The sequence below is a fragment of the Corvus hawaiiensis genome, chromosome 31, assembly GCF_020740725.1.
Source record: "Corvus hawaiiensis isolate bCorHaw1 chromosome 31, bCorHaw1.pri.cur, whole genome shotgun sequence".
NCBI classification, from domain to species: domain Eukaryota; kingdom Metazoa; phylum Chordata; class Aves; order Passeriformes; family Corvidae; genus Corvus; species Corvus hawaiiensis.
The window spans coordinates 911114-970627 of NC_063243.1; the positions used below are offsets into that span (position 1 = coordinate 911114).

General features: G+C 56.1%; 1 protein-coding gene and 1 long non-coding RNA gene across 2 annotated transcripts; one reads left to right on the forward strand and one right to left on the reverse strand.

Moving 5' to 3' along the window:
• Window positions 1-8882: 8882 nt before the first annotated feature.
• On the forward strand, window positions 8883-51866 carry LOC125318709 (zinc finger protein 883-like). Its single transcript, XM_048289649.1, is given in 6 exon segments — window positions 8883-8934; window positions 9263-9438; window positions 15080-15178; window positions 17588-18144; window positions 51072-51634; window positions 51637-51866. Coding segments are annotated over 6 exon segments (1521 nt in total). The 3' UTR covers window positions 51711-51866.
• Window positions 31323-46521, reverse strand: LOC125318841. The gene is made up of 3 exons (XR_007200511.1): window positions 46383-46521; window positions 38599-38603; window positions 31323-31335 (listed from the first exon to the last, which is right to left on the reverse strand). It is a non-coding gene; the product is annotated as an uncharacterized LOC125318841 (long non-coding RNA).
• Window positions 51867-59514: the final 7648 nt, after the last annotated feature.

Sequence of the window (59514 nt, forward strand, 5' to 3'; positions counted from 1 at the left end):
ATTAAAAGATGCCTCCTTCTCCTTCTCCTCCTCCCCCACCCCTTCTCTTGCTCCCCCCGGGCCCAGCGCCCACCCTTGGCCCCCCGTTTTCCCAGCGCGGTCGCATCCCGCGGGAGGAGCCGGGATGGAGCCGGGGCAGGTCGGGCTGGGGCAGGGCTGGGCTGTGGGCCCGGCCTGGGAGCCCCCCACGCGCCCCCTCCCCAAATTCCCCTGGCGGGGGGCGCTGGGGGCGAGGGGGGGGCGCAGGTGGGGTCCGGGTGGGGAGCGCTGGGCGCTGCGGGTCTGCCTGGCAACTGGTGAGTCACCAGCGCCGCGCGCTCTGATTGGCTGAAGGTTGTTCAGCGCCTTCTCTGATTATCTGATACTCGCGGGCAATTTTGGTTGGTCCGTGGGGGCTGTGGGGCGGCTTGGGGGGGGGTCTCTGCGCCTTTGGGGTTCGCTGGGTGCCGATTTGGGGTTGAGGTGCCTCCCAAGGACCCCCCGGGGGGGGCGACACAGGGGTGACACACGGGGGTCCCCATTCCCGATCCATCCTGGGGCCGGTTCTGCCCCCTCCACTCTCGGTCCCCCCGCGGGATCCCCCATAGTCCCTTCCCACTGTTCCCCAATAAACGGGATCGGGGCGAACTGGGAAGCCTTCCTGGGAACACTGGGAGCAGCCGGGTGGGGGCAGAGTGACAGCGGGGCTGGGGGGGACACACGACCCCCCAAAATCAGCGCGGGGACGGAGCGGGGGGTCCCGGCCGGGCCCGAGGCCACGGGGAGGGGCTGCGGCCGCCGGCGGCTCAGGAGCTCTGTGGGCAGAGCAAAGGGGGTGACACCGGGCTGGGGGGCCCCGGGGGAGCACAGAGCACCGGGGGAGGGGGGACACGACCCCCGGCCCCTCCCGTCACCTGCTTGCGCAGGTAGAAGCCGAGCCCCAGCGCCAGGAAGACGAAGCCCAACATGAAGCCCTCGATCCCCGTCAGCATCTTGGGGGGCGGGGGGGGCAGCTTTGGGGTGGGGGGGGCGAGGAATACAGATCCAAGAAACCGCGGTGGCTGCCGGGAAGGGACCGGAATGGACTGGGACGGAATGGGATGAACTGGGACAGAATAGGACACCAGGATACACTGGGACCAGTACCAGGACTGGGCAGGGCCAGATTTGGAGCACCAGGAATTATACTGGGATATATTGGGCCCATACTGAGGGCTACTGGGAACATGTTGAGGGCCAATGGGTGCTGCTGGGTTATACTGGGAGTGATTTGCATCATACTGGGAATGACTGAGATTGTTCTGGGAGTGACTGGAACCACAGTGGTGGTGAAAGGGCGCAACTGGAAAGATGCAGGGAGCAACTGGGATCATCCTGGGAGCAGCTGGCCCATGCTGGGGCCATACTGGGAGTGACAGGGTCATGTTGGAGTGACTGGCATAGTTCTGGGAGTATCTGGGAGTGACTGGGATCATACTGGGACTGACAGGGATCAAACCAGACTCATACTGGGAAGTTACCTGGAATCATACTGAGGGTGTTTGAACTCATACTGGGATCATGCTTAGAGCAACTGGGACCATGATGGGACAAAAGGCATCATAGAGGGACTGACTGGGAGTGGCTGGGTTCATACTGGAAGTGATGGGGGCCCTACCTTACTCTACTGGGAGGGACTGAGAGTGAAAGGAACCATACAGGGCATGACTGGGAACAACTGGGACCATGTTGGGGGCAACTGGGATCTTATTGGGAGTGACTGGGAACATAAAAGCTTGAGTGGAGTTTTTATCCCGTGGCATTCCCGGGGAGCAGCGGCAGCTCCGCGCCCCCAGCCCGGGGGGTGGGAGCAGGGGAACCGCTGGCAGCACCTTCGGGGCACAGCCGAGGGCTGGGGGGCTCCTCCCCCACTTCATTTTCTCTGCCCAGTTCAAATCATCCTCTCCCATTCAAATCCCCTCCGTTCACATTTTCTCCCCACCATTAAAGTTTCCTTGCCCCAATTCAACTTTTCTCCCCAGTTAAGCCCTGAGGCCCCTCCCCGCCCCCGGCTCCTCCCGGCAGGACCCGGCCGGGACCTTCTGGAAACAGCAGCGGAAAGAGTTCAAAAATTCCTCATTACTTCCATCGATTTCCTTGGTTCCCAGGGCATTTTCCTGCGGCTGCTCCGGGCCATGGCTGAGGGGTCCCCTCGGGGTCCAGCCCCTTTCCAGCCCCTTTTTCCAGCCCCTTTTTCCAGCTCTTTTCCTCAGCTGACCCAAAGCTGCGGATTTTGGGTGGCGGGAAGAGTCGCTCTGCTCGGGGGTCCCCGCGGTGCCCCAGGGAGGCCCCGAGGCCGCAGCGCGGTTCCCTCGGGCCCCTTGGAGCGTTTGGAATCTCCAACTCTCAGCAATCGCTGTCCGTGGCATTCAATCCCCCCTGCAGGGTTTTCCCCCAGACCGGCTTTCTTTCCAGAGGGTTTTGTGGTTTCGCTTCGAGCCGGGGCCTGAGGGCACCGGAGCGGCCGCGGGTGCCGGGGCAGGAAGGGCTGAGGGACAGCAGCGCCCCACAAACCTCCGGGAGGGGGACAAGGGCTGGAGGGGGCAAAGAGAGAATAAACACGAGATTTTAGAAAAAGATAAAACCCCAGTAAAATATAGATTATATCTAAAATATAATAAAAGAGAACTCTGAAAAAAGAAAGTAACAGCAGAGCTTCTTCTCCTGGGACTTTGGGTTTCTTGTCCAAGCTCCGAGCTGGGTGTGAGCCAGAAACCAGTGGCTGGGAGAGACATTGCTGCTGAAGGGCTTCCTATGGCCAGAACTAAAGTGTCGAGTATCAAGGAAGAGCTTGAGGTTACAGAAGCGCCAGCGCTCCCGTTGGATTCCCTCGTTGGAAGCTGAAAGCGGAGCTCCGTCTGGGACTCTGCTTTGTAAGGATTGAATGTAAAACTCCAGCGCAATCCCCGTTTCCCTCCCTCCTGTGGCCAGCGGCGCACGGAGAAGGGATGGGAGTTTCGGTGAGTTCGTGCTTCCCCCTGAGGGACAGGAATCCTTGCCGTGTCCAGCGGGGGTCCCTCCCCAGCCGTGCGGTCACTCCCCGGCCCGGCCCTGAGGCGCGGGGCAGTCGCGAGGCAGCCGCGCTCCGGCCCCGTCAGCGGCACCGCCGCTTCGTGCCGGGCAGGAGCGGCAGAAGGAGCCGGGCGGCGGCGGAGGCTGAATCCCGGCAGGAGGAGGAGGAGGAAGAAGAAGAGGAGGAAGGGGACGGGTCGGCCTGCGGTGTCCGATGGCCGGGGAGCAGCGGGGAGGCCTCGGGGAGCGGCAGCGGGCGGGGCTCTGCTGGAGCCGCCCCGAGGGGTTTGTGCCGCCCCGGGTCCCTGAAGGAGCCGCTCCGCGGGACGGGCGAGCTGGGAACGAAAGGAAATACAGAGAAGAGAATAAAATACAATCAAAGAGCCGCAGCGAGAGGCGTCTGCCCCGCCCGCGTCTGAAGGAGCTGCACCGAGGGAAGGGCGGAGGGTGAGTAGAATAAAATCCAGAGAATGGAGTAAAATAGAATAAAAAACTGCACGAGGATGTCCGCGGCGCCCGGTGTCACTGAAGAGCCGCACGGCGGGACGGGCGCTGTCGGGTGTGGCCAGAAGGGCAGCGCCGAGGAGGGAGAGAGGTGTGAATAGAAAAACAAAAAAATAGAGAGAATGAAATAAAATACAAGAAAAAGAGCCTCACCCGGGGATCTCCGCAGCTCCGTGTCACTGAAGAGCTGCACCGAGAGAGCGGCGAGAGGTGACGGTGGTGAAAAAGCCGCACTAGAGGGGCTTGGCATGGGAGGTGGGAATGGACTAAACACTAGAGAATAGAATAAAAAAATAACACAAACCCCGCACCGGGAGTGGCCGCTGCCCGTGACTGAAAGAGCCGCACCGAGGGACCGTCGGGGCAGCAGCGGGGGCTCTCGGCCGCCCCGCGTCACCGAAAGAGCCGCAGCCGGGGGCAGTTCTGGGGTCTTCTGGAGCCGCCCCGAGGGCTCTCGGCCGCCCCGCGTCACTGGAGGAGCCGCAGCGAGGGACGGGCGGGGCGCGGCCCGGATCGAGCCCCTCCAGCTGCGCCTCGAGCGGCGACCCCGCGGGACCGCGCCGGGGCCGGGCGGCGGCGGCAGCCGGAGCCGGGAAAGCGGCTTGGAGCGGCGGACACGAGCGGGGTGTTCCCGAGCAGCTCCGCTCAGCCCTCGGGCACCGGGGGGTTCCGGGGGTTGTTCCCGACCAGCTCCGCTCAGCCCTCGGGCACCGCGCTGGGGTCGCCGCGCACTTTTCACCCCCGGCCGCCCCCACGGGCCGGGCCCCGCGGCTCCCGCTGCCGCCGCCTCGGCCCCGCCGAGCCCAGAAACCACGAAAAATCGCTGGCATGCACTAAAAAAGCTTTTCGTGCGCAGCGATGGGTGCGGGGGGAGTCCTTATGAACTCCCCTCCCCTCAGACCCTCCCGGGCACCGCCGGGCATTAGCGCAGCTCCCGGGGCCGTGTCCCGGCCACACTTGGGCATTAAATCCGACAGATTTGAGGAGCTGGCACAGCCCTAGAAACCAGGGCTTTGCCCTCGGCAGCTTGGAGCGGCACGAGGGGGATAAAGGATCCCCTGCACTCACTTATGCCCCCAGAAGCAGCTCTGCCCCCCTAAGAACGAGGCTGTATTTGGGAGAGGGAGGATGGCTGGGATGGGATCTGGAATAAGACAGACACATGTTGGGATGAAGAGGTTTGAAGGGGTCCCGTCACTGAGCAGGTTTTGGGGCACCCTCTTGCAAGAGCTCAAGATTTTCAATCACGGCACCATCTATACGCCTTTCCCAACCCCCTTGCCATAGCAGTCTCTGTGTGGGTTTCAAAAAGATTTCTGCCAGCTTTCTACAGTCAAACGGAGTCATTAAACCACTCGTAAAGATATGGTGCAACAAAGTTTGCACGTCCGGGTTGGTTAATCCATACTGCATCCCAGCTTTTTGTCCTTCTCGGACGAACTTCCAATTGAGCCCCGCCCACTGGCGTTGGTTCGGATTACCGGGGGCAGCAATTCCCGGGAACGCTTGTGCAATAAATTCACCCTCAATCAAAGCCTCCCGTATGATTCCCTGCCACCGCCGAGCAGGATTGTCGGAAGCAGGGCGGCTTGGGGAGCCGCGGGCAGGACTTTCTTTTTTCCGCTCCGGCCTTTGAGCCGGGGGATCAGTCGTTCTTCGCATTCCCCGGCTCCGCTCCAGCTTTTGCCCCGGTTGGAATTTCCCCGCATCCCCTTCTCGCTCCCGCGGTTTTCCCCCCTTCTCTGTTCGCCAAACTGTTTCCTCGGCAGGAGTCACAGGGCGGACGGACCCCCACCGGGGCCACCCCCCCGGGGAGCCGGGCCCGCGATCCCCGCGGCCAACGCCGGCCGAAAACTCGGCACCGCGACACACATTCAGCAGCTGATTCAGGATTCTTTCTCCCCTCTGCCACCAGTGGCGGTTTCTGGTTTTCTCTTTCTTTCTCCTGCCGCTTGTGTTCTCCAAGCGGCTCAATCGCTCTGCCCTTGAACACCCGCCGTTCGCATTGGAATCCCCGCTCTGGCTAAGCCGCGGTGAGGCAGACGGCGATGGGGGTAGCGGGGGACACACACGCCCCCCCAGTGCTAAAGTTAACTCTTCGGGGGACACCACGGGACACCTCCGAGGCAGTTCTGGTGCTTGCGGAGAGGAGAGCTCATCCACTTCCATTTTCTCTGGTTCTGGCGCGGGCTGCGGAGCCTGTAACTCCGTCTCCGCGGGTGCAGAAGGCAGGGACGGTATAACTGGGTCTACTCCCCCAAAGAATTCTCGTGCTTACATCGGAAAGGCAGCAGCGGGACTGCCTGGCTCTAGATGGGCTGCTGCCCCTACCGCAGCTGTTTTTTCTGCTTCTATTGGCCTCAGCGCCATTATTATTAACTTCCATAGCGTACTAAGCCCCTTAGTCTCTTTTAATCCATCGCTTATGGTGTCCCAAAGAGTGATTCCCAGCCTTTCCCACTCAAGACTGCTGAGAACGCTCCCATGGGTGGCAAAAAATCCTCTCTCCCGACCCCATCTTAACAGTCTTTTCAAGACCTTTGGGTCATGCTTCTCTCAAAGAGAATGTGCTGGAGGACCCTGAACGTGGCCCGCTCCTCTTTCGACAGACCCTTCCCCATCCTCCAACCCCCGGCCTCTCACCTCTTCGGGTGCACCCGCTGCAGCGTACGTTTTCCGGAGTTCTTTCCCCAGGAGCTTTCTTCGGCTCCCCCAACTCCAACGGAGCCGTTCTCTGACTCTCCCCTCCACAGTCCAGCCCTGGCAGGCTCCGACCGGGGCCTCCTGCCTTTTCACTCCACAGACCCCCTTCAGAATCCAAAGGGTCCGGTCTGCTTCATTATCGCAGCGTTTATCACATCGCGAGGTCACCAGCATGTGGGAGCTCAGGACTTCTGAACAACGAACCAATATGATTCCACAGAAGACATTTTATTGTTTACATTGCACTCTACTTACGCATTTTGCAACTGCTGTGCACGCGATCACGCACTTCTTGATTGGTCCCTCGATTTTGTCCATGCGTTCTGCATGCACTTTTCAGAAAACAGGATTGGTTCTAGTCCAGTGCGGCACAGTCCTTCTTTATCTATTTCTCGCTGCCTTGGTATTCTGCTTCTCAGCTCCTTCTTTCCCAATTGAGCGCTGCTTACATTTCGGTAACCTTGATGCATTCCTGGTGGCTCTGATAAGAATCACTAAAGATGGCTTGGCTGGGGCACACTAACAGGGTTCACATACATTACAACACCCTCCAGTCCTGAGGGATGTGTTACTGGGAGGGGGGACACACCTGGCTCTTGCACTTGGAGTGCACCCCACAGGGAAGGACATGGGGAACCCATTTTAGGGTAGATCCTGCTGCTTTCCACCAATTTCAGCGGGGGGTATAAATGGCTCAGGGAGATTTCCCCGGTCATTTTAGGAGGCGGAGGTGAGGCCTTTTTTGGGAGGATCCTGATGCTTTCCACCAGTTTGGGGGTTCTAAATGGCTTGTGGTGGACACATTTTCATGGATTCTGATGCTGCCCACCCATGCTCCGCACTGGTCCGGACTGGTGCTCCCAGTGTCGCGTGGGGCAGGGCCATGGGGACCCCTCCATAGCACAGCGTGGCTGCTTTGGGGCTGGTGACACTTGCCCGGCGCTGGCCATGGGGCGTGTGCTGGCAGCTGGGGCCGTACTGGTGGTACTGGTGGTGCTGGGAGCTCATGTGTCTGGAGACCAGCAGGACTCGGGTGAATGTGGGCATCTCAGGGGTGTGGTGGGGACGATGGGAAAATATTGAGAGAGGTGGGAAAAAGGGAGGAAGAGAGCAGAAAATGGGAGCTGGAATGCCCAGACCAGGAGTCCAGCCCAGGGGTCTCCGGCCTGACTCCCCCCCAGGAAGCGGTTCCCACAACCCCTCACCCTGTCCCCAAAATCCCTTGGCATCCCACACCCATCTCTGTATTCCCCCCTCCAAAATCTCCAGGCTCCTGCGGTGAGAACAAAGGGGTCCAAGTTACCATCCAGTGTGACCACAAGCACCAAACTTTTTTCTCCACACAACAATCTTGCCTCTTTTCCCCTGCCCAGCTTCCCCGCAGCAGCTGGGAGCAGCCAAGAGCCGAGCGCTGCCCCAGCCTGACTGGCCCCAGCTCCATCCCTGCTCCTCCCATGGGATGCGATGGGTTTGGGGGGAGGGGGCCAAGGGTGGGCACTGGGCCTGGGGGGAGGACAAGCGGGGGATGGGATGAAGGAGGAGGAGGAGAAGGGATGGAAGGAGGAGAAGGAGGAAGTGCAGGAGGAGTGGGAGGAAGAGGAGGGATAGAGGAGGAGCGGGAGCAGGAACAGGAGGAGGAAGAGGAGGCAGCACGTGCGTCCAGCGCTCCCCGTATCTGCAGCCCCCTGCCCTGGGAGCATCGCCCTGCCGCATTCCGCAGGGGATCAGGGAGGGGAAGCTCACCCCAAATACCTTGTGTGGACCCTGGGAGGGTTTTTTGGGCGGTTTCCGCTGGCAGCTCACAGCAGAGCCCCAGCAGTGGGTGGGGGGATGTGGGGTCTCCCCCCATGTGTGGGTTGGTCTCCCGGGGTCAGGCTCTGGTACCACGTGGCAATCGCCCGGTGCCGATGCAGCGTGAGGGGGACACCAGTTTCGGGGATACTGGTTTTGGGGACACCGGTTTCAGGGACTGCCTGGGAGAGCCAGGTTTGGGGGAAGCCTGAGAGCCACAGAGTGGGAAGAGCGGAGAGGGGCGATCCCGGAGCTGGGGGACCTCTGGCAGCCTGAAGGGAGGGGGAAGATGGAGAGCAGGGGAACCGGGGACCCCCTGGACACCGAAGTGGGGAGCCTGGAAAGGGGGGACCCCTGGGATTCCCCGGACCCCTCGTAGCCCAGAGAAGGTGGGAACCCCGGATATGGGGGAACCTCAAAATACACAGGACCCCCAGAAACCCAGAGAGAGGGAACTCCTGAGAGGTTATTTTTGCTGAATCTTGGAGTTTTCTGTTTGAATTTGGATCTCTTGGGCTGAATCTTGATATTTTCTAAATTTTTGGGGTGGGGGCGGGAATCCTGTTGTTTCTGGGCTTTAGTGGTCTAAATGTTGGTGGTTTGGTTTTTTGAAGGGCAGAATTTTCCTATTGTGGAGGAGTTTTTCCTGTATATCAAGATTTTGGGAGTTTTGGGGCTGTGTCTCTGTGTTTAGGGCTTTTGTGGTTGGATCTTAATATTTTGAAGGGTTTTATGAACACAAATGCCTGGTGACTTCTAGAGATGGACTTGGGCTGGAGGAACCCCCAACCTAACACACTCACCCCTTGTTTTTGCCCTGAAAACAGGATTTGTCATTCCAAAGCTATGGCCAGATGGAGAAGGAGGCTGCGAGGAAGAGGACGATGCCCCGGGAGCCCCAGGCAGGTGAGGAGGAAGTCACTGTCCCTTTCCCCCTCTCTCCTGCTCCATCTCCCAGCCCAGGATCGCCCCCGGCTGAAGGACAACCCCGCTGCCAATGCCGTCCTGCCGGGGATGGACTGGGGGGATCTCCTTCCCCTTCCCTGTGGCACGGAGGCAAATCGCATCCTCTCCTTCTCCACTCTCCTTCCTCTCCTCGTTCTGTCCTTATTCCTTCCAATTTCCTTCCTCCTCTCCTTCTTCCCTGGTTTCTTCTTCTTGTTCCTTCCTCTCCTTCTACCTTTTCCTTTTCCCTTCTCCCTGTCCCTTCCTCTCCTTCTCCTTCCTGCCCCAGGCACTGAGCTGCAGATGGAGAGCAGGGGGAACAAATCCCTGTGGCAGAACCGCGTGGAAGAGGCCGCTTTCAGCAGCTCCTCGGTGCAGGAATCCAGCGGGGAGGAAAAACTGAAGAGATCCACGAGGAGTGGCTGCAAACCCAGCCCAGGGAGCTGCGAGGAGGAAAGACCCCCCGTGAGACAGAAAGGCAGCCGGAGATCCAGCCACAGCTCAGAGCTGATGGAGAAGCCTCAGGGTGGAGAGAAGCCCCACAAGGGCTTGGAATGTGGAAGAGATTTGGAAATCCACGGGGATGCAGAGATACCCCGCAGCCCCTGGAGGAGCCCCCACCGGAGCAGGGGATGCCTGAGGAGAGGCTGTGACCCCGGGCGAGACCCGTGGACAGAGGGGCCCTGCCGGAGCAGCCTGTCCTTGCAGGACTGACCCCGGGGCAGAGTGACCCCCGGGGCTGCAGCAGTGTGAGGGGACTGCTGCCCGTGGGACGGACTCAGGGTGGAGAAGTTCCTGGAGAACTGCCTGGTGGGAGGGAGCCCGGAGTGCAGCAGGGGAACGACTCCTGTCCCTGAGCAGCGGGAGAAGGCACCGGGGATGAACTGAGCACGGCCCCAATTCCCTGTGTCCTGCACTGCCGGGGTGGGAGGTGGAGCTGGAAAGAGGGAGGGGTGGGAGGAAGAAGTTAGGAAGGGTCTTCTTTTACTTCGCATTACCCTGCTCTGAGTTTTTGGGGTTTTCTGCCACAAATCTCTCCCCTCGTGCACTCAGCCAAAGGGGTTTGGGGCGGTTTTCCCTTTCTCGGGGAAATCAAAGCCATGCACTGAGGCTCCGAATTAGGGGCGGCAGTAGCGAGGCTGCAGGGCTTCCCAAGGAGCCGGAGGCACCCGACACGCAGGGCTGGGCAGGTCGGGCCGGGAGCAGCGGAGAGCTTTGTTTCTCTTCTCAGCTGAATGGCGGCTCGGGCCGGGCCCGTTCCAGGGCTGCTCCTCAGCTGCGGCTTTCCCCTCACGCAGCCCGGGGGGCGCTGGGAGCGCGGGGCGGGGCTGGGCCGTGTGCAGAGCCCGCCCCTCGCTCCGATTGGGCGGTGCTGCCGTCAGTCGTGGTTCTGGCGCGCTGATTGGTCGGAGCGGGGAGCAGCCCGGGCCCGGAGCCGCCGGCAGGGCGGCCGTGGCGCAGCAGAGGCGCCATTGGCGGAGCGTCTGTGCGGGCCCGGGAGCGGCGGCGGCGGCCGGAGCCCGGTGAGGCGGCGGCGGAGCTCGGAGGCGGCCCCAGCGCAGGTGGGAGCCGCGCTCGGTTCTGGCGGGGCTCGGGGCTGGCTGCGGGCGGAGGGGGCGGCAGGGGGCTGTGGCGGGTTCGTTGTGCCGTGTGGGCGCCGTGTTCGCCCTGGCGTGAGGGCGCTGCGGGAGCGGCTGCTCGCGGTCTCCTTCCCGCTGCTGCCTCGGCAGGAGCCGGTGCCGGAGCAGCGCTGGCTCGTCCCGGCTGCTGTGGGTAGGACAGAGGTGGCTGCCCCGTGGCCGGCAGTGTGCGGGAAAGTTCCTGTGGCCAGAGGTTTGTGTCCCCAGAGGAGCCGGAGGAGTCGTGTAAAAGTAACTTTATTCCCGGACAAAGGGAGAGGCCACGGGGCATTTCCCGTGGGGTCTGTCCAAGTGTTGGAGGACGCAGCCTCCTTTTTATGCCGATTTGCCCGGCCGCATCTCCGTGTCCCTTTCCGCAGTGGCTGAGGTCCTTGGAAGGTACAGACTTCCCGATCCGCCTGCTGCATGTGCCCCTTAATGTGCACCCCCACTTTGTATAACATCCGATATTCATGGCTCTGTGAAGTTTTATTTCCTTTGTTCTCTGTTTCACCACTTTTTCTTGGCCATCTCTTTGCCAAGAGCACTTTGAGTCATTTAATTTTCCACAACCTGCTGGTCTTTCTGCTGGAAGAGAATCTGATGCCATCCCAGGGTGAAATGTGGTGTTGCTCATGGGAGTGGATTGGTGGGTGAGAAGGTCAGGAGCTGGAGCTGTGTGCTTGGTTATGATTTGGAGGACAGCTTGTAATCTAATGATGCATTGAAATGATCAGTGGGTTCTCTGGCACCTGGTATGAATTTGTTTGGGTTCCCAGGGGCTGCTCCATGGTGTTGTAGGATTTGTTCTGGTGGCCGTTCATCTTTTCCCCATTTTTGGGCGCTCCCAGAAAGGCCAGGGAAGCATCAATTGACTTCTTTTCTGTGATTAATCATCACATCCTTGGATTCCCAAGTGATTTCGCTGACCTTGTGTCAGCAAAAGCAGCCCAGTGGTCAAACCCACCCTGTATAACACAGAGAGTGCCAGCAGATGTTGGAGTGGGGAGAGGGATGATTCCCCCCCGCTTTTGTGAGTGAAGTTCTCCCAACATTCTCCGTTTGCTGTTTTCCTTTGCAGCTTCAGGGATTTCTGTTGCAGAGTCAGAGATGCTCAGTGTGGGCTCTGCCTTTAGCGATGCAAATTCCGTCAGTGCAGGGAGGCAGAGCTTGGGGTGAGGGGCAGAGGGAATCAGCCCAATTCCTGTGGCAGGCAAGGAGAGCCTGGGACATTGTGCACACTTCCCGCAGCAGAGTTAATTTGCATTTCTAAAGCTCCTCTGCTGGCTGCCTGGAAGGAAGCTTCTCCTCCAGGGCAGCCATCAAATTATTCACAAGTGCCCCCCCGCAAAAGCGGCTTTTTTCCCCCCCTTTTTTTAAAAAGTATTTTATTAACTGTTTATGAGTTAAAGGGTCAGTTTTAAAGCTCTTCCAGTTTTGCAAAATGTAGCCTACAGGTGAACATTGACAAACTCATTCCAAAATTCTGCCTTCACTAACAGCCACACACACACGTATACAAATAAGCCCCAAAGCAATAAAGATTTTTGGTTCTTCTCCTTGGACTAAAAATTGACTCTCACACGTTTGGCCCAAACCCAGCTGGCAATATCAAAGTAGTATTATTAAGAAAAAAACATTCTAATGGTGCAATCATGTCACTGAAACTGTGGGAAGAACAAAAACTCCACAACAACCTTTTTAGTATTAGAAGATCAAGGCATTACTTTATTCTGGCCAGGATGTGCAACAGAAATCATTTCATGCACACAGAGCCCAGGTATGCAGAGAAAATCATTCCATGGCACACGAGTTTTACTCGATTTTTCCTCAACTTTATACAGTCTAAACCCATAGAAATCCATCGGTTTAATGTTCATTGGTTCCAAGTTGGGTAGTTCTTAGTATTTGGTTTCCTATTGGCCCCGGATTGCTTGGCCTCTGATGTTAATTAGGTGCACACTCCTTGATTTCCTTCTCAGCCTTTTCCAGAGCAGGGGTCTCCAGCTGTGCCGGGGGCAGTGTCTGGGGTAGCTGTTCCTTGGTGTTTGCTGATGGGCGTTGATGTTTTGTTGATGGGCGTTATCTTTTGGGTATCTTTTGGGCTGTTCCCAGTCTGTTGAGATGTTAAGCTCATCTCTGTTGAGTGGTGTAACATCCCTTAACAAACACTTTAAATTCCTTTCGCCAAGGCAGAGGCAAAGCAAGCCTGAGTAGCGAAATAAAATTTTAAAGCAATTCTGAACTTGGTATATTTTCCATCAATCGAATCCCGCCCAGCCCAGAGTGTGAGTGTAACTGAGAGCCAGAGTGGAATTCTCCCGCTGTCTCGAGCAGCAGCTGTGGCGAGTGCAGGCACAGAAAGCTCTGAAGGTCACCCGGTGCCAGCGAGGATTGGCCCTCAGTGCCTGGAGATGCCAGAGGAGGTGCCCAGTCAGACTATTTCAGCAGAGGATCTGTGGGCAGCCCCCGGGGCTTCCCCCGCTGTGGAGCCCTGGCTGCTGCTGCGGCCCCTTCTGTGCAGGGTCAGTGGCGGCCTCGCATGGTCCTCCTGCAGCCGGGGAGTGCAAATCCGCGGGGCTTCAGAGAGCTTGAGGCGAGGGTGAGGGGTCCCCCCGTGTTCAGCTGTGCTGGCGGCTGTTTCTGTGCTCGGGGACACTTGGAATGGGCCACGCCCTTGGCCACCAGTGGTGCTTCTTTGCGCTCCTCAGGCAGGACCCGATGTCCTGGTTGGATGTTGTGGGCAGCAAAGTGCCAAGGCAGGGTCTGTGCCAGCCGAGCTTCCTGTGGAAGAGATTTCACAAGAGACAGGATTGTGGCCACAGACTGCTTGAAACACACATCCCTGGTCTCCACCCCCCACTAGGTCGGGAACTCCCAGTTTGAGGAATTGAAAACCTCAATTCCAGGGGAGATAATTGAATATCTGCCCTGGGCCTGCCTCTTCTTCTTGCCAAAGCCAATGGCAGCAGCCGTACCCGTGGCATCTTGGTTTCTCTCAGCAGCTTCAGAAGGTGTTTCTTTAATTCCCCATTCATTCTTTCTACCCGACCTGAACTCTGGGGGTGCCAGGGCATTTGGAGGTGCCACTGTGTTCCTAAAGCAGCCAGAATGGCCTGAAGGATCTTTCCTGTAAAATGAGTTCCCCTGTCTGTGTCTGTTGCTTCCACAATCCATATCTTGGAATTGTTTGTTCCAAACATGCCTTAAGAACTGATGCAGGGATTGCTGAAGCAGTCGGAAATGCTTCTGCCCCGCTGTGAGCTGCCATGCTGTTAGCAGAAGATATTGAAGCCTTCCTGCTCAGGGCATTTCAGTGCCAGGCTCTTCCAAGCACCCCCAGCTCGGCCCTTTGAGCTGAGCATGCGGGCGCTGAGCTGCGCTTTGTCTCATTCCCTTTCCTTCAGAGCAGCGTGTCTTGCCACTCTTTTCCCTTCTGCTGCCCTTGCAGACCCATCCCTAAACACATTTTCTCCCTCAGGCCAGGGAATGTCTGGTAAATCTCTGCTAGCCCGGGTCTGGAGCTCTGTCACTTGGCTGCAGCCATGGGTTTCTTGCCAGCCCCGTGTCCAGGGCCGTTCAAACAGGAGGCTGGGTTCAACCCTTGCCCTGTGCTCAACTCTGAATCCTCCTGTTCCATCCAACAAGTTTCATTCTGTAAGAACCGAGCGCTGCTCATCCATTTAGAGGCTCCTTTGGTTAACAAAGCTTTACCTTGATGCCAGGCTTAAACAATCAGAGATTGTGCTGCTGTCAGTTTTCAGGCCTCAGTTCCCATTAAATCCCGGGCTGCACAATTCTGCAGACAATGAGGCCACTCTCTGGCCACTGGGTTAAACATTTGAGCCCAGGAATTCCTTTGGCATGGCCCTGATGAACATCCCCATGCAATTCAAATGGTTTTTCCCTGTCTGGGAGGGCCAGGGCAGGAGGCTCAGTTAATCTGCTTTTGAAGCCTTGAAAATTGTGCTTTCCTTCTGGTGTCCATGATGGAGTTTCTTGGCTGGCAGGAGAGGAGTGTTGTAGGGAGAGATGCCTGGCTCCAGAAGCGCTGCCTTTAGCAGGGCCTCAGTAAGAGGCTGAAACCCCTTCCTTGCCTCCCTTGGAACAGGGTATTGCTTTTAGACACCACTTGTCCTGGATGCTTCAAAGGAATTTGGAGAGGCTCCATATCTGATTTTCCCTATTTCCCTGGGGCTGCCCACACTTCTGGGTTCCCTTCAGCAGAGGCCTTGGCAGACATTTGACACCAAGGTACAGCAGCATTAGCCTCTGTATCTCCTTTGACAATATGAATTTGCATTCCCACTTGAGCCACCAAATCCTTTCCCAGTAAATTACAATCACAAATAGGAACAAACAGAAATTGATGTGTTTCAAACCCATCTCCCACATCTACTAATAGTGGTTGAATAAAACACCCCTGCTCATCTTTCCCACTTATTGCCTGAATAATCAAGGAACTTCTTGACAATTTCCCCCCTTAGGTCTCAGATTCGGAGTGGATCGAGAGGCCCCTGTGTCCATCAGGAGCGGCCTCGTCTCGATGCAGAGGCGCCCTGAATGTTCTCAAGGGCTCTGGTGCGGTGGGTCCCTGATGTGCTGGGAGCTCTGAGAGCCCTGACAATCCATGTCCATCAGGGGTGGACTTGCTGGTGCTGAGGGTGCTGCTGTCTGTGCTTGCAGTGTCCTTGTGGCCTGCAGCTGGAGCCCTGATTCCTTGGCAGGGGCTGTTTGGGTGGGCTCTGCCGTGCCGAGGAGGGCAATGCCTGTGCCAGGTGCTTGTGGCCGCCGCCGTCCCCTGGGTGCTGGGGCCCCCTTGGGCCCTGCGGTTCATCCCTGGGGGGCTGTAGAAACTCTGCCATGGCCTTTGCCTTCACCTTGGCCTTTTGCTCATCCCTTCTTGCATTCCCCTGCTGAGCCTTCCTGGCCAAGTGCTGCAGGGGCTTCTTGTGCCTCTCCTGCAGCCCCCTCAGTGCCTGTGGGTGCTCATCCTCTGACAGCTGCTGAGCTTTCTGCACAATCATTCGTTTCTCCAGTGACCCAAACAAGATCGATGAAAGAAAATCCTGATCCTTCCACATCCCGCAGCCTCCTGGGGGCCGGGGGCCAGTGCCGGCCCTGCCCGGGGGGTGTTGGGGTCAGGCAGTGCCCGGCGCTGAGCCCCGGCTGCCCCACAGCCCCGGCCTGGCCCCGCAGCTCCCCACAGGCCCCCAGCCCGTGCTGCCCTGTCCTGCTGCTCCCCACCACAGAGAAACACCCTGAAATCCTGAGCTTCTTTTTTTTCCTGTCCTGGAAAGCAGGGATACAAAGGAGGTGGAGCTGGCCCTGAGGATAAGAGGGTTTTGGCCCTTTTTGAGGATAAGATTGTGGAAGGTGCTGGGAAACATAGCAATTCTCACTATTTTTCTCTTCCTGCTCTTTTCCATCTTCCTTTTCCTTTCTTACCACATAGATTCCTCCTGCTGCTGTTTGCCTTAACCATATTCCTGCACACTCCCTTCAACCAATCCTTTCCCAGCACACCAACACCATCCATCCCCTGTTGCTGAGACCCCTTCTCGACTTCCCTTTTTACCCCTGCTGGGTGTCCGTGTCCTTAATTAGCTCTGGGAGAATGTGCAAACTGCCTCAACATTGTCCCCTTTTGTATAGGACACGATGTCCGTGGTTGTGTTCAGGCTTTGTTGTTGTTCTGGAAGTTGAGGAATTGAGCAGGAGCTTGGCTGAGCAGCAGTGTGTGTCAATCAGTGCCATTTTGTGGAGCTGATGGTTTCTGCTTGTGTCACTTGCTTGTGTCCAAGTCGGTGTGGCTGTGTCCGAGCAGATTGAGAGCATGTGTTTGTAGGGAGGCGTTGCTGTTGTTCCTTGGCTGGGGGTGCCCGGTTTTCGGGCCATCCCCCCTGGAGCAGGGTGTCCCCCCTTGGTGCAGGCGCGGCCCTCAGGCAGCGCTCAGCCAATCAGAAGGCGCGGCGCTGGTGAGTCAGCAGTTGCCAGGCAGAGCCGCAGCGCCCGGCGCTCCCCAGCTGGAGCCCCCGTGTGGCCTGGCCTTGGCGCCCCCCGAGAGGGGAATTTGGGGAGGTGGGAGGGGGGGAGCGCCAAGGCCGGGCCGGCCCGTGCTGTGCTGGCAGAAGTGGCTGCGGCGGGGGCCGAGTGCGGCCAGGAGCGGCCGAGAGCCCAGCGCTGCCGCAGCCCGAGCTGCCGCAGCTGCATCCCTGCTGGTGCTGTGGGATGCGAGAGCTCTGGGGGGCAGAGCGAGCCAGGGGTGGGTGCTGGGCCTGGGGGGAGGAGGAGAAAGGCTGGAGGAGCACGGCTGGAGAGCAGAATGGTGAAAGGATGGACGTGGGAGCAGCAGGTGGGATTCTGCAGGAGAAGGAGTAGTGTGAGGAAGAGGATTGTGAGGAAGAGTAGGGACACAGGAGGAGGAGGAGGAGGAGCAGGAAGAGGAGGCACTGCAAGGTTCCAGCACTCGCTGTATCTGCAGCCTCCCAGCCCCAGGAGTGTTACCCCCTCATCCAGCAGGTGATCAGGGAGGGGGATCCACGATTTTCCCGTGGGTGAATCTTGGTATTTCTGAGGTTTCTTGGTCTCCATGTTGGTGCTTTGGTTTTTTTGTGGGGGCTGAATGAGTTTATATTTTGGAGGGGGTTTTTTCTGAATCTTGATGTTTTGGGAGTTTTGTGTCTGTGTCTTGGTATTTGTGTGACTTTTGTGCTCAATCTTGGTGTTTTGGAGGTTTTTACGGACACAAGATGCCCCGTGATGGACTTGGGGAGGAGGAACCCCCAGCCCAAGGCGCTCACCTCTTGCTTCTCCCCCCAAACCAGGATTTGTCGTTCCCAAGGTGTGGCCGGATGGAGGAGGAGGAAAAGCCCCGGAGATGCCGCACGAGGAGGGGCTGCAAACGCAGCCCAGAGAGATCCAAGGAGGAAAGAGCCCCCCTGTGCCGGGAAGGCGGCCGGAGATCCAGGGGGAGCTCAGAGCTGGGGGAGAAGCCTCAGGGTGGGGAGAAGCCTCACAAGTGCTTGGAATGTGGGAAGGGCTTCAGCCGGAGCTCCAGCCTGAGGGAACACCAGAGGATCCACACTGGGGAGAGGCCCTATGAGTGTGGGGAATGTGGGAAGAGCTTCTGCCGGAGCTCCAGCCTTACCTGGCACCAGAGGATCCACACTGGGGACAGGCCCTATGAGTGCAGGGAGTGTGGGAAGGGCTTCACCAACAGCTCTGGTCTGATCCAGCACCAGGTGGTCCACACCAGGGAAAGGCCCTATGAGTGCTTGGATTGTTGGAAGAGCTTTGGACAGAGCTCCAGCCTAAGGGCACACCAGCGCACCCACACTGGGGAGAGGCCCTACGAGTGTTCTGAGTGTGGGAAGGGGTTTCAGAGGAGCTCCAGTCTCCTCGTACATGAGCGCATTCACACGGATGAGAGGCCCTTCCGCTGCCCCGACTGCGGGAAGGGCTTCAAACACAACTCCACCCTCATCACCCACCGGCGCATCCACACCGGGGAGAGGCCCTACGAGTGTCCTGAGTGTGGGAAGAGCTTCTCCAGGAGCTTTACCTTGACCAAACACCAACGGAGGCATCGCTAAGGGAAGCCCTGCGAGTGCCCCGAGTGCGGGAAGAGCTTCGTGCGCTGCTCCAGCTCCATCCCCCGTGGGAGGATCGGCGTTGGATGATCCCCAGTGACCCCCGTGGGGCAGAGCCCTGGTGACCCCCGTTCCGGGTGATCCCCTCTGGGTGGGGGGAAGGTGTTGGAGAGATTTCTTTGCCTTCTCCTTGTGCTGCTGGGATTTGGTTGGGAATAAATTCCCTCCCTGTGCCCAGGCTGGCTCTGTTGTGCCTGTGCCGGTGCTCGGGGCGGGATCTCTCCCGCTCCTTCTCTCAGCTCCTGGGCCTTTCCTTCTATTTCCTGTCCCTGTGCAGTAGCAGAGGGCAGGGACAGAGCGGTTTTGGTGTCTCCCGGCATCCAGGCAGGGCCAGCCCAGCCCCGGGGGTTGTGAGGGGCTTGTGGGGGGTCTCTCGTTTTTAGGACATCCCTGCTGGAGGAGGGTGTCCCTCCTTGCTGCAGCCCCAGCCCTCAGGCAGTGCTCAGCCAAGCAGAGAACACCCTCAGCTGGGGCCTCATTTTTGGGCACAGCTGAGTCCCTGGACATCTCCATCCCCATTTTGGGATGGGGCTGGGGGGACAGCGGGAAAGGGCTTCCCATGAGAGTCCCTTTGTTTCCCCATTGTTAGGGAAGATGAAGCAGGAAAGCCTTATAAATATGATTGCCTGACAAAGGATTTTGGGAATATGAAAACTATAAGCGACATTGAAATGAAAGCCACTTTTTGAGACACCAAGTCTTAGTTACTGAACAACTGGAAAACAATGGTATGGCCGACTGAAGGTAATCCCCTCTTGATTGAACAATACCCTCTGCTTGCAGGCAGGTCCAAGGGTCAGAGCAGACCCTACTAGCTCAGCAGAAGGGGTCCAAAGAGTAGTTTTTAGAAGTTAAGATGTAACACTCTATGGTAATATAAGAACTCTTATAGGCTGTATGTAAATGCTATAGGATTTGTATCTTGTATTAGATTGGTTAGTGACAATTAGAATATTCAGTACAGAAGATGATTTATTGTATTGTAACCAGGACTTCACACACTCTTACTCACACTCTCTTACTCTACTCACTTCTTCTTCTTCACTCTCATTCCTCTCGCTCTCTCTCTCTCTTTACTTACCCGCTCACTCTCTTGCTCTCTTGGGCCTGCTCAGAGCTGTCTGGCAGCTCTAAGCAGTGCCCCTGTACCCACGCCCTTTGCAATAAACCGCATGTTCCAAGATCTGACTTCAGAGATCTCTCGTCTCCGTCCGTCCCGACCGTCCGACCCACCAAAGCACCTACACCCATCATTTGATCTCTTGAGCTGTTCCCTGGGGCTCTCGGGGGGGCAGAACCTCACGGGGGCGTCCCCAAACCCCTGTCCCTCCCTGGGGGTCTCATGGGGGGTTCCTCCCCACCCAGCAGCTGGTGCTGAGGCGGCCGTGGGGCAGAGAGGGGTGGGAAAGGGGTGTCCAGGGGGGTCCCTTGAGCTCCCAACCTGCTGTGGGGTGCTGGGGGCTGCTGGAGGGGGCACCCCCTGTCCTGTCTCCCACACAGGTGTGTTCCATTCCTGGGGAAAAGCCCACTGGCACTTCCTTGATGACAACAACTGGGTGAAGTTCATAGACAGGAACATCTACAACTGGGAGCAGTTTGGGCACAGGGGATACCCCAAAATTTGGAGGTGGGATGGAGTTGTTTTGAGGTGGAATTGAGCCGTTTGCAGTGGGATGGAGTCGCTTTGAGGCGCCTTTGATCCCTCTTGGCTTTTGGGGTGCAGAGCTGTGAGGGACTGAAATGTTCCGGGTTAATGGCTCAAACCATTGGCCACCGGCAACAGCAGCGGGGCCTTTGCTGGCCGTGGGCACAGGGAGCGCCCGGGGGCACAGGGGGGAACACCCAGCCCGGAGGGGACGAGCAGGGCCTGGAGCCAGGGAAGGGCAGAGGCCGATGGGAAGCAGATCCGGCCAGGTGGGACAGGGCTTTGGAGCAGGGCAGCGCCCTCCCTTACACAGCTGGCCCAGCTCTGGGAACCCGCCCGGGGCAGGCCCGGGACATGCACACAGAGGGCTGGAGGTTTCCATCCCCTCGCATGGGCCATGCCTGGCTCAGCTGCGCTGCCGGGAGGGGCAGGGCCATGTCTTAGAAGGGGCCATAAACCATCAGAGCCCCCAGAGTGCCCCGGGATCCACAGTGTGACATCGGACACTGCAAAACTCCCCCGGGGGAGGTGCCCGGGTGTTCACCCAAACCTGAACCTGTATTAACCCACGGAACTTGGAGTTTCCGGGGCTTCCCCAGCCCCCACGGGATCCAGCCTGGGACCATCACTTACACCAAGGACAGGGACATTGGAACAACCCAAACCAAAAGTTTTGTTGCTGATCCAGGGCTGCTGACTGTGTATCCTTCTACTCTCATACTTCCTTTGCCCTTATACATTTCCTAAGTGTTACTTTTATGCTTTTAATATTACTGGAGATGGTAACCAAAAGGGCTCCAAACCCCCCCCAAACACAGTAACCAAACTGTTGTGAAATAAACCCTACAGAGATATATTTATAAACACAGATCTTTCACTGTTGTTTCACTCTAATCTGCCCCAGGGAGCCATGAACCAGACCCTGGGTTACCCTCGCCTTCAGGGGCGGGGCGGAACAGGAGCCGGACATGGGGGAAGCTTCTGGAAGCTGCTGACGGAAGCCACCCCTGGAGGCCCCCTGTTTCCAAAGCCTGGCCATGCAAACCCAGGACACTGGATCCAAACATGGATCACTCAGACGGGGGGCACCAGGGCTCTTCCTGTCGTGGTTTGACACAGCTGAGCATCAAGCACACGAAATCTGTTATTTTTCATAAAGGGAAAATAAGAAAATATTGAGGAAAACTAGAGAGCTGCGAGGCAAAACAGGTTCAAACTTAAACAGTTGCTGTACAAAGAAAAAGTTTATTACCAACAGAATTAAAAGTAAAAAGAAATAACAAGAAATTCAAGCAAACCTCCCCTCTCTTCCAGCACTTCCCTCCTTTTACCCAACTCGCACAAAGGAAGCAGAACATGGGATTTTGGTCAGTGTTGCAGTTCTTGAAAAGTCTCTTTGTTATGCTTAAGGAAAAAAGGGTTTTCTTCTGCATCACGTGGTTCCCAAAGTGCCACCAACAGCAGACCCGCCCAGAAAGAAACAACCTGCTGTGGTGTAAAACATCTCTGCCCTGAAACATCCTTCACACTGCCAGACATGGGCCATCACATGGGGTTATTAATCTTTTTAAAGATGAGTTACTCTGGCCTGAACACAAAGGCTTTCTTCACCACAAGTCTCTAAAAGCCTCTCACTGCTTCTGGCATGGGCCCTCTTCACAATTTTCACGGGCCACGCGTGAATTCTCCATCCCACCATGTACTCCAAATGGATCAAAGAGACAAACAGTTTGTGATATTACAGTTTCTTACCACGGCCTGCAGGAAGGTTTTTAAGATACGCGCGAGAATCGCGGCACCGCCCTCTTTTTTCCCGTCGCCATTTCCAGCTCCGTCCCACAGGACTCGCTTTCTCTTCTCTCTGACTCCGAAGCCGCCACGTTGAAGAGTGTTCTTGTTCGGGCTTTACGGTGGAGAAAGCCTCGCTCCCTTTGTGCTGCTGGCTGCGTGGTGTCCTCTTCAGTTCAGCGCGGAGTGTGCTGGCTGCAGACAGGAGGCTCCGCCGGCTCCCGCTGGCTCCGCCGGCTCCGCGTGGAGAGGAGAGGGACCCGCCGGTCCCAGGGAGCCGCGCCGGATGGGTTTAGCTGTGAGCAGTCCATGGCTGGCTTTAGCTGCCTGCGGCTCTGGGACAGTTCCCCCCAGCAGTGACACAGGCTCTGTGCCGCGGCGTTGGGAAAGGAGGGGGTGCAGGGGCCCTGACCCGGCGGGGCCTGGAGGCTCCAAGGCCGCCCCACCTTCGGCAGGCGAGCTGGAACGAACGGAATTCCTGCCTTTCCGTGTGGTTTAAATGTGTAAATTGTGAGAAGCATCATTAAGCTAAAACACTGTCCATCAACTCAGGGTCAACCCACCATATCACCTCTAAACCAACCCCGCTACCAAAACCAGGCTGTGCAAGCCCAGTAGAGCCCCAAAACTGGGAACCCAGGTATCCAGGAGCTCAGCTGCACCCCAAAATAGGGATGGAGATGTCCAGGGGCTCAGGTGTGCCCAAAAATGAGGCCCCAGCTGAGGGCGTTCTCTGCTTGGCTGAGCGCTGCCTGAGGGCTGGGGCTGCAGCAAGGGGGGACGCCCTCCTCCAGCAGGGATGTCCCAAAAACGGGGGACCCCCAAAAGCCCCTCACAACCCCCGGGGCTGGGCTGGCCCTGCCTGGATGCCAGGAGACACCAAAACTGCTCTGTCCCTGCCCTCTGCTACTGCACAGGGACAGTGATTTACCAAAATATGAATATCGATCTAATATCGATATCCACCTGAGACGGACAAAAACGGTCTAACAGTTTAAAGTTAGAAAGTGCATGTTTTATTTGGCACCAGGCACTGCGTGGGATGGCTCCCTGAGACACAGGCCCCAGTACAAGCAAACATGATGCCTTTTATTTCCAAGTATTATGAATATCCAAAATACAAATGTATATTCATAACATTAACACCTCCCATTCTCTGCTTCGTATGGAAATGAGCTTAAATCTCATTAAGCATGCATAGTGTGTGATCTGAATTGAGTCGGTGGTCTTGAATTGGGTCAGTGGTCCCAAAGAAAATGAAGTAACATCTTCCTCATTTTGACCTTTTTGCTTCTCTGAGTTTTAACAATTCTAATTACTTTAGTGACCTGTAAGTTTCCTCTTGCATGACTTTTTGATGCGCTCCCACAAAGGGAGGAAATTGGTAATTGTCTTTATTCTATACACCAACTTAGCAATGTTTCTGCTTCTTATTCTAAGCACAGCTAAACAAACATGCAAATGACAGATCATCAGTTATTTGGTAATCAGTTACTAACACCTAAAACTCTATTTCAATTCCAGCTCGCCTAACTATTTTCATTAACCCTCACTGGGCCCAAGCCTACAACTGAAATCCCAAGCCTATGACTAAAATCTTTGTTTCCTCTAAATCTATGTTTCAACAGGAAATGCAAGGAAAGGCCCAGGAGCTGAGAAGGACCGGGAGAGATCCCGCCCCGAGCACCGGCACGGGCACAACAGAGCCAGCCTGGGCACAGGGAGGGAATTTATTCCCAACCAAATCCCAGCAGCACAAGGAGAAGGCAAAGAAATCTCTCCAACACCTTCCCTCCACCCAGCGGGGATCACCCGGAACGGGGGTCACCAGGGCTCTGCCCAACGGGGGTCACTGGGGATCATCCAACGCCGATCCTCCCACGGGGGATGGAGCTGGAGCAGCGCACGAAGCTCTTCCCGCACTCGGGGCACTCGCAGGGCTTCCCTTAGCGGTGCCTCCGGTGGTGTTGGGTCAAGGAAGAGCTGCTGGAGAAGCTCTTCCCACACTCAGGACACTTGTAGGGCCTCTCCCCGGTGTGGATGCGCTGGTGCCTGATGAGGTGGGCGTTGCGTTTGAAGCCCTTCCCACAGTCGGGGCAGCGGAAGGGCCTCTCATCCGTGTGAATGCGCTGATGTACGAGGAGGTGGGAGCTCCTCTGAAACCTCTTCCCACACTCAGAACACTCGTAGGGCCTCTCCCCAGTGTGGGTGCGCTGGTGTACCCTCAGTTCGGAGCTCCGGCCGAAGCTCTTCCAACAATCCAAGCACTCATAGGGCCGTTCCCTGGTGTGGACCACCCGGTGCTCCATCAGGTGGGAGCTGCTGGCAAAGCCCTTCCCACATTCCCCACACTCATAGGGCCTCTCCCCAGTGTGGATCCTCTGGTGCTGGATCAGGCTGGAGCTCCGGCTGAAGCTCTTCCCACACTCCCCACATTCGTAGGGCCTCTCCCCGGTGTGGATGCGCTGATGGTTTCTCAGGCTGGAGCTCTGGCTCAAGCTCATCCCACATTCCAAGCACTTGTGATGCTTCTCCCCACCCTGAGGCTTCTCCCCCAGCTCCGAGCTCCTCCTGGATTTCCGGCCACCTTCCTTGCACAGGGGGGCTCTTTCCTCCTTGGATCTCTCTGGGCTGTGTTTGCAGCCCCTCCTCGTGCGGCATCTCCGGGGCTTTTCCTCCTCCTCCATCCGGCCACACCTTGGGAATGACAAATCCTGGTTTGGGGGGAGAAACAACGGGCGAGCGCCTTGGGCTGGGGGCTCCTCCTGCCTAGGTCCAACATCAGACATCTTGTGTCCATAAAAACCTCCAAAACACCAAGATTCAGAGCAAAATGCCCCCAGACATCAAGACACAGACCAAAAACTCCCAAAACATCAAGATTCAGATAAAGCACCCTCCAAAATATAAACTCATTCAGCCCCCACAAAAAAACCAAAGCACCAACATGGAGACCAAGAAACCTCAGAAATACCAAGATTCACCCACGGGAAAATCGTGGATCCCCCTCCCTGATCACCTGCTGGATGGGGGGGGCAACGCTCCCGGGGCTGGGGGGAGGCTGCAGATACAGCGAGTGCTGGAACCTTGCGGTGCCTCCTCTTCCTGCTCCTCCTCCTCCTCCTCCTGTGTCCCTACTCTTCCTCACACTACTCCTTCTCCTGCAGAATCCCACCTGCTGCTCCCACGTCCATCCTTTCACCATTCTGCTCTCCAGCCCTGCTCCTCCAGCCTTTCTCCTCCTCCCCCCAGGCCCAGCACCCACCCCTGGCTCGCTCTGCCCCCCAGAGCTCTCGCATCCCACAGCACCAGCAGGGATGCAGCTGCGGCAGCTCGGGCTGCGGCAGCGCTGGGCTCTCGGCCGCTCCTGCCCGCACTCGGCCCCCGCCGCAGCCACTTCTGCCAGCACAGCACGGGCCGGCCCGGCCTTGGCGCTCCCCCCCTCCCACCTCCCCAAATTCCCCTCGCGGGGGGCGCCAAGGCCGGGCCACACGGGGGCTCCAGCTGGGGAGCGCCGGGCGCTGCGGCTCTGCCTGGCAACTGCTGACTCACCAGCGCCGCGCCTTCTGATTGGCTGAGCGCTGCCTGAGGGCCGCGCCTGCACCAAGGGGGGACACCCTGCTCCAGGGGGGATGGCCCGAAAACCGGGCACCCCCAGCCAAGGAACAACAGCAATGCCTCCCTACAAACACATGCTCTCAATCTGCTCGGACACAGCCACACCGACTTGGACACAAGCAAGTGACACCACAAACCATCAGCTCCACAAAATGGTACTGACTGACACACACTGCTGCTCAGCCAAGCTCCTGCTCAATTCCTCAACTTCCAGAACAACAACAAAGCCGGAACACAACCATGGACATCGTGTCCTATACAAAAGGGGACAAGGTTGAGGCAGTTTGCACATTCTCCCAGAGGTAATTAAGGACATGGACACCCAGCAGGGGTAAAAAGGGAAGTCGAGAAGGGGTCTCAGCAACCGATGGTGTTGGTGTGCTGGGAAGGGATTGGTTGAAGGGAGTGTGCAGGAATATGGTTAAGGCAAACAGCAGCAGGAGGAATCTATGTGGTAAGAAAGGAAAAGGAAGATGGAAAAGTGGAGGAAGAGAAAAATAGTGAGAATTGCTATGTTTTCCAGAACCTTCCACAATTTTATCCTCAAAAAGGGCCAAAACCCTCTTATCCTCAGGGCCAGCTCCACCTCCTTTGTATCCCTGCTTTCCAGGACAGGAAAAAAAAGAAGCTCAGGATTTCAGGGTGTTTCTCTGTGGTGGGGAGCAGCAGGACAGGGCAGCACGGGCTGGGGGCCTGTGGGGAGCTGCGGGGCCGGGCCGGGGCTGTGGGGCAGCCGGGGCTCAGCGCCGGGCACTGCCTGACCCCAACACCCCCCGGGCAGGGCCGGCACTGGCCCCCGGCCCCCAGGAGGCTGCGGGATGTGGAAGGATCAGGATTTTCTTTCATCGATCTTGTTTGGGTCACTGGAGAAACGAATGATTGTGCAGAAAGCTCAGCAGCTGTCAGAGGATGAGCACCCACAGGCACTGAGGGGGCTGCAGGAGAGGCACAAGAAGCCCCTGCAGCACTTGGCCAGGAAGGCTCAGCAGGGGAATGCAAGAAGGGATGAGCAAAAGGCCAAGGTGAAGGCAAAGGCCATGGCAGAGTTTCTACAGCCCCCCAGGGATGAACCGCAGGGCCCAAGGGGGCCCCAGCACCCAGGGGACGGCGGCGGCCACAAGCACCTGGCACAGGCATTGCCCTCCTCGGCACGGCAGAGCCCACCCAAACAGCCCCTGCCAAGGAATCAGGGCTCCAGCTGCAGGCCACAAGGACACTGCAAGCACAGACAGCAGCACCCTCAGCACCAGCAAGTCCACCCCTGATGGACATGGATTGTCAGGGCTCTCAGAGCTCCCAGCACACCAGGGACCCACCGCACCAGAGCCCTTGAGAACATTCAGGGCGCCTCTGGATCGAGACGAGGCCGCTCCTGATGGACACAGGGGCCTCTCGATCCACTCCGAATCTGAGACCTAAGGGGGGAAATTGTCAAGAAGTTCCTTGATTATTCAGGCAATAAGTGGGAAAGATGAGCAGCGGTGTTTTATTCAACCACTATTAGTAGATGTGGGAGATGGGTTTGAAATGCATCGATTTCTGTTTGTTCCTAATTGTGATTGTAATTTACTGGGAAGGGATTTGGTGGCTGAAGTGGGAATGCAAATTCATATTGTCAAAGGAGATACAGAGTCTTCAAAAGCAGATTAACTGAGCCTCCTGCCCTGTCCCTCCCAGAAAATAGACTCAGACAGGGGAACTCATTTTACAGAAAAGATCCTTCAGGCCATTCTGGCTGCTTTAGGAACACAGTGGCACCTCCAAACGCCCCAGCACCCCCAGAGTTCAGGTCGGGTGGAAAGAATGAATGGGGAAATAAAGAAACACCTTCTGAAGCTGCTGAGAGAAACCAAGATGCCACGGGTACGGCTGCTGCCATTGGCTTTGGCACGAAGAAGAGCCAGACCCAGGGCAGATATTCAATTATCTCCCCTGGAATTGATGTTTCCAATTCCTCACCTCGGTAATTCCCGACCTAGTGGGGGGTGGAGACCAGGGATGTCTGTTTCAAGCAGTCTGTGGCCAGAATCCTGTCTCTTGTGAAATCTCTTCCACAGGAAGCTCGGCTGGCACAGACCCTGCCTTGGCACTTTGCTGCCCACAACATCCAACCAGGACATCGGGTCCTGTCTGAGGAGCGCAAAGAAGCACCACTGGTGGCCAAGGGCGTGGCCCATTCCAAGTGTCCCCGAGCACAGAAACAGCCGCCAGCACAGCTGAACACGGGGGGACCCCTCACCCTCGCCTCAAGCTCTCTGAAGCCCCGTGGATTTGCACTCCCCGGCTGCAGGAGGACCATGCGAGGCCGCCACTGACCCTGCACAGAAGGGGCCGCAGCAGCAGCCAGAGCTCCACAGCGGGGGAAGCCCCGGGGGCTGCCCACAGATCCTCTGCTGAAATAGTCTGGCTGGGCACCTCCTCTGGCATCTCCAGGCACTGGGGGCCAATCCTCGCTGGCACCGGGCGACCTTCAGAGCTTTCTGTGCCTGCACTCGCCACAGCTGCTGCTCGAGACAGCGGGAGAATTCCACTCTGGCTCTCAGTTACATTCACACTCTGGGCTGGGCGGGATTCGATTGCTGGAAAATACACCAAGTTCAGAATTGGTTTAAAATTTTATTTCGCTACTCAGGCTTGCTTTGCCTCTGCCTTGGGGAAAGGAATTTAAAGTGTTTGTTAAGGGATGTTACACCACTCAGCAGAGATGAGCTTAACATCTCAACAGACTGGGAATAGCCCAAAAGGTACCCAAAAGATAACGACCATCAACAAAGCATCAACGCCCATCAGCAAACATCAAGGAACAGCTACCCTAGACACTGCCCCCGGCACAGCTGGAGACCCCTGCTCTGGAAAAGGCTGAGAAGGAAATCAAGGAGTGTGCACCTAATTAACATCAGAGGCCAAGCAATCCGGGGCCAATAGGAAACCAAATACTAAGAACTACCCAACTTGGAACCAATGAACATTAAACCTACGGATTTCTATGGGTTTAGACTGTATAAAGTTGAGGAAAAATCTGGTACAACTCGTGTGCCATGGAATGATTTTCTCTGCACACCCGGGCTCTGTGTGCATGAAATGATTTCTGTTGCACATCCTGGCCAGAATAAAGTAATGCCTTGATCCTCTAACACTAAAAAGGTCGTTGGAGAGTTTTTGTTCTTCCCACAGTTTCAGTGACAAGATTACACCATTAGAATGGTTTTTCTTAATAATTCTACTTTGATATTGTCAGTTGGGTCTGGGCCAAAGGTGTGAGAGTCAGTTTTTAGTCCGAGGAGAAGAACCAAAAATCTTTATTGCTTTGGAGCATTTTGTGTATGTGTGTGCGTGGCTGTTAGTGATGGCAGAATTTTGGAATGGGTTTGTCAATGTTCACCTGTAGGCTACATTTTGCAAAACTGGAAGAGCTTTAAAACTGACCCTTTAACTCATAAACAGTCAAAAAATATTTAAAAAAAAAAAGGGGGTGGAAAAAGCCGCCTTTGGGGGGCCTCTTGTGAGTCACCTGATGGCTGCCCTGCAAGAGAAGCTTCCTTCCAGGCAGCCAGCAGAGGAGCTTTAGAAATGCAAATTAACTCTGCTGCGGGAAGTGTGCACAATGTCCCAGGCTCTCCTTGCCTGCCACAGGAATTGGGCTGATTCCCTCTGCCCCTCACCCCAAGCTCTGCCTCCCTGCACTGACGGAATTTGCATCGCTAAAGGCAGAGCCCACACTGAGCATCTCTGACTCTGCAACAGAAATCCCTGAAGCTGCAAAGGAAAACAGCAAACGGAGAATGTTGGGAGAACTTCACTCACAAAAGCGGGGGGGAATCATCCCTCTCCCCACTCCAACATCTGCTGGCACTCTCTGTGTTATACAGGGTGGGTTTGACCAGTGGGCTGCTTTTGCTGACACAAGTTCAGCAAAATCACTTGGGAATCCAAGGATGTGATGATTTAATCAGAGAAAAGCAGTCAACTGATGCTTCCCTGGCCTTTTTGGGAGTGCCCAAAAATGGGGAAAAGATCAATGGCCACCAGAACAAATCCTACAACACCATGGAGCAGCCCCTGGGAACCCAAACAAATTCATACCAGGTGCCAGAGAACCCACTGATCATTTCAATGCATCATTAGATTACAAGCTGTCCTCCAAATCATAACCAAGCACACAGCTCCAGCTCCTGACCTTCTCACCCACCAATCCACTCCCATGAGCAACGCCACATTTCACCCTGGGATGGCATCAGATTCTCTTCCAGCAGAAGGACCAGCAGGTTGTGGAAAATTAAATGACTCAAAATGCTCTTGGCAAAGAGATGGCCAAGGAAAAGTGGTGAAACAGAGAACAAAGGAAATAAAACTTAACAGAGCCATGAATATCGGATGTTATACCAAGTGGGGGTGCACATTAAGGGGCACATGCAGCAGGCGGATCGGGAAGTCTGTACCTTCCAAGGACCTCAGCCACTGCGGAAAGGGACACGGAGATGCGGCCGGGCAAATCGGCATAAAAAGGAGGCTGCGTCCTCCAACACTTGGACAGACCCCACGGGAAATGCCCCGTGGCCTCTCCCTTTGTCCACGAATAAAGTTACTTTTACACGACTCCTCCGGCTCCTCTGGAGACACAAACCTCTGGCCACGGGAACTTTCCCGCACACTGCCGGCCACGGAGCAGCCACCTCTGTCCTACCCACAGCAGCCGGGACGAGCCAGCGCTGCTCCGGCACCGGCTCCTGCCGAGGCAGCAGCGGGAAGGAGACCGCGGGCAGCCGCTCCCGCAGCGCCCTCACGCCAGGGCGAACACGGCGCCCACACGGCACAACGAACCCGCCACAGCCCCCTGCCGCCCCCTCCGCCCGCAGCCAGCCCCGAGCCCCGCCAGAACCGAGCGCGGCTCCCACCTGCGCTGGGGCCGCCTCCGAGCTCCGCCGCCGCCTCACCGGGCTCCGGCCGCCGCCGCCGCTCCCGGGCCCGCACAGACGCTCCGCCAATGGCGCCTCTGCTGCGCCACGGCCGCCCTGCCGGCGGCTCCGGGCCCGGGCTGCTCCCCGCTCCGACCAATCAGCGCGCCAGAACCACGACTGACGGCAGCACCGCCCAATCGGAGCGAGGGGCGGGCTCTGCACACGGCCCAGCCCCGCCCCGCGCTCCCAGCGCCCCCCGGGCTGCGTGAGGGGAAAGCCGCAGCTGAGGAGCAGCCCTGGAACGGGCCCGGCCCGAGCCGCCATTCAGCTGAGAAGAGAAACAAAGCTCTCCGCTGCTCCCGGCCCGACCTGCCCAGCCCTGCGTGTGGGCTGCCTCCGGCTCCTTGGGAAGCCCTGCAGCCTCGCTACTGCCGCCCCTAATTCGGAGCATCAGTGCATGGCTTTGATTTCCCCGAGAAAGGGAAAACCGCCCCAAACCCCTTTGGCTGAGTGCACGAGGGGAGAGATTTGTGGCAGAAAACCCCAAAAACTCAGAGCAAGGTAATGCGAAGTAAAAGAAGACCCTTCCTAATTTCTTCCTCCCACCCCTCCCTCCTTCCATCTCCACCTCCCACCCTGGCAGTGCAGGACACAGGGAATTGGGGCCATGCTCAGTTCATCCCCGGTGCCTTCTCCCGCTGCTCAGGGACAGGAGTCGTTCCCCTGGTGCACTCTGGGCTCCCTCCCACCAGGCAGTTCTCCAGGAACTTCTCCAGCCTGAGTCCGTCCCACGGGCAGCAGTCCCCTCACACTGCTGCAGCCGCGGGGGTCACTCTGCCTCGGGGTCAGTCCTGCAAGGACAGGCTGCTCCGGCAGGGCCCCTCTGTCCACGGGTCTCGCACGGGGTCACAGCCTCTCCTCAGGCATCCCCTGCTCCGGTGGGGGCTCCTCCAGGGGCTGCGGGGTATCTCTGCATCCCCGTGGATTTCCAAATCTCTTCCACATTCCAAGCCCTTGTGGGGCTTCTCTCTACCCTGAGGCTTCTCCATCAGCTCTGAGCTGTGGCTGGATCTCCGGCTGCCGTTCTGTCTCATGGAGGTCTTTCCTCCTCGCAGCTCCCTGGGCTGGGTTTGCAGCCACTCCTCCTGGATCTGAGAAATGCATGTAGAACGCATGGACAAAATCGAGGGACCAATCAAGAAGTGCGTGATCGCGTGCACAGCAGTTGCAAAATGCGTAAGTAGAGTGCAATGTAAACAATAAAATGTCTTCTGTGGAATCATATTGGTTCGTTGTTCAGAAGTCCTGAGCTCCCGCATGCTGGTGACCTCGCAACGTGATAAACGCTGCGATAATGAAGCAGACAGGACCCTTTGGATTCTGAAGGGGGTCTGTGGAGTGAAAAGGCAGGAGGCCCCGGTCGGAGCCTGCCAGGGCTGGACCGTGGAGGGGAGAGTCAGAGAACGGCTCCGTTGGAGTTGGGGGAGCCGAAGAAAGCTCCTGGGGAAAGAACTCCGGAAAACGTACGCTGCAGCGGGTGCACCCGAAGAGGTGAGAGGCCGGGGGCTGGAGGATGGGGAAGGGTCTGTCGAAAGAGGAGCGGGCCACGTTCAGGGTCCTCCAGCACATTCTCTTTGAGAGAAGCATGACCCAAAGGTCTTGAAAAGACTGTTAAGATGGGGTCGGGAGAGAGGATTTTTTGCCACCCATGGGAGAGTTCTCAGCACTCTTGAGTGGGAAAGGCTGGGAATCACTCTTTGGGACACCATAAGCGATGGATTAAAAGAGACTAAGGGGCTTAGTATGCTATGGAAGTTAATAATAATGGCGCTGAGGCCAATAGAAGCAGAAAAAACAGCTGCGGTAGGGGCAGCAGCCCATCTAGAGCCAGGCAGTCCCGCTGCTGCCTTTCCGACGTAAGCACGAGAATTCTTTGGGGGAGTAGACCCAGTTATACCGTCCCTGCCTTCTGCACCCGCGGAGACGGAGTTACAGGCTCCGCAGCCCGCGCCAGAACCAGAGAAAATGGAAGTGGATGAGCTCCCCTCTCCGCAAGCACCAGAACTGCCTCGGAGGTGTCCCGTGGTGTCCCCCGAAGAGTTAACTTTAGCACTGGGGGGGCGTGTGTGTCCCCCGCTACCCCCATCGCCGTCTGCCTCACCGCGGCTTAGCCAGAGCGGGGATTCCAATGCGAACGGCGGGTGTTCAAGGGCAGAGCGATTGAGCCGCTTGGAGAACACAAGCGGCAGGAGAAAGAAAGAGAAAACCAGAAACCGCCACTGGTGGCGGAGGGGAGAAAGAATCCTGAATCAGCTGCTGAATGTGTGTCGCGGTGCCGAGTTTTCGGCCGGCGTTGGCCACGGGGATCGCGGGCCCGGCTCCCCGGGGGGGTGGCCCCGGTGGGGGTCCGTCCGCCCTGTGACTCCTGCCGAGGAAACAGTTTGGCGAACAGAGAAGGGGGAAAACCGCGGGAGCGAGAAGGGGATGCGGGGAAATTCCAACCGGGGCAAAAGCTGGAGCGGAGCTGGGGAATGCGAAGAACGACTGATCCCCCGGCTCAAAGGCCGGAGCGGAAAAAAGAAAGTCCTGCCCGCGGCTCCCCAAGCCGCCCTGCTTCCGACAATCCTGCTCGGCGGTGGCAGGGAATCATACGGGAGGCTTTGATTGAGGGTGAATTTATTGCACAAGCGTTCCCGGGAATTGCTGCCCCCGGTAATCCGAACCAACGCCAGTGGGCGGGGCTCAATTGGAAGTTCGTCCGAGAAGGACAAAAAGCTGGGATGCAGTATGGATTAACCAACCCGGACGTGCAAACTTTGTTGCACCATATCTTTACGAGTGGTTTAATGACTCCGTTTGACTGTAGAAAGCTGGCAGAAATCTTTTTGAAACCCACACAGAGACTGCTATGGCAAGGGGGTTGGGAAAGGCGTATAGATGGTGCCGTGATTGAAAATCTTGAGCTCTTGCAAGAGGGTGCCCCAAAACCTGCTCAGTGACGGGACCCCTTCAAACCTCTTCATCCCAACATGTGTCTGTCTCATTCTAGATCCCATCCCAGCCATCCTCCCTCTCCCAAATACAGCCTCGTTCTTAGGGGGGCAGAGCTGCTTCTGGGGGCATAAGTGAGTGCAGGGGATCCTTTATCCCCCTCGTGCCGCTCCAAGCTGCCGAGGGCAAAGCCCTGGTTTCTAGGGCTGTCCCCGCTCCTCAAATCTGTCGGATTTAATGCCCAAGTGTGGCCGGGACACGGCCCCGGGAGCTGCGCTAATGCCCGGCGGTGCCCGGGAGGGTCTGAGGGGAGGGGAGCTCATAAGGACTCCCCCCGCACCCATCGCTGCGCACGAAAAGCTTTTTTAGTGCATGCCAGCGATTTTTCGTGGTTTCTGGGCTCGGCGGGGCCGAGGCGGCGGCAGCGGGAGCCGCGGGGCCCGGCCCGTGGGGGCGGCCAGGGGTGAAAAGTGCGCGGCGACCCCAGCGCGGTGCCCGAGGGCTGAGCGGAGCTGGTCGGGAACAACCCCCGGAACCCCCCGGTGCCCGAGGGCTGAGCGGAGCTGCTCGGGAACAACCCCCGGAACCCCCCGGTGCCCGAGGGCTGAGCGGAGCTGCTCGGGAACACCCCGCTCGTCTCCGCCGCTCCAAGCCGCTTTCCCGGCTCCGGCTGCCGCCGCCGCCCGGCCCCGGCGCGGTCCCGCGGGGTCGCCGCTCGAGGCGCAGCTGGAGGGGCTCGATCCGGGCCGCGCCCCGCCCGTCCCTCGCTGCGGCTCCTTCAGTGACGCGGGGCGGCCGAGAGCCCTCGGGCCGGCTCCAGAAGACCCCAGAACTGCCCCCGGCTGCGGCTCTTTCGGTGACGCGGGGCGGCCGAGAGCCTCTGCTGCTGCCCCGACGGTCCCTCGGTGCGGCTCTTTCAGTCACGGGCAGCGGCCACTCCCGGTGCGGGGTTTGTGTTATTTTTTTATTCTATTCTCTAGTGTTTAGTCCATTCCCACCTCCCATGCCAAGCCCCTCTAGTGCGGCTTTTTCACCACCGTCACCTCTCGCCGCTCTCTCGGTGCAGCTCTTCAGTGACACGGAGCTGCGGAGATCCCCGGGTGAGGCTCTTTTTCTTGTATTTTATTTCATTCTCTCTATTTTTTTGTTTTTCTATTCACACCTCTCTCCCTCCTCGGCGCTGCCCTTCTGGCCACACCCGACAGCGCCCGTCCCGCCGTGCGGCTCTTCAGTGACACCGGGCGCCGGGGACATCCTCGTGCAGTTTTTTATTCTATTTTACTCTGTTCTCTTGATTTTATTCTACTCACCCTCCGCCCGTCCCTCGGTGCAGCTCCTTCAGACGCGGGCGGGGCAGACGCCTCTCGCTGCGGCTCTTTGATTGTATTTTATTCTCTTCTCTGTATTTCCTTTCGTTCCCAGCTCGCCCGTCCCGCGGAGCGGCTCCTTCAGGGACCCGGGGCGGCACAAACCCCTCGGGGCGGCTCCAGCAGAGCCCCGCCCGCTGCCGCTCCCCGAGGCCTCCCCGCTGCTCCCCGGCCATCGGACACTGCAGGCCGACCCGGCCCCTTCCTCCTCTTCTTCTTCCTCCTCCTCCTCCTCCTGCCGGGATTCAGCCCCGCCGCCGCCCGGCTCCTTCTGCCGCTCCTGCCCAGCACGAAGCGGCGGTGCCGCTGACGGGGCCGGAGCGCGGCTGCCCCGCGACTGCCCCGCGCCTCAGGGCCGGGCCGGGGAGTGACCGCACGGCTGGGGAGGGACCCCCGCTGGACACGGCAAGGATTCCTGTCCCTCAGGGGGAAGCACGAACTCACCGAAACTCCCATCCCTTCTCCGTGCGCCGCTGGCCACAGGAGGGAGGGAAACGGGGATTGCGCTGGAGTTTTACATTCAATCCTTACAAAGCAGAGTCCCAGACGGAGCTCCGCTTTCAGCTTCCAACGAGGGAATCCAACGGGAGCGCTGGCGCTTCTGTAACCTCAAGCTCTTCCTTGATACTCGACACTTTAGTTCTGGCCATAGGAAGCCCTTCAGCAGCAATGTCTCTCCCAGCCACTGGTTTCTGGCTCACACCCAGCTCGGAGCTTGGACAAGAAACCCAAAGTCCCAGGAGAAGAAGCTCTGCTGTTACTTTCTTTTTTCAGAGTTCTCTTTTATTATATTTTACATATCTATTTTTTTTTTTCTTTTTCTAAAATCTCGTGTTTATTCTCTCTTTGCCCCCTCCAGCCCTTGTCCCCCTCCCGGAGGTTTGTGGGGCGCTGCTGTCCCTCAGCCCTTCCTGCCCCGGCACCCGCGGCCGCTCCGGTGCCCTCAGGCCCCGGCTCGAAGCAAAACCACAAAACCCTCTGGAAAGAAAGCCGGTCTGGGGGAAAACCCTGCAGGGGGGATTGAATGCCACGGACAGCGATTGCTGAGAGTTGGAGATTCCAAACGCTCCAAGGGGCCCGAGGGAACCGCGCTGCGGCCTCGGGGCCTCCCTGGGGCACCGCGGGGACCCCCGAGCAGAGCGACTCTTCCCACCCCCCAAAATCCGCAGCTTTGGGTCAGCTGAGGAAAAGAGCTGGAAAAAGGGGCTGGAAAGGGGCTGGAGCCCGAGGGGACCCCTCAGCCACGGCCTGGAGCAGCCGCAGGAAAATGCCCCGGAAACCAAGGAAATCGATGGAAGTAATGAGGAATTTTTGAACTCTTTCTGCTGCTGTTTCCAGAAGGTCCCGGCCGGGTCCTGCCGGGAGCAGCCGGGGGCGGGGAGGGGCCTCAGGGCTTAACTGGGGAGAAAAGTTGAATTGGGGCAAGGAAACTTTAATGGTGGGGAGAAGATGTGAACGGAGGGGATTTGAATGGGAGGGGATGATTTGAATTGGGCAGAGAAAATGAAGTGGGGGAGGAGCCCCCCAGCCCTCGGCTGTGCCCCGAAGGTGCTGCCAGCGGTTCCCCTGCTCCCACCCCCCGGGCTGGGGGCGCGGAGCTGCCGCTGCTCCCCGGGAATGCCACGGGATAAAAATTCCACTCAAGCTTTTATGCTCCCAGTCATTCCCAGTAAGATCCCCCTTGCCCCCAACATGGTCCCAGTTGTTCCCAGTCATGTCCTGTATGGTTCCTTTCACTCTCAGTCCCTCCCAGTAGAGTCACGTAGGGCCCCAGTCACTTGCAGTATGAACCCAGTCATTCCCAGGCAGACAAGCCTTGTCTCCATCCCACTGCAAACAGCTCAATTCCACCTCAAGAACAACTCCATCCCACCTCCAAATTTTGGGGCATCCCCTGTGCCCAGACTGCTCCCAGTTGTAGATGTTCCTGCCCATGAACTTCACCCAGTTGTTGTCATCAAGGAAGTGCCAGTGGGCTTTTCCCCAGGAATGGAACACACCTGTGTGGGAGACAGGTCAGGGGGTGCCCCCCTCCAGCAGCCCCCAGCACCCCACAGCAGGTTGGGAGCTCAAGGGACCCCCCTGGACACCCCTTTCCCACCCCTCTCTGCCCCACGGCCGCCTCAGCACCAGCTGCTGGGTGGGGAGGAACCCCCCATGAGACCCCCAGGGAGGGACAGGGGTTTGGGGAGCCCCCCGTGAGGTTCTGCCCCCCCCGAGAGCCCCAGGGAACAGCTCAAGAGATCAAGTGATGGGAAACAAAGGGACTCTCATGGGAAGCCCTTTCCCGCTGTCCCCCCGGCCCTTATCCCCCTCTCAGACACCTTTCCCATCGTCCCCGCGCCCCTCCCCACTCACCCAAGAGCTCCTCACCCGCAGCCGGGGGCTCCCAGCACCCAGAGCGGGGTGACACGGGGGGGACACACGGGGGTCCCCATTCCTGATCCATCCCAGGGCCGGTTTTGCCCCTCCAGTCTTGGCTCCCCCGCGGGGTTCCCCAGAATCCCTCCCCAGTGCCTCCCAATAAACGGGACCGGGCCGAACTGGGAACACTGGGAGCAGCCGGGAAGGGGCAGAGTGACAGCAGGGCTGGGGGGACACACGACCCCCCCAAAATCAGCGCGGGGACGGAGCGGGGGGTCCCGGCCGGGCCTGAGGCCACGGGGAGGGGCTGCGGCCGCCGGCGGCTCAGGAGCTCTGTGGGCAGAGCAAAGGGGGTGACACCGGGCTGGGGGGCCCGGGGGGGCACACACGCTCTGGGGGAGGGGGGATGCGATCCCCGGGACCCCCCGTCACCTCCTCGAGCAAGTGAAAGCCGAACCCCAGCGCCAGGAAGATGAAGCCCAACACGAAGTCCCCGATCCCCATCAGAATCTTGCTGCGGGCAGTGTCCGCTGGCATCTCTGGGGGTTCTGCAGGGGTCAGGACCTCCTAATAAAACCCCCCAGAGAGCCATCAGGACCCCCCAAACCCCTCTTTTTTTCCTCCCAGATCTGTCCAGAACGCCGTTAAACCTTCCAGCACATGCCAAACCTACTCTCATCTCCTCCCGGACTCCACAAACCCCATCCCAGTTGCTCCCTGCCTTCCGAGGATCCCCCAAACCCTCTCCCAGCCCCTTTGCCAAGGCTAAAAAGAAGGGTGGCTCTTGACAGAATGTCCAACACCGAAAAACAGGACAAGAGATCGGCCTAGAAGCATAGACAGCTTTGGGTTGGAGTGTTCTGAGAGAAGTGAGCTGCCCTCGTGAGAGGGGAGTGGATTGAGGGCACTGGGGAGGCACTGGGAGGGCACTGGGAGCGACTGGGAATGGAGCGCGCGGCACTGGGAGGCCGAGTCCAGCACGGGGCAGTCGGCGCTGCGGGTCTGCCTGGCAACTGATGAGTCATCAGAGAGGCGCGCTCTCATTGGCTGAGGGGCGTCAGCGCCACGCAGGGCTGCGATGGACACGCGCGGGGGCACTGGGAGACACTGGGAAGGACTGGGAGGGACTGGGAGGGACTGGGAGGGACTGGGAGAGCTCAGGGGAACCTGGAAGGACAAGAGGCCCCGGGGATGGGCTCCAGGGGGGCTGAGGGGCTCCAGGCTCATCCCCAGGGCAGGGCCCGAGGGGACTCGCTCTGCCCGACGTTCTGCACCTCTGCGCTCCGCCAGCAACGGGGCAACGATCTCGCGGTTGTGCCGGCAGAGCCTGTCCGCCAGAGCCCCTTTGTACCCCACTCTTGCTGCATGGCTGTTCCAGCACTGCGCCTGTTTCTCCCCACACGGGGTGTCCCCCACCAACAGCCCCACATCGCTGGCGAGTGCAGTTGCTGCTCCCGGTGTCAGATGCTCCTCTGCACCAACCTCACCCGCTCGCTGCCCTTCATGAAGTGACACTCGGACTTCATCATCCCCTGGAACACCCCTGTGTGTGCGGGACACAGCTCAGGGGGTGCCCCCCTGCAGCCCCCAGCACGCCCAGAGCTCCGGGAGCCACCCCGGATCCCCGCTCCGCACCCCCTGTGCCCCACGGCCGCCATGGGACCCTCCTGCCCGTGCTCCCACTTCCTCTTTTCCACCCTTCTCCCTATTTCACATCCTCTCCCCCGCCATTTCCAGCCGCTCCCCAGAGGAGTTTTGGAGTCCCATTCCCCCCTTTTCACCCTTGCCACCCTTTTCCCCACAATCCCCCAATTCCCAGCCCACTCCCGCTCACTTTTAGGGTCCCATCCTCCACTTTTCCCCACTTTCCCACCCCCTCCCACCCGTTTCTCCCCCACTCTTCAGCCCCCTCCTGCTCTTCCTCTGAGGGTCCCCTCCATCTCTCACTCATTTTAGGGGTCCCATCACCCCTTTTTCCCCTTCTCCTCCCCTTTCCCATCACGTCCCACCCCTCCCCGCTCACCAGAGAGCTCTGCGCCCGCAGCCGGGGGGCTCCCAGCACCACCAGTGCCACCAGTACGGCCCCAGCTGCCACCACTCGCCCCATGGCCAGAGCTGGCGACGATTTTGATTGGCTGAGGGGCTTTAGGGACACTGCAGCCTCGTGGTGGAGTTTTTTGGAGGGGGAACCGTGAGGTGTGGGGCAGGTGGGAGCTCAGCTGTGCCCAGAAATGTGTCCCCAGGGACGCGGGATCTCAGGGGTGCCCATGGCCTGGGGTGACGCTGGCCCGGTGCCAGGCACCCACCAAAGCCACTCTGTCCCTGCCCCCCGCAGCCGAACAGGGGAGAGAAAATGGAACAGAGGCTTCCCGGGTGGGAATAAGGACTGGGAGAGATCCCTCAGCAAACACCAGCACGGGCACATCAGGCTCTAATTAGAGATATTAATTAAATTGATGACACCGAAAAAATAAGAGCAGGAGAATGAGAAGGAAAAGAAGACCCTTAAAAACACCCTCCCCCCACCCCTCCCTCCTTCCCAGGGGCTGTGGGGACATCTCTGCATCCGGCACCTCCATCTTTGGAGCTGCCAGGGATTGGCTCTGCCAGACATGGAAGAAGCTTCCAGATCCTTCTCTCAGAAGCCACCTCTGAACCAACCCTGCTACCAAAACCAGGCTGTGCAAGCCAAATAGAGCCCCAAAACTGGGGACCCAGGTATCCAGGAGCTCAGCTGCACCCCAAAAGGCGAATGGAGATGTCCAGGGGCTCAGGTGTGCCCAAAAATGAGGCCCCAGCTGAGGGTGTTCCCTGCTTGGCTGAGCGCTGCCTGAGGGCTGGGGCTGCAGCAAGGGGGGACACCCTCCTCCAGCAGGGATGTCCCGAAAATGGGGGACCCCCACAAGCCCCTCACAACCCCTGGGGCTGGGCTGGCCCTGCCTGGATGCCGGGAGACACCAAAACCGCTCTGTCCCTGCCCTCTGCTACTGCACAGGGACAGGAAATACAAGGAAAGGCCCAGGAGCTGAGAGAAGGACTGGGAGAGATCCCACCCCGAGCACCGGCACGGGCACAACAGAGCCAGCCTGGGCACAGGGAGGGAATTTATTACCAACCAAATCCCAGCAGCACAAGGAGAAGGCAAAGAAATCTCTCCAACACCTTCCCCCCACCCAGCACGGATCACCCGGAACGGGGGTCACCAGGGCTCTGCCCAACGGGGGTCACTGGGGATCATCCAACGCCGATCCTCCCACGGGGGATGGAGCTGGAGCAGCGCACGAAGCTCTTCCCGCACTCGGGGCACTCGCAGGGCTTCCCTTAGCAGTGCCTCCGTTGGTGTTTGGTCAAGGCAGAGCTGCTGAAGAAGCTCTTCTCACACTCAGGACACTCGTAGGGCCTCTCCCCGGTGTGGATGCGCCGGTGCCTGATGAGGGTGGAGTTGTGTTTGAAGCCCTTCCTGCAGTCGGAGCAGCGGAAGGGCCTCTCATCCGTGTGAATGCGCTGATATCTGAGGAGATCGGAGCTGCTTGGAAACCTCTTCCCACACTCAGAACACTTGTAGGGCCTCTCCCCAGTGTGGGTGCGCTGGTGTACCCTCAGTTCGGAGATCCGGCCGAAGCTCTTCCAACAATCCAAGCACTCATAGGGCCGTTCTCCGGTGTGGACCACCTGGTGCTGGATCAGGTGGGAGATGCTGGTGAAGCCCTTCCCACATTCCCCACACTCGTATGGCCTCTCCCCAGTGTGGATCCTCTGGTGTTCCCTCAGCTTGCAGTTCCACCTGAAGCCCTTCCCACATTCCAAGCACTTGTGAGGCTTCTCCCCCAGCTCCAAGCTCCCCCTGGATCTCCAGCTGCCTTCCCGGCACAGGGGGACCCTTTCCTCCTTGGATCTCTCTGGGCTGCGTTTGCAGCCCCTCCTCTTGCGGCATCTCCGGGGCTTTTCCTCCTCCTCCATCCGGCCATGCCTTGGGAATGACAAATCCTGGATTGGGGAAAAAACAAGGGGTGAGCGCCTTGGGCTGGGGGTTCCTCCTGCCTAGGTCCATCAACAGGCATCTTGTGTCCATAAAAACCTCCAAAACACCAAGATTCAGCCCAAAATGCCCCCAGACATCAAGACACAGACCCAAAACTCCCAAAACATCAAGATTCAGATAAAACACCCTCCAAAATATAAACACATTCAGCCCCCACAAAAAAACCCCAAAGCACCAACATGGAGCCCAAGAAACCTCAGAAACACCAAGATTCACCCACGGGAAAATCGTGGATCCCCCTCCCTGATCACCGGCTGGATGGGGGGGGCAACGCTCCTGGGGCTGGGGGGAGGCTGCAGATACAGCGAGTGCTGGAACCTTGCGGTGCCTCCTCTTCCTGCTCCTCCTCCTCCTCCTCCTGTGTCCCTACTCTTCCTCACACTCCTCTTCCTCACACTACTCCTTCTCCTGCTGAATCCCACCTGCTGCTCCCACGTCCATCCTTTCACCATTCTGCTCTCCAGCCGTGCTCCTCCAGCCTTTCTCCTCCTCCCCCCAGGCCCAGCACCCACCCCTGGCTCGCTCTGCCCCCCAGAGCTCTCGCATCCCACAGCACCAGCAGGGATGCAGCTGCGGCAGCTCGGGCTGCGGCAGCGCTGGGCTCTCGGCCGCTCCTGCCCGCACTCGGCCCCCGCCGCAGCCACTTCTGCCAGCACAGCACGGGCCGGCCCGGCCTTGGCGCTCCCTCCCTCCCACCTCCCCAAATTCCCCCACAACCATGGACATCGTGTCCTATACAAAAGAGGACAATGTGGAGGCAGTTTGCACATTCTCCCAGAGCTAATTAAGGACATGGACACCCAGCATGGGTAAAAAGGGAAGTCGAGAAGGGGTCTCAGCAACAGGGGATGGATGGTGTTGGTGTGCTGGGAAAGGATTGGTTGAAGGGAGTGTGCAGGAATATGGTTAAGGCAAACAGCAGCAGGAGGAATCTATGTGGGAAGAAAGGAAAAGGAAGATGGAAAAGAGGAGGAAGAGAAAAAAGTGAGGACTGGGATGCTTTTCAGCACCATCTTATCCTCAAAATTTGCCAGCTGATCCAGATCTTTTGTATCCCGCGTTCCAGGACTGGGAAACAAAAAGGTTCAGGATTTCAGGGTGTTTCTCTGTGGTGGGGAGCAGCAGGACAGGGCAGCACGGGCTGGGGGCCTGTGGGGAGCTGCGGGGCCGGGCCGGGGCTGTGGGGCAGCCGGGGCTCAGCGCCGGGCACTGCCTGACCTCAACACCCCCCGGGCAGGGCCGGCACTGGCCCCCGGCCCCCAGGAGGCTGCGGGATGTGGAAGGATCAGGATTTTCTTTCATCGATCTTGTTTGGGTCACTGGAGAAACGAATGATTGTGCAGAAAGCTCAGCAGCTGTCAGAGGATGAGCACCCACAGGCACTGAGGGGGCTGCAGGAGAGGCACAAGAAGCCCCTGCAGCACTTGGCCAGAAAGGCTCAGCAGGGGAATGCAAGAAGGGATGAGCAAAAGGCCAAGGTGAAAGCAAAGGCCATGGCAGAGTTTCTACAGCCCCCCAGGGATGAACCGCAGGGCCCAAGGGGGCCCCAGCACCCAGGGGACGGCGGCGGCCACAAGCACCTGGCACAGGCATTGCCCTCCTCGGCACGGCAGAGCCCACCCAAACAGCCCCTGCCAAGGAATCAGGGCTCCAGCTGCAGGCCACAAGGACACTGCAAGCACAGACAGCAGCACCCTCAGCACCAGCAAGTCCACCCCTGATGGACATGGATTGTCAGGGCTCTCAGAGCTCCCAGCACACCAGGGACCCACCGCACCAGAGCCCTTGAGAACATTCAGGGCGCCTCTGGATCGAGACGAGGCCGCTCCTGATAGACACAGGGACCTCTCAATCCACTCCGAATCTGAGACCTAAGGGGGGAAATTGTCAAGAAGTTCTTTCATTATTCAGGCAATAAGTGGGAAAGATGAGCAGGGGTGTTTTATTCAACCACTATCAGTAGCTGTGGGAGATGGGTTTGAAACACATCAATTTCTGTTTGTTCCTAATTGTGATTGTAATTTACTGGGAAGGGATTTGGTGGCTGAAGTGGGAATGCAAATTCATATTGTCAAAGGAGATACAGAGGCTAATGCTGCTGTACCTTGGTGTCAAATGTCTGCCAAGGCCTCTGCTGAAGGGAACCCAGAAGTGTGGGCAGCCCCAGGGAAATAGGCAAAATTAGATATGGAGCCTCTCCAAATTCCTCTGAAGCATCCAGGACAAGTGGTGTCTAAAAGCAATACCCTGTTCCAAGGGAGGCAAGGAAGGGGTTACAGCCTCTTACTGAGGCCCTGCTAAAGGCAGCGCTTCTGGAGCCAGGCATCTCTCCCTACAACACTCCTCTCCTGCCAGCCAAGAAACCCCATCATGGACACCAGAAGGAAAGCACAATTTTCAAGGCTTCAAAAGCAGATTAACTGAGCCTCCTGCCCTGGCCCTCCCAGACAGGGAAAAACCATTTGAATTGCATGGGGATGTTAATCAGGGCCATGCCAAAGGAATTCCTGGGCTCAAATGTTTAACCCAGTGGCCAGAGAGTGACCTCATTGTCTGCAGAATTGTGCAGCCCCGGCGTTAATGGGAACTGAGGCCTGAAAACTGACAGCAGCAGAATCTCTGATTGTTCAAGCCTGGCATCAAGGTAAAGCTTTGTTAACCAAAGGAGCCTCTAAATGGATGAGCAGTGCTCGGTTCTTACAGAATGAAACTTGTTGGATGGAACAGGAGGATTCAGAGTTGAGCACAGGGCAAGGGTTGAACCCAGCCTCCTGTTTGAACGGCCCTGGACACGGGGCTGGCAAGAAACCCATGGCTGCAGCCAAGTGACAGAGCTCCAGACCCGGGCTAGCAGAGATTTACCAGACATTCCCTGGCCTGAGGGAGAAAAGGTGTTTAGGGATGGCTCTGCAAGGGCAGCAGAAGGGAAAAGAGTGGCAAGACACGCTGCTCTGAAGGAAAGGGAATGAGACAAAGCGCAGCTCAGCGCCCGCATGCTCAGCTCAAAGGGCCGAGCTGGGGGTGCTTGGAAGAGCCTGGCACTGAAATGCCCTGAGCAGGAAGGCTTCAATATCTTCTGCTAACAGCATGGCAGCTCACAGCGGGGCAGAAGCATTTCCAAATGCTTCAGCAATCCCTGCATCAGTTCTTAAGGCATGTTTGGAACAAACAATTCCAAGATATGGATTGTGGAAGCAACAGACACAGACAGGGGAACTCATTTTACAGGAAAGATCCTTCAGGCCGTTCTGGCTGCTTTAGGAACACAGTGGCACCTCCAAACCCCCTGGCAACCCCAGAGTTCGGGTCGGGTGGAAAGAATGAATGGGAAATAAAGAAACACCTTCTGAAGCTGCTGAGAGAAACCAAGATGCCACGGGTACGGCTGCTGCCATTGGCTTTGGCAAGAAGAAGAGCCAGACCCAGGGCAGATATTCAATTACCTCCCCTGGAATCCACGTTTGCAATTCCTTACCCTGGTGTGATAAATGAGTGAATGATAAATGTTGTCTTTCACATATATGATTCAAATATTTAGAAGTGATGATGGATTGTGTAGAAATAGTGTTAAGGTAAAATGTAGTTAAGTAGAAACGAGATTAAGGTAAATTGTAACTTCAAAATAGTTGTAATATGTTAAGAAATGTATTAATAAACACATGGTAATAAATGTCTTTTGAGCTGAGAAACTACAGAGCCAGGAACCAAGACATCTTAGAGAAACAAAGAAGATAAACTGCAAGCATCCCAGGAAGATTGTTACCTCATCAGAACTCACACCGCCCAAGGGAACTGGCAGCTGCCAGTGAGGCTGGAAACTGCGGAGGCACCGGAGAGAGGGGGCCTGTCGTCTGCAGTTCTGAAGCGATCCAGAGGACTGAGGCGGTGTCCTGCTGGGGCAAGGGGCAGAAACGGGAGAGGGGGAAAGGGGAGTGAAGTGTAAATTCCTTTCTGGGTTAATGAATATGTAACAGTTCAGGAGAGTACTTCAGTCCACAGTAAAATGAATGGAGGGCGCCTCTGGCAATATTGCCAAGTGCCCCAGAGCTGTGATTTGCCTTTGTTCTACTAATAAATGTTCAATATTATATTGCTAAAAATTTAGCTTTTGTATTCTTTTTCTTCAGCCTTAATCCTCTAACACTAAAACGGTTGTTGGGGAGTTTTTGTTCTTCTCACACTTTTGGTAACAAGATTACAACATTAGAAGGCTTTTTTTTAATAATCCTACTTTGATATTGTCAGATGGGTCTGGGCCAGGGTGTGAGAGTCAATTTTTAGTCTTAGGACAAGAAGCAGCAAAAATCTTTATTGCTTTGGGGTGTTTTTTGTGTATGCATGTGGGTGTCTGTTAGTGATGGCAGAATTTTGGAACGGGTTATTCAATGTTCACCTGTAGGTTGCATTTTGCAAAACTGGAAGAGCTGTAAAGGAGACCCTTTAACTCATAAACTGTTAAAAAAAACATTAAAAAAAAAAAAGAAAGCTGCTTGTTGGGGGCCACTTGTGAGTCACCTGATGGCTGCCCTGGAGGAGAAGCTTCCTTCCAGGCAGCCAGCAGAGGAGCTTTAGAAATGCAAATTAACTCTGCTGCGGGAAGTGTGCACAATGTCCCAGGCTCTCCTTGCCTGCCACAGGAATTGGGCTGATTCCCTCTGCCCCTCACCCCAAGCTCTGCCTCCCTGCACTGACGGAATTTGCATCGCTAAAGGCAGAGCCCACACTGAGCATCTCTGACTCTGCAACAGAAATCCCTGAAGCTGCAAAGGAAAACAGCAAACAGAGAATGTTGGGAGAACTTCACTCACAAAAGCGGGGGGGAATCATCCCTCTCCCCACTCCAACATCTGCTGGCACTCTCTGTGTTATACAGGGTGGGTTTGACCACTGGGCTGCTTTTGCTGACACAAGGTCAGCGAAATCACTTGGGAATGCAAGGATGTGATGATTTAATCAGAGAAGAGCGGTCAATTGATGCATCCCTGGCTGGAGAGAATGCCCAAAAATGGGGAAAAGATGAACGGCCACCAGAACAAATCCTACAACACCATGGAGCAGCCCCTGGGAACCCAAACAAATTCATACCAGGTGCCAGAGAACCCACTGATCATTTCAATGCATCATTAGATTACAAGCTGTCCTCCAAATCATAACCAAGCACACAGCTCCAGCTCCTGACCTTCTCACCCACCAATCCACTCCCATGAGCAGCGCCACATTTCACCCTGGGATGGCATCAGATTCTCTTTCAGCAGAAGGACCAGGAGGTTGTAGAAAATTAAATGACTCAAACAGCTCTTGGCAAAGAGATGGCCAAGGAAAAGTGGTGAAACAGAGAACAAAGGAAATAAGAAAGCAGCTCATGTACCGCTCCAAATGTGGAAAGGATGGGAATAGGACACGTTTTCGTGGTTCCCTGGCAGACCATGGGTTAAACCAATGCTGTTTCTCCTCTCAGGTGCTACAGCAACTCTCATCTTTTTACCATGCACCACACCTTGCTCAGTGCAGCTCATTCAGCAGGGGATCAAGGGCATGCAGGTGGCAGCCAGGCCTCCTGACCCAGAAACAGCTACAAAAGGACACAGAATGAGGTCACTGAGAATAATCCCAAAACCAAAGAAGGCTCAGGAAGAACAGATTAAGGCATTTTTAAAGTTTGCAAAGAGAAGTACTCAGAAAAGAAGAAGAGGAGGATTAAAATGAAAAAAATGAACGTGTCTTTACAAACAGATGGTGTGAATCCCATTGGAGATAGGGCCAGGGACTTGGAGATAAGGAAGTAATGGGAGAAACCACATATTTCAGAAAATGTTACTAATTGACACGAACTGCTGCTCAGCCAAGCTCCTGCTAAAATCCTGAACTTCCAGAAGAACAAAGACTTCACAGAACCATGAATATCAGATATTATACAAAGTGGGGGTGCACATTAAGGGGCACATGCATCCCCCCGAGCCGCCATTCAGCTGAGAAGAGAAACAAAGCTCTCCGCTGCTCCCGGCCCGAGGGAGCATCAGTGCCTCGCTTTGTTTTCCCCGAAAAAGGGAAAACCGCCCCAAACCCCTTTGGCTGAGTGCACGGGGGGAGAGATTTGTGGCAGAAAACTCCCAAAGTCGTTTATGCCCAGCTTGGGAAGAACAGCCCAAGCCAAGCGGAGCTGGGACCCCCCCAGCAGCGCCTCTCTGCCGCCCCAGCTGAAGCCCTCGCTGGCTGCTCCAGGCTGGATGGGCAGACTGGGAGCACTGGGAAGGGGCCCCGGCTCGGGCCGCAGCCCCCGGCGCAGCCCCACGGCCCCACGGCAGCTCCAAGGCTCCGCCAGCCGGGATGGAACGTGGGAAGGGGAGCAGGGCAAGGCCCGGGGCTGTCGGTGCCCAGGGGACACAAGGGACAGCGGGGGCACTTCACAAGCATTTCATGCAAAAGATAAAATCATAACGAAGACAAAAGCAAGACCATCAGTGAGTCAAGATTATGAAGTTAAACTTTAGCTGGGAGTTAGAAGCAATTTGTACTGATTGAACCAAAAGACAAGTCAACGAAGAGTTAGAAATTTAGCCAAGAAGTTCAGTGCTATTCGCCATTATGCACCTGTCTGCAACTTTGCTTATAGTAAATGAACTGCCATAAGGACAAAAGAAGCAGAATTATAGCCAGCACCTAGATTGCATGATCAAATACAGGCAGGAGGTACGGACCGTCTCCAGAAGGCTTCCCGAGGCTTGCCCACAATAGAAGGTAGAAAGTTCATGGTGATGAAGAGATCCCCGACTTCATCTTTCAAGACCACTGACTCAAGTCAAGACCACCGACCCAAATCAAGAAAAGAATTGCGCACGCACAAAGGACTAATAACCGCATTTTAATAGGAAGCGGGGAATGGGAGGTGCTGGAGATATGTATAGGATTAATATCTAACACTTTGTGAAATCAATAGAGGGCAAATAACCGGGTAAGTGGCTGGCACGTCCCTAGGAGGCGACTCCCGTGCCGCCCGCCGGCGTAATCAACACACCACTTTCTAACTTTAATTAGTTAGAGAGTTTCTGTCCGTGAATACCGGCTTTTTAATCATTCACTGGAAACGTCGAGCAGACGGAGATCTAGGAAGCAAAGGCAACCCTGAGTCGCCTCCAGCGTGCCCTCAGCCCCGCCGGAGCCTCAGCACCCCCACAGCCTCCCCAGTCGCTCCAAAGCCTTCTCAGCCTTTGCAGCCCTTCCATCAGCCGCTCCCTCTCGCGGCGCTCCGCGGCCTCCCCTGCGCAGGGAGCAGCGGCGCAGGAAGCGGAGCAGCCGCGCCTCTGGGGCTCGGCGCGGGGCAGCGCTCAGGCACAGAGCCCGCAGCGCAGAGACACTCCCTGCACGGCGCCCGTTCGGCTCCGCGCCCAGAGCTTCGATGCCGGGCAGGCGGCTCGCTCGGGCTCCCTGGAGCCGGCACTGGGGCACGGCCCGGCCCCCACAGCGCCGGGAGGGGCTGGGAGGACAGGGACGGCATTTGGGGGTCCTGGGGTTCACTGGGAGACCCTCACTGGGAACCCCCTTCCCGCTGTCCCACCTCCCCTCATCCGCCCTCTCCCTCTCCTTTCCCACCGTCCCCCGAACCCCAGCTCCCCCCAGCTCGGTTTGGGGGGGACCCACCCCTTTCCCACCGTGTCCCGTCCCCGCCCCGCTCACTCGAGAGCTCCTCGCCAGCAGCCGGGGGGACGGAGGAGGAGGAGGAGCGGGAGGAAGAGGAGGGGCAGAGGAGGAGCGGGAGCAGGAAGGGGAGCAGCGAGAGGAGGCGCCGCGTGCGTCCAGCGCTCTCTGGATCTGCAGCCCCTTCGCGCCGGGAGCATCGCTGCCCCCGCATGCCGCAGGTGACCGGGAAGGGGGACCTCGCTCCGGATATCGTGGGCGGTCCGGGGAGGGTTTCTTTTGAAGGGGGGAGGGATATTTGGAGTTCAGCCGAAGTACCTTGGGGCTCCCTGATTCTTTTCTTCGGAACGGGGCGGGTGGAGCGATGTTTGGATCTTGCAGGACTCCAAAGCTGACCCGAAATGCCCTTTGGGTGGATACTGCGGGGTCCCCGGGAGGTGTTTTTTGGGGATGTCGCGGTGGCGGCTGCCGGCAGAGCGCCGGCGGTGGGTGGCGGGTGCGGGGTCCCGGGAGCCACGTGGCGATCGCCCGGTACCGGCGGGGGAGGAGGGGAGGAGCCTTGAGAGGGGGGAGAGAGAAAAGCGGGGAGCCCCGGGAGTCCCGGACCCTGAAATGGGGGCCTGGAGAGGGGGGACCCCGGCAGCCGGGAGTGGGGTGAGCTTGGAGAAGGGGGAACCCCGAGAAGGGATGAGCCTGGAGAGGGGGAACCCCTGGGACACCAAAGAGGGGACCCCAGAGAGGGGGGACCCCCGGCACCCCGAAGCAGAGAGCCAGGGGAGGAGGGACCCCTGGGACCCCAAAACCCTCGGCATCCCTTAGTGCAGCCCCAGAGAAGGGGGACTCCCTGAACCCCAGAGTGGGGAGACCAAAGAGGGGGCACCCCTGGGATTCCCTGGAAGTCTGGAGCGGGCAGAGACCCTGCAGAGGAGGGACCTTCAATATATGCAGGGCCCGCAGCATCCAGGACAAGGGGGACCCCCAGAACCCCATAGTGGAGAGACCAGAGAGGGGGAACCTCAGTGAGGGATATTTTCCTCTGAGTCTTGATGTTTTGGAGGTTTTCATGGACACAAGTGTTATAAACATATAATATAATATTGGCTTCTCGCAAAGTATAAAAGTAGATATTATATAATGTTAGAAATGCTTTTTTGCTGTGTAGATGTAGTTTTCTCTCTTTTTAGCAAGAATGTTAGCAAGTGTGAGCAAGTAAGATGACCTCCAAGTGAACACAGGATGAGGCCCAAGGAGCTGCTAAGCAACACTTTGTCCAGAGAACAAAAGGGCCCAAAGGCTGCTCTGCCAGGAGAGTCCGAGAGCCGCTATCACCGCTCTGGCCGGGGGGCAAAGAGGCCCAAAGCTGCAATCAGCCCTGACTGTCTGGAGAATTAAGAGATCCACCCTACCATCGACTCTTACCTAGCGGGCCCAACCCCAAGAATCAAAAGAAATAAAACCGCAAGGCAGAAGACTACGCATGCTCTAAAAAGGCGGAACCAAGGAGTGGCCATGCAGAACAGCCCCGAGAAAAGTTTTAATATTAATAGAGAACGGACAATAAAAATGATATAAAAGGGACTCACCTCGAGCATCAGGTGTGCTCTTGGCAGAGCGCCAAGGCACCCGGCCGTTATCCCTTTGCTTTATTTTATGTGTCTCTTATTGTCTTTATATTAAACTCTTTAAATTCTCACACAAGGTATCTGGTGACTTCTAGAGATGGACTTGGGTGGGAGAAACCCCCAAGCCAATGCACTCACCCCTTGGTTTTCCCCTCAAAACAGGACTTCTCATTCCCAAGCCTTGGCCGAATGGAGGAGGAGGAGGCAGTGAGGAAGATGCCCCGGGAGCCCCAGGCAGGTGAGGAGGAAGTCACTGCCCCTTTCCCTTCTCTCCTGCTCCATCTCCCAGCCCAGCATCGCCCCCGGCTGCAGGACAACCCCGCTGCCGACGCCGTCCTGCCGGGGACGGACTGGGGGGATCTCCTTCCCCTTCCCTGTGGCACGGAGGAAAATCCCATCCTCTCCTTGTCTTTCTTCTCTTTGTTCCTTTTCCTTCCTTGCTTCCTTCCTTGCTTCCTTCCTTCCCCTCTTTCTACTTGTTCCTTCTACTTCTTGTTTCTTTTTCTTCTTTTTCCTTCCTTTTCCTTGTTCCTTCATCTTCATTCTCCCTTTTTTCTTCTTGTCCCTTCCTCTCCTTCTTCCTTCTCTACCCTTCTTCCTCTCCTTGTTCTTTCCTTCCTCCTTCCTTGTTCCTTCCTCTTCTTGTCCCTTCCTCTCCTTGTGCTTGCTCCCCCAGGCACTGAGCTGCAGATGGAGACCAGGGAGGACAAATCCCTGTGGCAGAACCTCATGGAAGAGGCTGCTTTGAGTGGCTCAATGGCACAGGAATCACACGGAGAGGAAAAGCCAGAGGGATCCCCCACAAGGAGGGGCTCCAAAGCCAGCCCAGGGTGCTCTGAGGAGAAGCGGCCCCCCCTCTGCTTCATCCAGAGGCCCAACCTGGTGGTCCATGAGCAGCTGCACACTGGGGAGAAGCCCTACAAGTGCTTGGAATGTGGGAAGAGCTTCAGCCACACTTCCCACCTCTTCATCCACCACCAGATACACACAGGGGGATGGCCCTACAAGTGCTTGGAATGTGGGAAGAGCTTCAGCCACAGCTCCAGCCTGATCTGCCACTATAGGATCCACACTGGGGAACGGCCCTACAAGTGCTCGGAATGTGGGAAGAGCTTCAGCCACAGCTCCAGCCTGACCTGCCACCAGAGGATCCACACTGGGGAACGGCCCTACAAGTGCTTGCAGTGTGGGAAGAGCTTCTGCCAGAGCTCCAGCCTCACCTGCCACCAGGAGATGCACGCCAGGGGAGGGCCCTTTGAGTGTCCTGAGTGTGGGAAGATGTTTCAGTGGATCTCCTATCTCATTGTACATCAGCAAACACACACAGGGGAGAGGCCCTTCCGCTGCACAGACTGCGGGAAGAGCTTCAAGTGGAGCTCCCAACTCACCAGCCACCAGCGCATCCACACCAGGGAGAGGCCTTAGAGTGTCCCGAGTGTGGGAAGAGCTTCTCCTGGAGCTCGTCCTTGAGGAAACACCAGCAGAGGCACCAGTAAGGGAATCCCTGCGAGTGCCCCGAGTGTGGGAAGAGCTTCGGGCACTGCTCCAACTCCATCTTAAAACTCGAGGTGCTGCTGACTGAAAAGCTCTTCCAGAACCCTGTACTTCAGACACTTAGGAATCCTCTTCTCTTATTAAATGCCGTAAAATATTACCGTTTCCTGCAGCCGTAGGGAGGAGGAGAGAAGAGCCAGCAGGCATAAATATGCAGCAAGATTGATTGATTGAATTATTTTACAAACTCTGTTATAGCCTTTTTTCTTCATAGTCTAATTGAATAAAGGATCAGCCACCCCTTGGTGTGATTGGCTAAAATCCTAAAACATCCATTGTCAAGATATTTTTCTACTGTACTATAGACAAGGCTTCTCAAGGTTGCCTGTGCTTCATTGTTTATAGAACTCTGCTGCTATCTTCTGTGCGAGAGAAAAGTCTCTCACGGACTTAGAAAATAGCAAGAAAATTCTTGCTAGCAGCATTTTTGTGTCCACATTCTCTTTTCCATTCTTTGTCTTTTTCCTGGCCTATTTACTGACCTTTATTCTTGTACAAATTGTCTGTCCCAGTAAGTCCTTCTTTGCTGAACCGATGATTTCTTCTTCAATGCAAATCTGCAAAGCAGAAGGAAAGCAGCCCCTTGGAATGGCCTCAAAGTGGAGCAGCACTCACTGGCACAGCCTCTTCTCCTGCCCTCAGGCAAGGGACCGACAAGGCAGCACCAGCCTTGTCAGAGCTGGGCAAGAACAAGAGAGAGCAGATGCCAACAGGGGCTTTGAGCTGCACCAAGGGACATTTGGGTTGGGCATTAGGAAGAACTTTTTCCCAGAAAGGGGCATTAGATATTGGAATGGGCTGGCCAGGTGGGGGTGGAGCCACCATTGGGGAGGTGCTCAAGGAAAGCCTGGGTGTGGCACTCAGGGCTCTCCTGGTTGCCGTGGTGGGGATGGGGCACAGGTTGGACTCGATGATCTCCCAGGGCTCTTCCAAGCCAATGCATTTGGTGATTCTGTGACATCACAGGCTCTGGGGACAGCGTGGTGGCTGTCAGCTGTCCCCAGCCCGTCGCCGTGCCCAGAGCCCAGGCAGCACTCGGCGCGGAGCCACGGCCAGAGCCAGCGTGGAGGTGGCGGCTCATTCCACAGAGCACCATGGCCAGCCAGGGCTTCTCCTGGCTGCTGCAGTTCTGTGTGCTGCTGATGCTGGCCCATCCTCTTGACCCTTCCAGCCATCCTGAGTGGGACATGGGCACCTCGTCACTGCTTCGCGAGGAGCTGGAGCGGCAGGACTCTGTGGGGCCTGGGATGACCCCCTTGGTGGACGTGGTGCTGGTTTCTTGGACACGCTCGGCCCTGGAGCTGCTGATCATGGGCCTTGTCCTGGGATGGTTCTGGAGACGCTGGGGAGAGGTGAGGGAGGGGGGTCAGGCAGGCGGGACAGTGCCCGGGCCGGCAGCCACCAAAGCCTTGGGCCAAGCCAGTGTCGGGCGAGGCCTGAGAGCCCCCGTGGCGGAGCAAAGCCGGGTTGGATCAGAGGGTGCTGGGCCTCCCGGGCAGCCCTTTGGCCACGGCCCCTCAGTAGTGGGGGCTGAGCCCCTGGGCGGGAATCGGGCCCAGCCTGAGCCCCAGGGACACCAGGCAGAGGCGGCTGGAGCTCTTCTTGCTGCAGCCTCTGCCCGGGGCAGCCCAGCCAGGCCCGAGTCTCTCACGGAGAGGCCAAGGGCAGCGCCAGAGGGCTCAGCCCCGCTCGGCCCCTCTGCCCCTTCCATCGGGCTCCCTGGGCCGGGCCGTGCAGGAGAAGCGCCGGAGCCCCTGGGGCTGTGCAGGACGCGCTGCGGGGACGTGGCTGCCCCAAGGATCTGCTGCGGCTGCTGAGGCACAACCGCGCCCGGATGCGGCTGTGCCGGCGCCACCGCTCTCTGCAGAGGCCCAGAGCCAAGACACCAGCAAAAGGGGGCAGCTGCAGGAGGAGGAGACCCCGAGGCTCCCCTCAGCGCTGACTCTCCAGCTCCAGCTCGGCGCTCAGCTTGCAGGGCATCGCGGGGGATGCGTGACCAGTGCTCAGCCCGGGCACTGTGACATCCCCCAGCTTAGGGGTCAGTGAAGCCCCCCATCCTCAGCCGCAGAGCTCCCAGCCACCTTTTCCCCCAGAAGCTGAAGTTTCCATGACTGTTCCAGTTCCAAACTGTTGACCCTTTTTGGAGGCATAAGGTTCTCACCCTGTAATCTTCCAGTCACCCCCCAGCAGTCAAGTTAATCAAGTTCAGGTTTTGTGGACATTGCTGTGTCATTTCCTTGATATCCATGCGAGAGGGGACACGGTGATGGATGGGTTTGCACGGGAGCTGCAGAGCCCCGGAATGGAGAGCCTGAGTGTCCCAGCAGGAATTGCAGGAGTGTGGAGGGCAGCTGGAAAGAAGATCGTGGGCAATATTCTCCTGCCTCCATCTTCCAAGGAAGCTTTGATTTGACCCCTGTCTGCACCGTGCCACGGGGCCCCCAGAGGCCCAGGGAGGTGTCTGGGTGGCCCCAGAAGGACCCTGGCGCACCAGGGAAGGGGCAGGAGCATCCCTGTGGGGCTGGGAGAGACACCCAGAGGGGGCCAGCCCTGGGGCCCGGGCAAGAGCTGCATTCAGGCAGCCAAATTCATGCAGGGTCTGGCCGGGCTCTGCCCAGGATCAGTCCAGCGAGCTCCACTCCTGTCTCACCTCTTTGTATTTTCTTTGTATTTCTTTGTATTTATTTCTGTGTATTGATCCTGATGTCCCTCAAAATGCCATTAGAAATCGTTTTCCCTCAAGATAAATACTGACTTATTTTGGTTTTAGGAATTAACCACGGGTAGTCCCTGCTTAAATGACTTCTCTGTGACTTCTTCTGCAGTTTGCTCCTTTACAGCACCATCAACCACCTCTCTTAAAATACAGATCCCTCACTGGAAGCAGGGAATTCACCTGGATCCCCTCCTGGGACCCCCCTGGATCCTCCTTGACCACCTCCCCGAGGACCCTCCACACCCACGCCCTGTGGGACCCCTGTGCCAGGCTGGGCTGAACTCCCGGGCCCTGCGGCCAAACTCTGCCTGGAACCTGCTGGGTTCGGCCCAAAGCGGGGAAAGCTCCGGGACCCGCAGATCCATTTTGTCCTGTGGCTGTGGGGCCCCACCCCCGAGGGAGCAGGACTGGGCACTGTGACCCCAATCCCTGATTCCGAATCTCCTTCTTCCTCTCCTCTCTCCTGTCCTCTCCTCTCTCCTCTCCTCTCTCCTCTCCTCTCCTCTCCTCTCCTCTCCTCTCCTCTCCTCTCCTCTCCTCTCCTCTCCTCTCCTCTCCTCTCCTCTCCTCTCCTCTCCTCTCCTCTCCTCTCCTCTCCTCTCCTCTCCTCTCCTCTCCTCCCCCTACCCCTACCCCTACCCCTCTCCTTCCCCCTCTCCCTCTCCTTCTCCCTCTCCTCTCTCTCTCTGACACTTTACCGTGCCATAAATCGAATCTCTCCTGATGGGAGAGAATTTGCTGAAAGTCCTTGCAAGGAGTTTAAAAGATAAAGCGAGACGTCTTCTGTTGTTTCAATGCTTCTAGATAGTTGTTTATTAAGTCTTATCAGAGGAACTGAGCCATTAGGATGACCCAGGTACAGCATGGAAGGAGGAAAAGTAGGAGTGAGAGCGAGAGAGAGCCATTATCAAGATTTACACAGCCTTTTAAAGACATTTTAAACAACAGTTACTAAAAACGTACATTATTTTTACTTTCTTACCAATTATTCAGTAACACGACTAGGAACTGCGGAATTTTCTATCCAATCAATCCAAACTACTTTTACTGCAGAATATGAAGTAGTAGAAGAAGGAGAAGAAGGTTTAGAGGACAACAACAATCCTCCATTTTGATATTTCTTACTCTTATCTCTATACTATAAAGAGAAGCCCAAAACCTCTGAATTTTTCACCCTGTGACAATCTTACATAGTAGTCTATAACCTAATTCACACCACTGTATTTTCTAGTTGTTGTCTGACTGTTGGTAATTTTTTTCCAAGGTTTAAAGCTATACCAGTGGTGTCCAGGGGGGTAAAAACCCTTAAAAACAGGCAGAGAAATATTCTCGGCACTCTGGGTTCCTACATCTCCCCCTCCTGTTTGAACCAAAAACACTTCCTTGACAGCTTTGTCCGTGGCTTGTCTAGCACAGTGGAGTATACAAGGTACAAATACTAAAAGAATTACAACAATAGTTAAAACATACAAACCTGCCTTCAAAATTTTTCTCCATAAAGATGTAAGGTCAAACGAATTGAACAAATCGTTCAATAATGATCCGTTTTCTTCTCCAAGTTTAGCTATTCCATCCTCTAATTGCCGTATACTTTCATGGATGGATTTTGAATGATCTGACAAATTCATACAACACATACCTTCAAATTCTTCACATCCATGTCCATGCACTAATAGAAGATAATCAATTGCTGCTCTGTTTTGCAGAGTCGCTTGTCTCACACTCTGAACATCAGTTAACACATCGCTCAGTGCGAGAGAGCACGAGAGTTCTTACTTAGCCAACAGCCCAATTGATGCAATTGTCTCAAGGCTGCTCCTGCAGCAGCACCAGGTAAAAGGAGAGCTGCAGAAAACCTTTGTCCAAAATTCCATGCTTATCATTACAATCATATTTATATTGCTCAACAAATCTTTTCTCCTTTCTCTTCTGTTCTTTTATCATTTTTGCATTAGGCATTAGCAAAGAAAGCTTTCCAAAGCTGCATGGACCGCCCTTGACATTTGAGGGAATTGCAGGCCAAATTCTGTCTCCACAAATGAGAAACATCCCTGGTGGCAATTGCAATGGATCCTGGTTGAACGATATGCTCATCTTTATTGTTGAATTGCACCAAGATGTTGCATTTCTATATATTTTGTAATTTGGAGTGACATCTGTTATCTTGTTTTTATTTTGTTTCAACCCTGGAGAACTGAATATTACACAAAACTCTATTTTTATTGAACCAAGAATTTCCAACTCCTGAGGTTCGTAAGGAGCCTCTGGAAGGGATTTGGTCCAAGCATCCAATTTCTCCACTGGATTTGAACCGAATCGTGAAAGTTTTAGATTAGCATGTTTGAAAGGTGGCCATTTGTCTGCTGGTAGACAGACTAAACATGTTGAAAATGGCTTCTTTGGTCTTGAATGAGTTAGACAGATGGTATCTAGGCCTATGCATTGGCCAAAGTCTCCCAGACATTTTCTTTTGGTTGCTTTACTGGGAAAGCTGCATTGCTTAAGGCAATCAGTGAGATGATAAGGCACAAGTGTAATACCTGATTGAGCTTCATTCTCAACAGCTTTATCCCATATAGGAATCTCTGATCTGTAACAGAACTTCTAACACACTCTTACATACAAAATTCACACCATTAACTTTCCCACTTTTTGCATAATATTCAGTCCACAGTTCTTGCACAAAAAACCAATTGATGTCTGTGGCATCGACAGTAGCGTTGACACTGATTCACGTCTGCGTGCTCGCCTCCTCGTTCCCAGAGTCGATTCCTGCTTGTTTCTGGACTTGATAAGATTTCACGTTTTTTGCTGGAATCCACTTCGGTCCTGCACCTGTTGAGACACAAGCATATCCCTTGCCCCAAGTTATTAGTTGAAATGGGCCCTTGATCTTTCCCGTCTCTAAATCTTTGATCAAAACTAAAGGATTTTCTCTCAATTTTGCCTGAGTACTATTTGAAAAATGCCTGATAATTGGTGGAGTAGGTTCTGAAAAGGAGCTATTCAGGAAGTTTAAAACATACAAAGCTTTATTCAATCGCATCTGAGGCATAGCCTCTGCTTCCCCCCTTTTCTGTTTATCCAAGAGATTTTAAGGTATGGTGTGTTCTCTCAATGATGGCTTGGCCTGTAGAAGAATTAGGAATGCCAAATATATGACAAGCACCCCAATTCTTCAAAAATGTGTCTAGGGTTTGTCCTCTGTAAGCTGGACCATTGTCTGTTTTAATTTCCTGAGGAACACCCAAGGCTGCAAATGCTTGTAAAAAATGTCGACACGCATGTTTCGCTGTTTTGCCTACATGTAAGGAAGCAAAGACTGCACCTGAGAAGGTGTCCACAGATACATGAATATCTTTAAATCTCCCAAAAGATGGGTATTTTGTAACATCTGTCTGCCATAATTGCAGGCTCTGCAATCCTCTTGGATGGACTGCTCCTGTGGATACAGGGGGTTGCACAAGCTCACAGTCCGGACAGGCACTTATAATGGCCTTCGCTTGATCTTTAGAAATGCGAAATGTGCGCATTAGTGCTTGTGCGTTCTGGTGAAAAAATGCATGACTTAATTTTGCTTGTTCAAAAACGTTTGGCAAAGTGTTTGAAATGACCATGGTCAATTTGTCTGCTTGTGCATTTCCCTCTACCAAAAATCCTGGGAGAGAAGAGTGTGCTCTGATATGGGAGATAAAATACTTGTGTTCTCTCTGTTCTAAGAATTTTTTCAAACACGAAAGATAAGAACACAGATCCTTATTATCAACTTCTTTCAAAAATGATCCTTCTATTCTTTTAATTATATTTGCTACATAAGCTGAATCCGTAACTAGATTGAGTGGTTCTTGAAACAAATGAAATGCACGAACAACAGCTGCTAATTCCACAATCTGAGGTGAGCCTTGTACTTTCTGAATATCTGATTCCTATTCTTTTGTAGTTGCATTCTGCCATGTTATTACTGACTTCTGTGTTTTCCCTGAACCATCCGTAAATAACGTTATTGCATTTAATGGCACTTCACTTATCATGGGTTTTTCCCTGAAGCTTACTTTCGCTTGTAGCAGTTTGTGGCTTGGAAAATGAATTGAGCAAACGCCTGTGTAATCTAACAATGCAACCTGCAAATAATCTGATTTTTGCATTGCCCAATCAAAATATTTCTTTTTTAAAGGCAGATAGATTGTCATGAAATCCTTGCCTGCCGTTGTTAGCAACCTTGCTCTAGCTCTGATTTTAATTTGAGCTGCCATTTCTAAAGTTGTGAAAATCGTTTTAGAGGATGTATAGGGCAGAAAAATCCACTCTAATATCAATAGAGGATCTTGCTGTGACGAGTCCCATTGAAATATGAGACCATACAATTGCATCTTTTCTCCTAACACTGCAAGGAAGAATGGTTGGCTCAGTATAAAACGATGTGCTTGGCTCTGCTGAAGAGCTTCAGTAATCTTTCCAAGAGCTTCTTGAGCTTCCGTTGAGAGGGATCTAGGCGAATTGATATTACAGTCTCCCCTTAAGAGATTAAAAAGTGGTGCAAGTTCATCATTTGTGATTCCCAAGATTGGTCTGATCCAGTTGATCTCTCCCAAAAGCTGTTGTAGATCTCGCAGGTTTTTAACTTGAGTTCTAACTTATATTTTCTGTGGTCTTATTGCTTGCTCTGTAAGTCTCCATCCTAAATATCTCCACGGTGAATTTTCTTGGATTTTTGAAGTAGAGATTTCCAATCTGGCATTTTGGACTTCTGTAATCACACTATCACGAGCTTTTTGTAGCTCTTGTTGTGTGGGCGCTGCAATGAGCAGATCATCCATATAATGAATGATCATTGCTTGTGGATGTTTCTTTCGCACTGGATATAAGGCTCGTGCCACAAACCATTGACAAATAGTTGGCGAATTTTTGAGACCTTGTGGAAGAACAACCCAATGATATCTTTGCAGAGGTTCTTGTCTGTTGATGCTCGGGACAGAAAATGCAAATCGAGGAGCGTTCTCTGGATGGAGTGGGATGTTGAAGAAACAGTC